At 31.7% G+C, this 72,089-nt stretch overlaps 8 protein-coding genes, 1 long non-coding RNA gene and 3 pseudogenes across 10 annotated transcripts; 11 read left to right on the forward strand and 1 right to left on the reverse strand.

The window, feature by feature from the left end:
• The first annotated feature begins 8,338 nt into the window (after nucleotides 1–8,338).
• On the forward strand, nucleotides 8,339–10,012 carry LOC104733201 (uncharacterized). The gene has a single exon (XM_087478828.1). It carries the CDS (start codon nucleotides 8,339–8,341, stop codon nucleotides 10,010–10,012), a length of 1,674 nt encoding a protein of 557 aa, XP_087334954.1.
• A 2,369-nt stretch (nucleotides 10,013–12,381) lies between these two features.
• On the forward strand, nucleotides 12,382–13,858 carry LOC104733202 (uncharacterized; annotated as a pseudogene).
• LOC147930180 (uncharacterized) lies at nucleotides 12,445–14,691 on the forward strand. The gene is made up of 2 exons (XM_087477762.1): nucleotides 12,445–12,835; nucleotides 12,944–14,691. Exon 2 carries the CDS (start codon nucleotides 13,867–13,869, stop codon nucleotides 14,689–14,691), a length of 825 nt encoding a protein of 274 aa, XP_087333888.1. The 5' UTR covers nucleotides 12,445–12,835; nucleotides 12,944–13,866.
• Nucleotides 14,692–20,339: 5,648 nt separating this feature from the next.
• Nucleotides 20,340–20,678, forward strand: LOC147930181 (uncharacterized). The gene has a single exon (XM_087478829.1). It carries the CDS (start codon nucleotides 20,340–20,342, stop codon nucleotides 20,676–20,678), a length of 339 nt encoding a protein of 112 aa, XP_087334955.1.
• A 4,454-nt stretch (nucleotides 20,679–25,132) lies between these two features.
• LOC104757606 (uncharacterized) lies at nucleotides 25,133–27,532 on the forward strand. The gene is made up of 6 exons (XM_087478830.1): nucleotides 25,133–25,136; nucleotides 25,773–26,098; nucleotides 26,497–26,562; nucleotides 26,653–26,717; nucleotides 26,910–27,021; nucleotides 27,137–27,532. Exons 1-6 carry the CDS (start codon nucleotides 25,133–25,135, stop codon nucleotides 27,149–27,151), a joined length of 588 nt encoding a protein of 195 aa, XP_087334956.1. The 3' UTR covers nucleotides 27,152–27,532.
• Nucleotides 27,533–41,632: 14,100 nt separating this feature from the next.
• LOC147930182 (uncharacterized) lies at nucleotides 41,633–42,301 on the forward strand (annotated as a pseudogene).
• Nucleotides 42,302–44,642: 2,341 nt separating this feature from the next.
• Nucleotides 44,643–46,098, reverse strand: LOC147930183 (uncharacterized). Its single transcript, XR_015573772.1, has 4 exons — nucleotides 45,699–46,098; nucleotides 45,271–45,454; nucleotides 44,986–45,123; nucleotides 44,643–44,832 (listed from the first exon to the last, which is right to left on the reverse strand). It is a non-coding gene; the product is annotated as an uncharacterized LOC147930183 (long non-coding RNA).
• Nucleotides 46,099–53,291: 7,193 nt separating this feature from the next.
• Nucleotides 53,292–54,504, forward strand: LOC104730287 (xyloglucan endotransglucosylase/hydrolase protein 19-like). Its single transcript, XM_010449438.3, has 3 exons — nucleotides 53,292–53,578; nucleotides 53,685–53,878; nucleotides 53,978–54,504. The coding sequence occupies exons 1-3, from the start codon at nucleotides 53,312–53,314 to the stop codon at nucleotides 54,348–54,350; spliced, it is 834 nt and encodes a 277-aa protein (XP_010447740.3). The 5' UTR covers nucleotides 53,292–53,311; the 3' UTR covers nucleotides 54,351–54,504.
• Nucleotides 54,505–56,084: 1,580 nt separating this feature from the next.
• LOC104730288 (putative xyloglucan endotransglucosylase/hydrolase protein 18) lies at nucleotides 56,085–57,275 on the forward strand. The gene is made up of 3 exons (XM_010449439.3): nucleotides 56,085–56,435; nucleotides 56,529–56,722; nucleotides 56,822–57,275. Exons 1-3 carry the CDS (start codon nucleotides 56,154–56,156, stop codon nucleotides 57,192–57,194), a joined length of 849 nt encoding a protein of 282 aa, XP_010447741.1. The 5' UTR covers nucleotides 56,085–56,153; the 3' UTR covers nucleotides 57,195–57,275.
• Nucleotides 57,276–59,237: 1,962 nt separating this feature from the next.
• LOC104730290 (putative xyloglucan endotransglucosylase/hydrolase protein 18) lies at nucleotides 59,238–60,685 on the forward strand. Its single transcript, XM_010449441.2, has 3 exons — nucleotides 59,238–59,752; nucleotides 59,855–60,048; nucleotides 60,152–60,685. Exons 1-3 carry the CDS (start codon nucleotides 59,471–59,473, stop codon nucleotides 60,522–60,524), a joined length of 849 nt encoding a protein of 282 aa, XP_010447743.1. The 5' UTR covers nucleotides 59,238–59,470; the 3' UTR covers nucleotides 60,525–60,685.
• Nucleotides 60,686–65,481: 4,796 nt separating this feature from the next.
• Nucleotides 65,482–66,819, forward strand: LOC104730291 (xyloglucan endotransglucosylase/hydrolase protein 24-like; annotated as a pseudogene). Its single transcript, XR_015574677.1, has 3 exons — nucleotides 65,482–65,808; nucleotides 65,911–66,103; nucleotides 66,214–66,819. The product of XR_015574677.1 is annotated as a xyloglucan endotransglucosylase/hydrolase protein 24-like (transcript).
• A 1,299-nt stretch (nucleotides 66,820–68,118) lies between these two features.
• On the forward strand, nucleotides 68,119–70,374 carry LOC104730292 (protein YIP4b). The gene is made up of 3 exons (XM_010449442.3): nucleotides 68,119–68,873; nucleotides 69,680–69,754; nucleotides 69,854–70,374. Exons 1-3 carry the CDS (start codon nucleotides 68,367–68,369, stop codon nucleotides 70,112–70,114), a joined length of 843 nt encoding a protein of 280 aa, XP_010447744.1. The 5' UTR covers nucleotides 68,119–68,366; the 3' UTR covers nucleotides 70,115–70,374.
• Nucleotides 70,375–72,089: the final 1,715 nt, after the last annotated feature.

Here is a 72,089-nt window from a genome sequence, read left to right on the forward strand (position 1 = left end):
GTGTGACAACAGTTCAACCATTCAACTTTCAAAGAATCCAATTCACCATGGTCGCAGCAAACACATCGAGGTTCGTTTTCATTACTTAAGGGAGCTAACTGGGGAAGGCAAAGTGAAGCTGATACACTGTGGCACACAAGATCAGTTGGCAGATATCATGACTAAACCATTGAAGTTAGAGACGTTCATGAAGCTGAGGAAGATGCTCGGGTTGGTCGAAATACCAAGATAAACTGTTCATGCTTGCAGCAAACAGTTTAGGGAAGGAATTTGTTAGTTGATTTAGTCTTTGTCTTTCAATAATGGTTCCACATTTGTAGGAGTAGTTGCTTAGTTGTTGCTAAGTACACGTTCTAGTTTGTTTCTTCGTTGTAGAAAATCCTCCGTATGATAAGGAGGTGTTGTTGTTTTGCTTTGGCTATTTAATAGCCTTATTCAATAATATCAAAGGTACGCTTTGGTACAGAAACCGTTTGTTCAACAATCAACATTTGACAGATAAAGTTATTGTGTATGAAGGAGAGCCTTCCGTTCCGTGGCTTGCACGGCATCTTCTCCTCAGTCACTACGCATTGGAATGAATTTGTTCTTGTCTCATTTGAACATCACTTTCAGACGAGATCCTACGAATTTTAGACCCAAAATCAAAAAACTCGGTTCGATCAAGGATAAAGATCAGAAACTAGGGGCATGTTATTACTATTTGGATTAATTAAGAGTGAGAGATATGCCATATTCAGAGAAAAAAAAAAACCCTCCTTCGGCGAAAACCTTGATGAATGAGACGTATGATTCGAATCAATGTGTCAACGCAGACCTTTGCAAGTCTAAGAAGTTTGTCCAAAAGTGCAAGAAGTCATGTCCTGTCGTAAACTATTTGAGGAAAAATAAAGGACAAGGCATAAAATTGGAAAAAGGCAAGAGCAAAAAAGCATGATCGAGTAGACATTCTCATATTCATGTGGTAATAGAGGAAAATATTTTGCGCATATTCAAGGGTTGTTGGTTTTCTATGCAGATTACACATAAAATTATTCATAAAAGGCTAAAAGCCATATAGAGTAGTAACAACGATGATGAAACAAAATAGAAGTTTCTAGTTGGAGGAGGATTTATTCAATTACATAGTTTGGATTTGAACAAAGCCAAAGAAGGATACCAGCAATATACGACCACGTAGAATTAAGATAATTAATGTACATAATATCATGAATCTCTGAGTGAAAAAAAAAAGCTAAATGTGCCAATTAATTCTCCTTGATCTTATCCGAATAACGTATATAAACTTGCATTGAAGACAAGTTTGGGGGATGGCATGAATCAATATTATTATGTTTTTTTTGTTGTTTTTGGCGTCTTTAGTATTCAACGGACTAGCCAAGTAATGAAGCTTTGTTTGTGATTTGTGAATATATCATACTTGCTCGCTTATTACCAAAACTAACATTCTAATACAATATATAATACAATTCATATAATTTATTTTGGTAATGTTAAAATTATTTGATCGAGCTTAAATTTTAACTTAATATTAGACTCCATATAACGAATTAAGAAATGACCATAAAGTGTCTGATCTCTAAAGTTTGGCTATGAGTTTCACCATGGTATGAATTAAAGTTTACTTGTAAGTGCTTAAGCAAGAGATGAGACTGATATTGTGGCTTTGGATGGGGAGTACTGCTAAATGTGCAAAACATATCTGAGATACGTTATTGCAAAACATATATGAGATACGTTATTGCAAAACATACAGAAATATATATAGAGAGAGAGCGGCTAGATGAAAAAGAGATTTCCCCGAGGTGTTCCTCCAGAATGCAGCTAAACTATATTGATTCTTTGATTCATGAATAAGTTACTTGACATTGTCTTTGTAACTCAAATAATTCCCATCTATTATTTCTTATTCATTTGCTTTACTCATATATGTGGTGTTTGTGTAAGATTTATAAAGAATGAGTTCATTTGTTTTACTCACTTGTTTTTTTTCTTTTTTTCTTTTTGCATTCGTAAATATTGAAAACAGTTCGTTATTTATATTTACACACGTACAACAGTTGCTTGGGGAGAGATAAAAGAATAAGCTTACTAAATGGATAAACGAACGTAACAAATCTCAACATAAAAGAATAAGCTTACATTTTTATAAGTTACATTTTTCTTTTGTTCTGTTGTTGTTTTCACCGAGTAAAAAGCATGCACGCATAATTACATATATTTTAGTATATTTTAATATACAGCACGAAAAAACACAATTATCTAGAACGAAATATATTATTGATCGACAATGAATTGGTACGTACAACAAAGCTATCCTAACCAGTATATAAAATCTTTGTATGTTTCCTTTCGTAAAAAATAACAAAATGAATAAATGGCAAAATGTCACTTTCATGAACCATCCAATCTCAAAGGATTAGCGTAACATAGTATTTAGCATCAGTTATTTTGGTTTGTTCGGTGGGTCACTTTAATGACATATGTATGGTCAATATATGTTACTATGTTCACTTAACTATAATCTTCAATAATATTTTTAAATATATCCATATATGGTTATGTTTTGATTGGCTAACTATAGTTCTCAACGCCTTTTTTTTTTTGAACAAGATGTAAAATTTATTCGAAAATTTTACATCAGCATTAGCATTGGTTAAACTGTGTTTTGAATATTCAACGCTTTTAATCTTCCGTTTCTCTTTCTTCATCTTCGTTTTCCTCTTCGTCAGCTAATCCATAATTTCTCTCATTCGTTTTCTTTCTTCTTACAGCACTCACTCTGAAGCTCTTTTTACATTGAATTTCCAAATTAAAGAAAAGATACTACATACTTCCTATCTAATTGCTACGTGGTATATAACTTTCCAAAATATTTTATTTACTTATTTTTCTTCTTCTATGAACCACGAAACGTGTGGTCCAAGAACTCTCCGATTTTTACTAAAGACTTACATGATCCACGCGGAAAGCAAATCTCCGATTTTTTCTATCATTATCACGAATTTATTAGGTTCTAGATAGTTGTGGCCTTGTGGGTAATAGCACCACTCTTTTATTATATGATTTTGCATGCATATACGAATCTCTACTCTCTAGTCTAACGTCATCTTATCTTTCGTGATACTAACTAACTTAGACTAATAGATAAATTTTACTAACTAAGACTAATATATAAAATATATATATATTAATATATATACAGTATGGTCAAATTAAACGTGTGTGGAGATTTATAGTCCAGTCGAAATGACGCCGTTTAAAAGAAATTTTCAGTTGGTTACGTGGAGAGCTTAAAGATAGTTGCGAACTAATAAGTAATAATTTAAAGCTAATTTAACAAATATTTTATGCAGTAATAAGTACCTAATTAATGCAAATAAGGAATGAAACTTTGCGTGGTCCTCACTCCTCACACACAAAAGAAAAACGGTTATTGGCAAAAGATATATGGTTAATCGTGGCCGTTTGTTAAGATGAGATCAAAGGGCTGAAAAAGATAGGTACCTTGTTCTGCGTCCAATACACACTCACGTGAGTATGAGCTATGTCATCAGTGGCGTGACACGAGAAACCCACGATCATTCTAATTCTCGTCTCCTCTACTTCATTCTGCTCTCCTCGTTTGCCGGCCACCCAGCTACGGACATGATTTGAGTTGCTTGCAACCGTCGTCTTCAAGTTGTAGCTTCCGTACACGAAACAATAGGTTACTGCTCGCCTTAGAGTTGGGTTGGTTTTGGACTTCTTTGGTTTGACCAAATAATTTTTTAATCAGGAATCTAAATGGTTAATAATGCTAGTTAGAGTGAGTGACTGTCTTTACCGTGAACATATCACTAAAATGCTTTTGTTTTCTTTTAAAATATTGGTGGTCTAGTGTGTACAGTTTGTACAATAATTCATAGTTTTTAATCATTATAATGCAAATACTTTTCTAATTTGTGTGTTTTCATGTATTTTAAGATTTTGAAGATTTTTGTTTTGTGAAATCACATGAAATTACATTGTTTTGTAGGTTTATTAACTAACTTACTTAGATAAACATACAAATGTTAGTTTATCTGAATATATATATATATATAATATATGTATATATATATGTATGTATCTATTAAATTAATTTTATAATTTTGACATTTTTAAAACGAATACAGCTGAAGTCCCAAGTTATCATGATAAACTAAAAAAATATTTAATAATAATAATATTTTTTTTGTTAAATATCATATGAGGAGAAACTTCATTACTTGGCTAGCCGATTGAATACATGCATGATCTTAATTCTAATGTGGTATATATATATGTGTGCATGTATCCTTCTTTTGGCTTTTTTTTTTTAAGGGGTCCAACTAATATCTTCTATTTTGTCTCATCATTGTTTAATTATGCCACGTTGTTACTCTATATGGATCAAGCGTTGAGTAATATATGAGTCTATTTATAAATTTAGTGTGTATTGGATTTTCTCCAAAAGCGAGACATACTAAAACCAACTTTCAATTCGGATTTTCTCGTCATTGACATTTTTTGTTTAACTCCATAATTCTTAACGTGTTTTCCATTGGTTTATATATTTTCATTAGTGGATGGATATACGTTTAAACATATTAGCCTTTTAGACTAGCAATCCATATTGCACCACATCTTAATCGCCCCATATCTGAAAATTAGAAGAAACAAATCTCTCCTTAAACGTTGCAACAAATTGAAATGTATGCTTGTTTCCACCAAGCGAGACCCCTTACACATCTTTTTGAAATGTGACAATGATTTTTACGGTATTGATGTTGCTGAAAGCCTAGTAGATATCAGCTGTTGGGTTTTATTTGGAGTAGTTGCTAACAACTGATATTATACTGAACTAGGCAATGTGAACATTTTGTTTTATAAATTAATAATTGAGTCATACCTCAAGGCTCAAGCTTTACAAAATAAATGGATGACGTCGATTAGTTTTCTTTATCCAACGTGGCAAATTTATACATGACGTGGCATGGAGGTTCTTTGTTAGTCGATAGCCCGATTTAGCTAAACCGGATCGGTCTAACCTCGTGCTCCTTGGTTTAATCAGCCGATTGGACGAATTTTACATGTTGGAGTGTTTCTTGGAGAAGAATTTGCGTCGAGTACGCTTCATCCATCTCCGGCCGAACTTAACCTGATTTTTAAGCCTCTGGTACGCTTTTAAGCCTCTGGTAGACTGGTACGCATCATCCATCTCCGGCAGTCGTACTTCTTTTCTTTAATTTGTAGTGCATGATGTATTCACTAGGTACGGTAACATTTACCATTACGTGCTAATTAGTTCAGATGGAGCTACCTGGTTTCCAATTAATAAACGTACGTTATTTTTGGTCGAAGCTAACTCGTTCACGTAAAACTACATTTTGTTTTAATATCTCATTTTGGGTGAAGCTATTTAGGCATGTTTCAATTCAATGTTTAATTAGTATTCATCGCAGCCCGACGTACCTTGGAATCTAGCTTAACAAAATAATTTGAAACACAAATCAGTAAAGAGACGACTCACATTTATTAAAGAGTAAGAAGATTGGGGTTATAAGACATCTTACAAATGGCAGCTTCGCCACCATCTTGGTGGAGCTTTGTCAACATGTGGAATCTAATGGATGCACTCATGCACATTATGAAGATCGTCAAAAATATTCTCACCTCATTGATTTACTGTGATTTATTCGCACCATCAGACGTGCATGCATGTGCTCCTGGCAGCATTATATATATACGTTGGACTGAATTATATATATATATATATATATATATGTCGTTGTTTAGCAGGTAAAGTACATAATGTAGTAAAAAAGTCGTTATTTGGTGTCTTTTGGCTGAATGGAATCAACTCTATTAGAGTCGTTAAATTTATGCATGTATTATTATTCACTAAATTTTGTTACTAATTATAACAACTTAATTTTTACTGTGCTTTTATCATAAGCTTATTTACTAACATAAGGTTTGATTGGACGACCATATATAATTATCACTTGCTCTTTCTCTCTTTTACGTGCATTTGAAAGAGGGTTATAATTTTTTTTTTTTTTTTTGCGTGGATGGAATTATCAAATCCTACGTGATACGTGTTTAACAAAAGGTATTTTTGATAATCTTATTTGATAAACTAAAAGATTAATAGGGAAAACATACTCAAGGTTAAGAGCACACATACTTCCAATCGTTTTCGTAATCGTGACGAACAAATAAAAGAAATGTCTCATAAAAGGGTATGTTACTTTTGTGGTACCTAGGTAGGCGATGTACAGACACCATATTCACATTTGACACATGCCAAAGTGTAAACGTAAGTGTACGGGGTAAAATATATAAAATAATAAATACGAGCACACATACTTCCAATCGTTTTCGTAATCGTGACGAACAAATAAAAGAAATGTCTCATAAAAGGGTATGTTACTTTTGTGGTACCTAGGTAGGCGATGTACAGACACCATATTCACATTTGACACATGCCAAAGTGTAAACGTAAGTGTACGGGGTAAAATATATAAAATAATAAATACGCTGAATGTAATATATTCTTTTCTGACACTCACCTTAATAAAAAAATGTAATACTTATTTTACAAAAAGTTATATACTCTAAAGATCTAATAATTTCTTCTCCCAAAATTTCATTAGGTAGATCATGATCGTTGCCCTTTTCTCATTCTAGTACCTTCCTTTTTAATCCCAACCCTTCTTGTCATTTTCTACTTCTCTTTTCTTATCTTCATCTTCATTTGTTTTCTGTTTAATAATGAGTCAAAACTTTATTTTTTTTTTACTAATGTTAACATAATTGATCAAAAAGGGAGGGTTGAATCTTCGTCGTCCTATTTTAATCAACTAGTGACCAAGCGTTAATTCAGATAACAAAATTGCTCGTCCCTTGGTTTGTATGAAGTGTTAAGTTATCTAGACCGTCGTTTCCTACCAAGATGTGGTTGCAGCCGGCCGGTATGTGGGAGTTGTCCAAAGATACGGCTCAGAAAAGCCTTTGACACGTGATGAACTATAACACCTCGGCTAGGCTTATCATATCAGAAACAAAAAAGTGATCGATGTGTTATGGATATGTTTATCTCTATAGAGTCCCTTATTCTAGTATTATTTAGATATGTGATTTGCAAAAGTCTCGGTCAAAATTGTTTGAAGCTTACATGTTCAAGCTTAATAATATATTGCACTCCATAAAACGAATCACGGTATGACCGTAAAGTGTTTGATCTCCAAACTTTAGCTATCAGTTTACTTGTTGGTGTTCCACGAAAATAATTAAGTTTGCTTGTAAGTGCTTAAACGACTCGATTACTAGACTAGCGATAGTAATCAAAAATATAAACAAATCACTAGAGTAGCAATACAACAGAAATATCTCCAAAGTTGGGTCTCGACTCGATTCTCTAGAGATAGAGATGATAGATCGTATAACTCGAATCAATGTTGTCAACGCAGACCTTTGCAAGTCTAAGAAGTTTCGCCAAAAGTGCAAGAAGTCATGTCATGTCGTAAACTATTTGAGAAAAAACTAAGGACAGGGCATAAGATTGGAAAAAGACAAGAGCAGAAAAGCATGATCGAGAAGACATTTAATTTACATATTCATGTGGTAATAGAAGAAAAAACTTTTGCGTATATTCAAGGGTTGGTTTTGCTCTATGCAGATTACACACAAAAATTTACACATAAAAATTGATTGCGCAATTAAACAAAATAGAAAGTTTCTAGTTGTGATGATAGTAGTCGGCATTTGGGTTTTTGAGTGTCGAATTTGAGATTTCCCTTGAATCTAAATAGAGTAACAACGTGGCCTAATTTGAACAATGAGACATTATAAAAAAAAAAAAAAAAGCCTCTAGTTGGGGCACGTTGGATTTGAACAAAGCCAAAGAAGGCTTGATAAAATCACGTATATGCCACGTAGAATTAAGATAATGTACATAATATCATGGGTGAGAAAAATATTAAATGTGGTAAATCTCCTTGATCTTATATATCGGAAGAACATGTATAAGGTTGGAAGACTCCAATGTGTCGATCGAGTTATATGAATCTCTTAATTTGTTATTTTTAGTTGATACCACATATATATACTATTGAGATTAGACTAAATCTTAGGAGATTATGTTAAATATATGATTCATGTATATCTTAGCTAGATTCTCGGATTTATCATGGCCGACTCAAAACTGTATAAATACTTGTACATTTCTTATGATGAAATACAACATAGCATATTGATCTTACATGGTATCAGAGCACGATCTGGACCTTTGATAAAAAAAAAATTTCTATTGCTTTCCTTGCTTCTTTGAAAAATGAGTGAACTTGAATCCACCACCTCTGTTGCTAAACCTGACTCAAAAGAAGCCTCTGCTGCATTTATGTCTCCGTACTATCTTCATCCAGTAGATAGTACAGGACAGGTGCAGACTCCAATTTTGTTGAATGGAGTGAATTACGAACGGTGGTCGAAGTTGATGTTGAATTCTCTTCGTACCAAGCGGAAACTGGGTTTCGTTAACGGAACTCTTAAACGGCCTACCAATAACCCCGACGAAGAAGAGAAGTGGGATATGGTAAATGCTATGATCATTGGTTGGATCTACAACAGCGTCGAACCGAAGCTGCGACAATCAATCTCGTTGGTGGATAACGCCAACTCGATGTGGGCAAGCCTGCAACGACGATTCTTTGTCAGTGACGATACGAGAATTCATCAACTACACTCTGACATCGCGGCGTGCAAACAGAACGGTGACGAGGTGGAAGTGTATTTTAGCAAGCTCAGGATCATGTGGGATGATCTTGCGGATTTTGAGAAAGGTTTTACGTGTTGTTGTACAACTGCAAATTGTGAATCCATGGTGAATTATGAGAAGATGCGGGAGAAGTTACGAGTGCATCAGTTTCTCATGGGTCTTGACAATTCTCGTTTTGGGACAACGAGATCAAATCTGTTAAGTCGACAAACAGATTTGAACCTTGAGTCCGTGTACTCTCAGGTTATTCAAGAAGAACGACACATCAACGCCATGCGCACCACCGAAGATCGAACTCCGATTGTTGGTTTCTCGGCAACGACGTCAGCTTCTTCCCAACAGAACCACTATGTTTCCTCTGTTTCCTCTGCTCAGGCATCAACGTCTCGATTTGTTAAGCCGACGATAGTGTGTTCTCACTGTGGTAAACAGGGACATGAAGCAAGTAGCTGTTTTCAGTTGATTGGTTTTCCTGAGTGGTGGGAAAAAGATAAATCCTCCGGTGGTCGTGGGGGTTTCGGTCGTGGCAGAGGAGCTTCAAACCAAGGGCGTGGTCGTGGAGGTCGTGGATCAGGCTTTCGTGCCTCACACACACAGCTTGGTGATTCATTTTCCTCAGCAGATACATCATCTTCCGGGATTCCAAACTTCACGACAGATCAATGGGCTACTCTGGAACAGTTTGTGAAGAAACAGGGTACCAATACCAAACCTCCGGGTAAGACAAAAAAATTACTTCTTTTTGGCAAAGAACGTCGTCATGATATTATCATTGACTCGGGTGCTTCCCATCATATGACGGGGGATTTGCACTTACTTACCGATGTTATCACTATTGCTCCTTGCCCGATTGCTTTACCTAATGGACAGATCACTTGGGCAACCAAACATGGCAGTTTGAATCTTGGTGGTCGCCTTGTGTTGTCAAATGTTTTCTTTGCACCTTGTTTATCGATCACACTTATCTCGGTTGCTCAATTGCTTCGTGATGTTGCTGGTTTTGTTCTCTTTACTAAAAAGTTTTGTGTGATACAAGACCTCGGTTCGAAGACTTTGATTGGAGCAGGGAAGGAGCGTGACGGGGTTTATCACTACGAGGGTGTTGTTGCAGTTCAAGCCGGACATATGGGCAAACTACAGACTCGGGATTTATGGCATCATCGTATGGGACATCCATCTTCTAGGGTGCTTTCAGTTTTAGGATCTATTGGTGGTTTTCTAATAGTGTAGGGTCTTTTGAACAATCTTGTGGTGTTTGTCTACGAGCCAAACAAACTTGAGACGTGTTTTCTTCAAGTATCAATAAAGCAGATGATTTCTTTTCTTTAATCCATTGTGATATCTGGGGACTCTATAGAGAACCATCAACGTGTGGAGCACGTTATTTTTTGACAATAGTTGACGATTGTTCTAGAGCTGTTTGGACAGTCTTGTTGTTGGAAAAGAAAGAGGCGTCCGATGCTTTGAAAACCTTCTACATGTTTGCAGAACGACAATTTAATAAACAAGTGAAGACGGTGCGAAGTGACAACAGAGGAGAATTTATGTGTTTGTGCAAGTTTTTTGTAGACAAGGGCATCGTTCATCAAACTTCGTGTGTTGAAATTCCTCAACAAAATGGGCGTGTAGAACGCAAACATCGGTACATCTTGAATGTGGCTCGAGCTCTTTTGTTTCAGGGCAATTTACCTAAGAAGTTTTGGGGAGAGAGTATTTTGACGGCTACTTATCTAATAAATCGAACACCATCTCCTCTTCTTCACAACAAGACACCCTATGAACTACTTTACGGTTCTCCTCCGGTTTATGATAATCTGTGTGTATTTGGAACATTATGTTACGCTAGAAGGATTGATCGCTTAAAGGATAAGTTTGACGCTAGAAGCATCAAGTGTGTTTTTTTAGGCTACCCAATGGGGAAGAAAGGTTGGCTTGTATGTGATTTACTTACGGAAAAGTTGTTTGATCTTACATATACCACGTAGAATTAAGATAATGTACATAATACCATGGGTGAGAAAAATATTAAATGTGGCAAATCTTCTTGATCTTATATATCCCAAGAAGATGTATATATTGAAGGCAAGTTTGTGGCATATGAATCTATTAATTTGTTATTTTTTGTCTTTAGAATTCAACGGGCTAGCCAAGTGATGAAGCATTGTTTGTGAATATATCATACATGCTCGCTAATGACAAAAACAAACGTTCTAATACAAAAATATATAATACAACTCATATAATTTTTTTTTGGTAATGATAGAAGTAATTAATCAAGCTTAAATTTCAACTTAATATTGAAAACAAATATAATGAAAATTTTGGTGAAAGTTGCGGATCGAATATACATATAAATAATGATAAATAGATTGGTTGATAGTATGTTATATAGATAGAGAGAGTAGTCCCTTTTAATTGAGAAGATGGCGGTCAAAATAAAGTCAGTCTTATCATAACCATTCCATTTTGGTTTTCTGATAAATAATGACTTTATATTCTGTAATTAGATTGACCCTATGACGCTAATTAATAGCAATCGATCGTCATGATTAAACCAAAGGAAAATGATAAAAGAAAAGTTGATTTTTGGTATTTATGATATAAAGGAGCAATTTTGTGGGACAAAGAGGATCGAGAAGAGAGAATGGTTGGTAGAAGAAAGTGTACGTCGAGAGAATAGATGTCGTGACGCATAAAAAATAAAATAATGGTTGAGAACGCATTGTTTAATAATTTTGTATCCATATTTGCGTAGTTGATCAGTAATGAGTGGATAAATAAAATATGGGTAATGCACGTTCGGTAGTATATTGACATAGTTTATTTTATTGTTCGTGGTCGACCTTGTCACATATACAGGGGCGGACCTACGGCAACCAAGGTGGTGGCAGCTGCTACCAATAAAAAAAAAATATATATGAGTTTTTATTGGTTTTTTTATAAATGTAAATAATTGCCACCACCAAAAATAAAAAAACTGCCCCCATCGAATGCAAAATTAACTTTTGTTTCAATGGTCCAATCATCTTTTGTTTAAACCTTTTAGAAGGCCAAAAGCCCACATTATTAATATTTTAAAATAAATAAAAGCCTAATTTGTAAACTAAAACTAATTAGCTTTACAAATTAAAACCCTAAACTAATTTTTTGTTGTCTCTCTTTCACGTCCTGGCGTTTTGCAGAGGAAAAAACAGAAAACTGGTAAATTATTTTTTCTTTGCTCCTTTATAACTGTTTATCAACAGTTCGACACTTTTATTGTTTGGTTTATATTATTTCAGAACGATGAAATATTATAAGTGTATTTGAATTACTGTTTTTTATTGGCAGATATATGTTTAATCGATGGTTATGCTTTTTTTTTTTTTTTTTTTCGCAAACACTGATGATTATGCTTTTATGGAATTTTTTTTCATAATTTAATGAATATAAAATTCATCATTTTTGAGAGATAGTTTAATGTATTCTTTAAGTAATTTATTTTACTGAATTCCTGTGATGACTGTCGACTGCTGTGATAAATTATTGTATTTTTTTCTAATTTTTTAACTAGTGAAATATTTTTGTTTTATAGATAAATTACCAATATGCAAGCCAATATGAAACGATTTTTCAAACCAATTTCTGGTTCAACGTCCAACACCAATGTCGATGATTTGCCATGGGATCCTGCTGAGAGGAAAGAGATAATGAGTTATCATCCGAATGAAAGAGACGAGATAAGACGCAGATATCTTGTTAGAGGTCCATGTCAACCTTATGATCATCCTTTTAAAAAAACAAAGATGAGTAATGCAATGAGGCGATTTAATCCAGCTTGGTTTGAGAAGTATGGTACTTGGCTAGAGTATAGTGTATCAACAGAGAGAGCTTTTTGTTTGTGTTGCTACTTATTTAAAGATGATGTACGAAAGAAAGGTGGGAATGATGCGTTTGTGAAAGAAGGGTTTTGTACTTGGAATAAGCCTGACAGGTTAGACACTCATATGGGTAAATCATCCAACAGTTCTCATTGTTGTGCTGCTGAAAAGTGTGATAACTTGATGAAGCAAGGTCAGTCTATTGTGCATGCCTTGTTTAAGCAAGATGATTTGGTGAAGAAGGAGTATCGCATTCGTTTAAATGCTTCAATTGATGTTTCCAGATATTTGTTGCGACAAGGATTGTCTTTTCATGGTCACGATGAGTCAGAAGAATCTGCCAATAGAGGAAATTTCTTGCAACTCGTGAAATACACAGGAGAACAAAATGATGCTATAAGTAAGGTTATTTTGAATAAGGCTCCAAAAAGTAACCAGATGATTTCTCCAAAGATTCAGAAAGAGATCGTGAATTGTTTTGCAGAAGAAGTAGTGAAGTCAATTATTGAAGAAATTGATTATGGTGTGTTTGGTCTGTTAGTTGATGAGTCTGCAAATATATCTCACAAAGAACAAATGGCTGTTGTATTCCGATTTGTTGATAAGAGCGGAGCAGTGAAAGAAAGGTTTATTGGAGTTGTTCATGTAAAAGAAACGTCATCTGCATCTTTGAAGTCTGCTATTGATAATTTGTTTGCTAAATACGGGTTGAGCCTGAAAAGGCTGCGAGGGCAAGGCTATGATGGAGCAAGCAACATGAAGGGGGAATTTAATGGCTTGAGAGCATTGGTTGTTAGAGAAAATAATGCTGCTTATTATGTTCATTGCTTTGCTCATCAACTCCAGTTGGTGGTGGTTGCTATCGCTAAAAAACACTTTGAGGTTGGTGATTTTTTTGATATGATTTCTACATTATTGAATGTAGTTGGAGCTTCTTGCAAAAGGCAAGATATGATTCGAGAAAATTATCGAAGAAAAGTGTAGGAAGGAATTAGTAGAGGTGAGATTAACACTGGTACAAGATTGAATCAAGAAATTTCGCTTCAAAGACCTGGACATACTCAATGGGGTTCTCATCAGAAAACATTGGAACAATTAGTTGAGTTGTTTTCTACTATCATTGAGGTTCTTGAGTATATCCAAAATGAAGGCGTTGAAGACTCCAAAAAACGTCAAGCCTATGGTCTTCTCAAGTACTTTCACACTTTTGATTGTGTGTTCTACATGCAACTAATGCTACTTATTTTGGGATTAACTGAGAATTTGTCAATGGCTTTGCAAAGGAAAGATCAAGATATTTTGAATGCCATGTCATTGGTGGAATCTACTAAGGGAGAATTGCAAAAGCTTAGGGATAATGGATGGGATTCACTTATGAATAAAGTTTCATCTTTTTGCGAGAAACATAATGCTGAAATGCTTGTCATGGAAGACGTCTTTGTTGATCCAAGGAAACCAAGAAGGAAAACCAATATAACCAACTTGCATCATTATAAGGTTAACTGCTTCTACACTATTCTAGACTTACAGCTTCAGGAGTTCAATGATCGTTTTACGGAGGTAAACACTGATATACTTATATGTATGGCTTCTTTAAGTCCTCTTGATTCATTTTGCGAGTTTGACAAGGAAAAGTTGGTGAAGTTGGTTAAGTTTTATCCAGATGACTTTAGTTATGGGGAGACTTTGTGTCTTGAGCAGCATCTTGATATCTACATTGACAATGTACGCAGAGATGAAAGATTTAAAAACTTGAAAAGTCTTGGAGATCTTTCTTGTTTAATGGTAAAAACCCAAAAGCATCTTGCACATCCTTTGGTTTACAGGCTTTTGAAGTTGGTCTTAACTTTACCAGTTGCAACAGCAAGTGTTGAGAGATGTTTTTCGGCAATGAAATTGGTGAAGACGACTACACGCAATAGAATTGGAGACCAGTTTCTAAGTGATTGTCTTGTTTGCTATATTGAAAAAGAGTTACTTGATTCTGTCACAAATGAAAAAGTGATAGAAAGGTTTCAGATGTTGAATGAGCGTAGGGTAGTTTTATAAGATATTTGAGAGTTTTCATATGACAATTTTATATGTTATTTAAGATATTAATATTTAAATTTTTGTTATATATTTGCCCCCAGCGAATAAATTTTCTAGGTCCATCACTGCACATATATGCAACAAAGAAAAAAAGTTATGCATGCATGCAGACTCGAATTAATAAAAATTTTATACATTATTAGCATATAGTATAATGGTTTCGGTGCGTAATTCCTTTATCCAACTCTAGGTTCAACAAGCTGATCCAACTATTATCAAAATGGTGTTTTATCTAATCTGAAGAATATTATGAACTAGCGAAGACGATAAATAATGTTGAATAAAAACTTAAGATAATGTACTACAAGTATTATTTATTTAAAACACCCAAATATAATGGCGGGGAAAAAAGGAGTCTTTAATGTAACAATATATATACAATCCATACTTTGAATAGCAATATATTAACTGAATTTGGTGGTGAAATCAAAATAAAAGAAAATACATTTGTTTTTGGAAGAAGAAAATGTCGTCATAAAAAAATAAATGGTTTTAATAAAATAAAAGATTCTCTCACGTGTTGTTCCCTCTTAAGAGAACAAATGCACGTTGAGGGAGAGGTTTATTTCTTTTGCCTAAAAAGCAAAGCGAGCGAGTGGGTGAGAAATAGAAACCGTTATATTCGCAGATCCCCAAAAAAAACGATGATATTAATGATTTGCTGACCACACAAAAAGCAAGAGGGGAGAGAGAGGTACCTGGAGTAAATATTACGTACACTTATTAGGGCTGCAAATTGAGGCACAAAATTGAACAAAATTCAAAAAAATGGGTTGAATAAAATTGGGTTGAATAATATTCAACTCATTCATCTCCAAAATAGTGGTTGAACAAGTTGAAGATTTTTGCTGTAGGATTAGTTTATTTTTTCAACTTTTTAGGTTGAACGGGCTGAATAGTTTTTTCCAACCTCTTCAACCTTTACAATACAAATGGTGAAAATTGGTTGAATAATTTTTTTCAACCTCTTCAATCTCTTCAACTGTGCAACCATTTGCAGCCTATTTTTTATTTATTTTGGCTTAAAATTCATAACTAGCTATTGCCAAAAATTAACAAAAACGCAGAGAACAAAACAGAGTAATCTATACTAGTATTTTTGTAGCAGTTTTTGCTTAAAAATACTTTTTGAAAAGTTTTTACATTTAATGCATTAACTTTAATATTAGTTACTAAACATTTCAAAATTAATTATAGTAAAATTTAAAAAAATAAGAAAATCTTTCTACCTCATTCAAACATAAATATATAATTTCTTTTCATTTTTATTTGAATTTATATTAAAATTATCTTGAATAATTCTATAAATGCATTTAGTTAATAAAAATTGTGATTAATAAAAATTGTGATTTTTTTACTGCATATGATGTGCTACAAATTTTTAAAAAACAGACATATATTACTCAATAGATGAATAAAAAAATATGGGTACATTATCCTACATCGCCTAAAAAAATTGGGCAATAGTTCATAGTCATATTATAAAAGAGACCAAAATGATTCATAATACAATTGAGTAAAAAGCTTGATTTATCAGGAATTTAAACTTAAAAAACTTTTATTTGGCTTATTCTGGTTTTTTATTTTAAAGATTTTATAAAAAGTATAAAATATTATAAATATTTATATTTTTTAGAAAGTTAAACTTTATAAAATGTTAAAAATATTAATAATATTTAAACGTTTATGAAGTTTCAAATATTATAAATATTTAAACTTTATAAGAAGTTTAAATATAATAAATATTTCAACTTTTTTTAAAAGTTAGAAAACCTTTAAAATATTAATAATATATTTAACCTTTTACGAAACTTTAAATATGAAAATACTCAGCCATTTTAAGAATTCCAAGTATTATAAATATTTAAACTTTATAAGAAGCGCCAATCTTATAAAATGTAAATGGTTACAATCTTAATAAATAACATATCAAACAATAAATATTAAAAATTAAGATTATATAGTGCGAATTAAAATACCTCGGGACGGAGTTATATAGCGGGACAAGTTTTGTCGATATTTATATAAATTTAAAATATCATTAATTTGATGTTAAACGGGTAAAACATCATTTCATTATTTTGTTAACATTATCAGTATCCGAGAATAGACATATCTAATTAAATTGTTTAATAAATATTATATAAAAATAAATTATATTGCAGTATTATATGGTTTAAACTTTAAACTATAAAATTAACAATTATTATATAATTATAACATATTTAACCAACAAATACAATTTATAATTTAAATGTTTTAGTTATAAATAATTTATCCCGCGATGTACCGCGGGTCATAATCTAGTTATATATGATAGAGACAGAGAAGATTAAGCGTAGAGACAAATATTAAACCGAAATTGATTATAACAAACAAACAAACATAAACAAAAAGAAGACAATAATAGCCTGTTTGGTACAAACCCAAATCGTGATAAAACGACACAAACAAAGGTTATATCAAATGATAAACCCAAAACCCAATTACACATAATCCATTAATTATTAGAAGACAAGATATATATATATAGAGAGAGAGATCGGTACCAATCGATCAGTTTGCTTCTTTGGCAACGACGGAGCACAAGAAAGCCTCAAGCGCTGCAACACGTGCTCCTTCTTGCGAGATCTTACCATCACCATCTCTCTTATACGCAGCACTCCTTTTGAACCCGGGTATCAGTTGACCCATGGACATCTTCAAGTCCCAAACGAACGGAAAGTACTTGTCACGTCCACGCATCTTCTTAAACGATCTGGCACATCTTCCTCGAATCTCACACCCATAAACCTTAATTACCATATATATATATTCCCTCTGTTTCACAAAGAGTGTCATTTTGGCCTGATTTTTTTGTTTCAAATTAAGTGTCATTTTAAATTTTCAATGTAATATTAAGCATAAATTTCTAACTTTAACCTCATATTCATTGAAGAATATCAAGAGTCAATATCAATTTTAAGGGTATAAGAGATATTTAAATATGTTTTCTTAATTTGTGTGTAAAGTGTCAAAATGACACTTATTATGAAACAGAGGAAGTATCAAAAGTTAGAGATGATTTATTGATTTATAAACCACACACAAAAATAAAAAAAAATCCAAAATACTTAGAGAGGTACTGTAGAGGTCTCCTCGGCCAGCATCCGTTGCAATCTCGGGGGAATCTCTTTCATCTCCGTCAGATCCACGATGAGTACACGATTTCCAAGGCAAAAGCTCACCGTGTGAGCTCTGCTTCCCCTCGAGTAACACGACAAACCCACAATTAATCTTCTCCCATTGATACAATGTATTTACGTTTAAATACAAAATAGTAGTAATACTAGTGAAAGAATAAAATATCGAAAATGGCATAAAATAAATAGTTTTGATAAAATAAAATAAAGACTCTCATTCGTTAATTTGTCTTCTTTAACTAATCGTTAGCAAGCAAGCGTATATACATGATACATATAATTTCTATTGTTGACTAGTTCAATGATTAGAACTTAAACGAACACAAAAACTAATTTCTCGAGAATTAAATTGATTTTATTATAGCCAACAAAATAACATGAGAGACATTCGATTTTTTGTTTTCATATATATTTAGAGAATCGTGATGGTGTCCATTGGGGGAGGTTTATTTTTCGTTTTAAATATATAAATATTAAGCTTATTGAATCGAAATGCTTCTTTTTTATTGGTATATGAGAAAGAGAGAAATAGTCCAAACAAAAAATTAAAATAATGAACAAAAATTTCACAAATCAATATATCATTTAATTGAACTACATCTAGTTAAAACTTGGATATATAGACTGAAGCAGACTAAATGAAATGATATGAAAATAGCTTATTTTACATATCAATGTCTAATTAATTAAACTCTGACCTAAACTGGTCAATATATAATAACATTTTAAGAATGTTACTATGTTCACTTTTCAAAAACTATAATCTTCACTAGTATTTAAATATCGATCCATATATGGTTATGTTTTGATTGGATATCTGTTGTTCTTTTAATTTTCCGCTTCTCTTTCGTCACTTTATTTGTCAGGTAGATCCATAATTTTCCATTTGTCTTCTTTTTTCAATTAATTACATCACTCACACTAAAGCCCTTTTTTATATATATTTCCTTTGTTGAATTTCCAAATTAAAATAAAAGCTACTACGTATAACTTCCTTTCTAATTTCTACGTACTTTTTGTATATAACTTTCCAAGATATTTTTATTTTCATTTTTTTTCTCCTTCTATGAACCATGAAACGTGTGGTCCAAAAACTCTCCAATTCTACGAAAGATTTACATAATTACATGATCCATGATTCATGCGAGGAAAGCAAATCTCAAACGTTTGTGACATATTTTTTTTGTTTTTGTTAATTTGACACTTTGATCTATAAAGTTGTAGTTCTGTATAATTTATTGAAAAAAATTGAATACATACTTTAAACTTAATAGGAAATTTGAAATTAATACTAAAATTAAACTTAAATCAACCATTCAAAATATCGACCTTATTAATAAATCAATGTACAATGTTATAAATCAACAATGAGTAAACAAATAAACAGAAAAAGTATAAATCGATGAACAAAAAAATTATGTCAACAGGTAAAAAAATCGACTATGTTATAAATCCACTAGTCATAACATAAGTCAACTGTTTTAATAAAAGTCGATGACAAAGATAATTAAGTCAACAGAAGTAAAAAAAACATAATGATTGTTCAAAAAGTCGACATTATAAATAAATCAACAATGATTAAAATAAGTCTAAAACATTGATATATATATATATATATTATAAAACGTTGATATATATATATATATATTATTTTAAAATAAATTTAAATCTAAATAATATCAACAAAAATATTTAAATTCTCTTTCTTTATTTAAAATTTTAATATCAAAAATTGATTCATGTAATTATTATTTAAATTACAATAAATACATTTTTGTTATAATTTATATTTATTAATAATTTATTCCGATTTTTTTTTTTAAATAAATTATTTTAATTTGAATTATTTTAAAATTAAATTTAATTTTCATGTTTTTCTTAATTTTATTTAATTGTTAAAATAATTTTTAATGAAAAAGGTATATCTGTCCATTTTCATTTCAAAATATGTAGTTTTCAAATAACTATAATATTAAGTGTAATTTTCAAATTTTTGTAAAAGTTTAGTATATTCTTAAAAATGTCCCTAATTTATTTGGTACATATTATCATTTCAACTTACGATCCTAATCACACACCACAAAAACGCCGTTGCCAAACAAGAAAGGAAAATATTTTATGGTAAAGAGCATATCAATCGCCAGTGATGGAACTGAATTGATGCCAAGAGAAAAGAAAACTGATCTTATCCGATATGCGGATAAGTTTTAAGACTAATTAAGAAGAGAAATGTCAAACATATGAGAGTAACGCTTAAATTAATAATGTCTGAGACATCAATCAGAATAGTTAGACATCAATCAGAGTAATACTTTATCTCTTCTTTCTCCAAGATTTTTCCTTTTTTGGAATCAAGCACAGGAGAACTCCCCAGCCCCTCAAACCACGAAGACCCAACCTCCCATCTGCAGATCTGAGCCAGGAATGATAACCTGTCACACTGACGCTGCCTGGAACTTTGAGCAGCACACTGCAGGGTTGGGATGGATCTTCACCTCCGCGGATGGTAGCTTCACTGCCCAAGGATCGACGCTTGCTCCACATACAAGATCTCCAGTGACCGCAGAAGCTTCGGCCATTCTACATGCAATCCAAGCCGCAAGGAATCTAGGTTTTTCAAGCCTCCACATCGCTTCAGATGCTAAACAAGTAATCGAAGCCATAAAATCGGGGTCTCCGCCCAAGGAACTCCACGGGATGCATCACGACATCCTCTCTTTGTCCTCAAACTTTCAGAAATTGTATTTCTCCTTTGTCCCATGAACCCGTAATAGAGAAGCTGATGCGATTGCTAAGCTTGCTCTAAACCGCCACATTGTAATCCCGGTTTAGCTTTAAATGAATCACCGCTTTGAACAAAAAAAAAAAAAGATTTTTCCTTTTTTAATACGTATATAGTTAGAATTGAAGAGCAACGCTTAGAAAATTGCACAACATGTATTCAATCATACAAAAGATAGATGGTATAAAGATTGTTGTTTGTTCCGTTGCATCGTGTATTTTGATTCGGTCACAATTACATTATTGTTGCGATAACTATACAATATCTATATATAATAGCAAACTCATTTTTTAGGAAACTGCTGACGTTATCTCTTAATCTAACGGTTGAGGTTAGTTTTTTATTAATCTAACGGTTGAGGTTAGTTTTTTATTAATCTGAGGATTGTGGTTCATTAAACAAAAGGACGTGTCTTTCAATTGCAACTTTTTATTTGTTTTAAATATTGTTGAGTTTAATAAATTATTCCCCAAATTTGATTTCGTTCTTACGTAATATCTTCATGGCAGCGTTTGCATTTTTACCCTTCACCTTGCCATGAGAGTATTAACATCGATTAGAGAAATGAATTTGTTTTAATTCCCTAGCTTAATGGTTATAATCAAATTACGTGTGAGAAACCGAATGCTAAGCACAACTATTTTAAACGTATACTAGATTTTAACATGCGGTACATCGCAGGATTATATTTTTAAAAATAAAATAAAATTATAATTTTTAGTAGATTAAATATATATAAATATATGACTAATGTTTTATAAATTTTAAATGTATATCCCTTATATCTATATATTATAGGTTTACCGGTTAAAAAATTTAAGTTTACTAATTTAAATTGTTAAATTTAGAATATAACCGTGATATAACATACTACTGCTTGTTTATTTTACATAATCGTAATTTAATAAACTCAATTAGATATGCCTAATATTCTAAGTCGATGGTGTTAACAAAGTAATGAACTGATGATTTACTAACAATTAATGATATAATTTTCAGTTTTTATTAATACACAAACTCATCTCGCTACATACCTAAACACAATTTTTCTTCCTTGCTTAAGTAAGACATGCATGTTTATCAAAATCCAAATAACAAAAAATGCAAAAAAATATAGTTACATTAATTTTATGTATTTTATGATGATTTAAAACAAGTAAACTAAATAAATCAAACAAAGATGATAGGAAAATCATAATTTTAATTAAAAAATATTATTTTATTTTTCAAACAAAATCTTTTAATTGTGTTTGGTTATAAGGATAGTAAAGAATTAATTGAAGATATTGTAATTAATTTAATTAGATATTGTAATTAGTCATTGATTGATTAAGGATATATTTTAGGAATTTTTGTTTAGCCCAAAATATTGGTTTTAAATTTCAATTTAAAATTTAATAATAATGGTATTCCTTGTAAATAAGTAGCAACTCTATGATTTATTTGCTTAATGTCTCCAAAAATGTATATATAGATAATTTCATAAGAAAATAAAATATTTGTATGTACTTAAAGAGTATAGATTACAACTAGATATGTAAACATTATATGTTATTCAAAAATAGATTTAGCTTAGTCCTTTTTTATATTTACTTTTGTCAACATGATCTTGATATAGTAAAAACCAATTAAGGGAATAAATATTAGCAAGTAGTCATCAATATGTGTTAATATTTATTACTGAAAACTAATTACAAGACTACTTTAATTAATTTCACATGTTAGTCAAAAATATATTTAGCTTAGTCCACTTTATATTTACTTTTGTCAACATGATTTTGATATGGTAAAAATCAATTAAGGAAATAATTATTAGCATGTACTCGTCAATATGTTTTAATATTTGTTGCTGAAAACTAATTACAAGACTCCTTAAAAGTGATTAATTTCATGTATAATCTTCATATATACCTATATGATATATGTATGTGTGTGTTTGGTACAATATATATATATATATATATATATATATATATATATATGTCGTCAATATAAATAATATATATATGTATATATATATATACATATTGTTAATGAAAATTTATTCAAATAAAATAATTGTGTGTCATCTATAGCTATTGCATTATATTCTTTGATAAATATACATATATACAAGACATCAAAAAATGAAGAAGAATGACAGAAAAATGTATAACAAAAACTTAAATTGAAAAAAAATATATATATATATATATTATTAAAATAAAATAATATATTATTAATTTTAAATTATTCTGAAAAAGAAAAAAAAAAGAAAAAAAATTATAAGTATTTTCCAATTGTTAAAATGACATTAATTTAATATTAAAAATTTATGAAGAAGTATATATACATATGGAGGATGAGTATAAATTTGATAAATATTTAAGGACTGTTAATCTATAGTAGATTATATAATACTTTATTAATATAATATTATTTTCAGTATTTACTTAGTTAACATACAATAAATGATTGGGAAGATGAATATTTTACCAAACGGGAACTAAAGTCCTCGCAAAAGCCTCTTGGAATGCCAATATGAAAATACTATCATACGGTACAATTTGAACACTAATTTATATTTCCTCGGTTGCCTCGAGATAGAAAAATATTAATTGGTTATGATAAACCTTATAAATTATTTAGTAATAAGTTAATATGAAAAAACATTAATTATTCTTATATGATTATCCAGAGTCATATCTCCAACTGTTTTGGATACCCATCGATCCACAGTTCCACACTATCGGCATCAAAACTATCAAGAAATTATGGGTTGGTGTTCAAAAATATGAAATTGTTACGTAGTTTAGTTGGATAGTTTAATAACTTGTTACGTAGGAAAAAAGAAGGCAATTGGGCCATACCATTAGTAGAGTTAGACCAAAATTTATTCGTCACTTCTCTGTTATAATTTTGGTTTTTGCAATTTGCACAACAAGAAGGTACTTTCAAAAATTCTAGCTCAGCTTGAAGGCTCTCTGATCTATTTCCAAAGACTCTAGCTTACCTAGAAGATTCTAATCTCATAGCCTTTTTTTGTGAAACCGTCTATGAAGTAATTTGTCTTTCGTTTTCATAATACATCTTACATAGTAAGATTATTAGAAACTATAGTTTATTTTTTGACTTTCAATCTATCTCTAAAATCATGATATATAGCATAGTGATTTGTGTTGTGTTAACCCATATATATATTTGCGCAATGCATATTGTTATTTTGTTATTCAGCAGATTGGATAGAGGTTTTTTTTTAATTTACAAATCATCAATACCGGTAACAAATATGTATGGTATAAATCTGTATACTATATTGTACAATATTTTATGAACAATAATGTGCCCTTATTCTGTGAGATTGGATTCTGGAGCAACACAAACTAAAATATTTTATGTGCCAGGCTCAAAAAGTATACTTTGGTCTATCTCATTGCACACATGCCAATATGTTCCATATCTTTCTTGTTCTCCTTATGATTTTCTCAATGAACTGGGCGAGATGCACGACCCAATCAAATTCGACGAGGGAATAAGACAAGTTCTCCGGTTTGATCATGAGCTTTCTTTCTCATGTAGAAGCAAACTACTGTCTCCTCCGTCACGGCGACGATTGATGAGACTCGGCTCTGAAAAGCTTCGGTCGAAAATATTATTCTTATCGGAAACGCATCGTGACGCCGTGCGTCTCGTTCTTGAGCTCCGGCCACCGTTTGCAACCGGAGTCGGAGCTTTCCTCTGGTGAATCGAATCAGACATTTTGATGAGTTTGCGTAAGGATCAGAAGGAGAGAAGGTTTTGTGTGTAAGGGTTTGCTTGGCAAAGAAGCGAATTTAGAATTCATTTGGCTTCAAGCATGTGATCTCATCCCGGCTGAATATCAGAATTACTTTCAAGCATCTGAGAGAGAATAGCTTCAGAGCATCCTTTGGCTTGCCGTTTTGAGCATAACAAGTTCTCATGGCATCATAAACGAGTTTGTCTTTCTTAGACATATATGTCTAAAGAGCTCCTCAGCAGACTGAACATCTCCTGATTTTGTGTACCCTGAAATCATTGTAATCCAAGAAACATTATTCTTATGAGGCATTGTATCGAAATAGGTTCCTTGCTAGTTTCATTTCCCTGCAATTCACATAGCCACCAATCAAAATATTCCAAGAAGCTGAGCTTTTCAAAGGCATTGCCAGAAACAAAGAGCATGCATTCCCCATGTCACCTTTTTCTGGCATAGCTAGAGATAATCAGATTCCAGGACTCTGCTGAGCTTCATCCACATCCCCACTTTCCAAATACCCCTGTAAAAGCGAGTTCCACGAAACTGTATTCTTCTTCTCAGCAATATCATCAAAAGCTTTCTTTGCCATCTCAATGTAACCCCTTGAGGATTCTTTTGACATAGTTTACAACATTTCTAGAGAACTCTTTAGTCAATTGAAGAGTTTGGTGGATTAAGATGGGTTCAAGATGGTTAAAACCGTTCACAACTAACTAAACATCTTTGAAGGAAGAACCTCAGGTTAGAATCCAACATTTGAGAAACCAACTTCTAAAATTCAAAGAAATCACTCTCCTTCTAATGCTCTGTTAATGGCTCAATTCCTATTTTCAGCTCTGTTCTATATAGAAAGGCCAATTTTGATTTCCAATCTAACCGGAGATGGAGAGAGAGACCTTTTAAAATGAATCAACGAAACTGCAAGAGAAAGATTGAAGAAGCTTGCTTGGAAGATACTTGAGAGAGGATTAGGAGGAGTTTGAGAGAGACAACGTGGGAACGACGGTGGTCGCGGTCTCGCGGAATGTGAGGCGTCAGCGGCGATATCGACGGACACTCACTCCTCCGCTATAAACCTGTTCTGGGTTTTGCAATTCGCACTAGAAGAATAAACTTTCTCAAATACTCTCTTCTAGGTAGAAGGTTTCTTTTTTTTTTTGGCACTGTGTAAGGCCATATTTATCGGTAGATCACCCCATGTGAGCTAAGTCCATATTAAAATCAAATTTAATGAATAGTGGCCATAAGATCGGCCCAATTGATCTTGAATAAGATCAGTTCTTGTCCTGATCTAACGCTGACGTGTCACACGGAAAAGCTTGGTTTCAATTTTTTTTTTCTTCCACATTTCTTTTTCTTCGACATTTCTTTTTCTTCTTCTCTCGCAAATGGCGACAAGGCGAAAAGGCGAGCGATTTGTGTTCCGGATCTTACTGTCGTCTCCTCTGTCTAGTTCCGGCCATTGAATCACCCAGTCGACCGATCTCCTCGTCTCCTCGTCTCCTTGTTTCGTCGTGTCCACCGATTCTCGTCGTATCCTCTCTCTCCTCTGTCCCCCGAAGTCAAGAGATCTCCTCTGTGTCGCCAAGCTTAAGAACTCGTCGTCTTCTCTGTCTCCTCTGTCTCGTCGGGTTAATAAACAAGGTAATCTCCTCTGTCTCGTCGTCTTCTTTGTCTCAGAGGTTGAATTTGGTCTAAGGAGTGAATTAGTGATGAAGTGGGAATGAGATTTTTGGTGGCTTTAGCTACAAGTATGCAAGTAAGATTAGTCTTTGATCAAATCTGTATTTGTTGTTGCTCTAGGGATTGGTTTTGATTAGGTTTGTTTGATGAAGACCTTTAGGGTTGATTCTGATGATATAAAATGGGGATTTGGTGAAATAATTTCAGACATAGATGCAACAGTTTCGTTGTTGTTCTAAGAAGAAGATGCCTTCTATTTCATTGGAATCTAGTTAATAAAGAAGCATTGATAGAGTTTTATGAGGATGAGTGGGTGTAAGATGTTTTATCTCTGATTTTGGAATAATGGTTATGTGCAGGCGCAGTTGGCAAAGCTCCCGAAGAATCTTTTGGCGAAAGCTTCTCTGACTAAGGCCACTGGACAAGTATGTATGTGTTATGGTGTAGAAGAATCAAGAATGTATAAAATAAATAATGACTTGTGTGTCTTATGGCATTTCTCATTTTCTTTAAAGGCGTTGGCGCAGCTTCCTCAAGTGATTTCATCTCTGGACGCTCATATAGAAAGTGGATTGCACAGGTTTGGATTTTCTTTGACTTGCAAGAACTACCCTATTTTTTGAACAGCATCCAATTTAAATCATTCAAAACTTGTATCAACTGGAGTTTGACTCTAATAGATAGCTTCAAGCCTTCAAAACCATTGACTGAGAAATGTGATGAGAGAATACTCCCTTTAATAATGAAGAATACTCGTGTTCTAATTTTGAAGGCTTTTCTTGTCTCAACACAGCGGTGTTCATTTGAACACAGTAACTCAGTTATTTGAAAACATGGAAAGCACACAGCTTCGTGCTCTTCGACAATCTAATATTTCCCCTGTGGTATAAACTTTGATCTAACAATTAGATGTTTCTTCTGTTTTTCTGTTACATTTTCCAGCAACCAATTGAGATTATCATAATTTTATTTCTGCATCTGCGCATTTGAAAATTTCAGACAGATGACAAGTAGTGATCTCCAAGATAGGCACATACGGCGTCTCCTACTTCGTTGTTCATTCATCTTCAAACGATCACACTTCCCTACTTCGTTTCCACAACAGAGAGAAATTTGTGGTGGTGACTTAATTTTCGATTTTCCTGGCGGTTCTGATTCCATAATAGCTCTGGTTGTTAGCTAGATTGCGACTTTTGATATCAGCTTTAATCAGATTCTCTTATAACCCAGACTGAAATCTCCAATGTTCTTTGTTATAATTGGGGTTTCCTGGCGGTTTTTTTTTGTATTATTAAATTAGAAAATTTGTTTTTATTTATTTATTTATATTTCCATTTTTGAAGTATGTTCTACCTTTTTAGTTATATTAATTTTAAAAGTTATTTACAATACAAACTTAACCTCTAAAATAGTTCACAAACAAAAAAAACAATAAGTAATATATGGCAACAAAACTGGTTTAGTCATATAATATACATTAAAAAATCGATTTTGGTAAAAGTTTGCAAAATGTTATTTTATAAAAGTTTTATAAGTTTGCAATTAAAATGTTATTTTATAAACATTAATCTATGTATTTATTAAACATTCTTAAATTTCTATAAGAATATTTATTAAACATTCTTAAATTATTTATTAAACATTAATCTATGTATTTATTAAACATTCTTAAATTTCTATAAGAATATTATATTATTAAATCTTAAGATCTTATACATGTTCTCCCAATAACTAACTTCTTAACAAAATTTCATAACTACTGATCTTATATTATTTTTATAATATTTATACTCTAAGAACACCCTAAACTGATCTCCCTATAAACATGCCCTAAAACGTCTATAAAGCAAAATCCAAAGTGCAGTAGATTACAATTCACTTTTTGTTTTCCAACCTGAAATTTACATCAAATTAATAGTAGCTCAATTTTTTACTTTTCCATCAAAAAACAGTTAAAAGCAAAACTAAATAGTATAGTATAGTAATTTAATCCAACATAACCAATCTAATACGCTAGTATACTTTAATATATTAGAATCAATTCATTTTGGAACTGGATTCTCGCGAGTGAAATCATCGTCCTCCCTAGTCCCTACGCAACTATGCATTGGTGATTTACCACCGTAACTAACGCGAGTTTAATTACATGTATAGCTCGTCCCGACCGTCTTCTTACCATTTCGATCATGAAGGGTGTGAAAACCCAAGGGAAACAAGGACCAGCAGTCATAATCGAAATGGTAAGAAGACGGCCGGGACGAGCTATACATGTAACTTCTCTCCGTTTTTTTGCATTAGTTTTAATTACATTTTTTTAATGTATTATACATTCTAATACAGTAATACATACTATAGGCTAAAGAATGTACTAATTCGAATCTGCATGTCATGCATGCAGAAATTTTTCTTAGTTGCATGTGACAATCGATCTCGAACCATGATATAGCCCGGGATATAAGTCAAATAACTATTAAAATATACCACCGAAATATTATCCGATCCACTCATCAACTAAGCGGTTACATTTTTTTTTGGTTGTCAAATCGTCTGTGTCCCATAACTAATGGGTTATGATGTGTCACTTCCCTGTAAGTGAACTAAAAACAAAATGCTTTTGTTTTCTTTTTACACTAGCTACTACTAACTCAACTTATCCAAAAGTTTTAGCGCATGATGTATCCATTTTTACCCAAAAAAAAACACAGACATGATTTGACACTGGTACCAAAATGATTTGGGCCATCGAGGTATTAATTCAGGTGTGGAACACGTCACAATCACGTTGAGCAAATTTCTGTTTCTAACATATCACACATACGCGAACTGTCATAATTGCTATTAATCAAATTAAACCCCGTAGGCCGCCGTGTTATTACTATTTGGATGATTAAGAGAAAGAGATGTCATATTCAGAGGAAAAAAACCCTCCTTCGGCGAAAACCTTGATGAGTGAGAAACTGAGACGTATGACTCGAATCAATGTGTCAACGCCGACCTTTGCAAGTCTAAGAAATTTCTCCAAAAGTGCAAGAAGTCATGTCCTGTCGTAAACTATATGAGGAGAAATAAATTAAGGACAAGGCATAAAATTGGAAAAAGGCAAAAGCAAAAAAGCATGATCGAGAAGACATTCTCATATTCATGTGGTAATAGAGGGAAAAAAATTTCCGCATATTCAAGGGTTGTTGGTTCTCTATGCAGATTACAATTATTAATAAAATGCTAAAAGCCATATAGAGTAGTAACAACGTGACCTAATTAAACAATGATGAAACAAAATAGAAGTTTCTAGTTGGAGGAGGATTTAGTCAATCACATAGTTTGGATTTGAACAAAGCCAAAGAAGGATACCAGCAATATACCACATAGAATTAAGATAATTAACTAGATTTTAAATCGCGGTACACCGCATAATAATATTTTATAGCTAAATTTTTTAAATTTTAGTTACATTTGTTTTTTTATGTTAATATTGTTTGTTTTATTTAATGTTTAGATTGTAAAATTTTATTTTGATTATCAATTCTAGAATTTCACCCATGGTATAATTTGTTTTTACATAATCGTAATAAATCAACTTAATTAGTTATGTCTAATATTCTAAAATTGATGGTGTTAACAAAACAATAAGACGAAGATTTAACTCGTGTTCAAGCGTGGGACTAATGCTATTTCTGCAATATAACCCCATTTTATAACATGTTTAACATTTATAAATTCACATATATATAATATTTTAACTTCTTAGAAATTTTAATTATATCAATAATCATACCTTGAATTTTTTTAAATGATGTTAAAATATATTAAAAATAATGTTACTGTCAAAAAGATAAGTGTTAGTTTTTACCTTGGTGACCTTAGTTATTTTGTTGTCTTTTGCAAGAAAAAAATGCATAATAATCTCATATAACTTGATTAGTATCGACATGTATGTATTATAGAGCTCAAGTGTCTTTCTTTTTCCCCTTAGAGATAACATGTTTTAAACAGTAAGATGCTGTAAAAAATTAGTTAATAATATAAAATGATAATAAAAGAGAAACTAAAAAAGTCTCAAAAGTTGTTTATAAGTGGATGATATTGAATTATATGTATCTAATATATCAACAAAAGAATTAGCATATAATGCATATTAGTTAACGAAAAACATAGACATGAGATACGGATGGTGGTTTGTCATGAGTAGAAACTGAAAACTTAATTTTATTGATATGATAAACAAAAAAATATACAACATGCTAATTATGAAGAGAAAGGGTGTTTGACAAAACACTTAAGCCGTATGTTTGATATTTTGGTGATGCTAACTTGCGACTAGGAGCCAAGTAATTTATAGGCTCCAAATTAGGTTGAACGCAGTAGATTTAACAGTTAATACTACTAATTAGGGATTAAATGTTTGTAAAATTTTTGAGTATTAGGAATATATCAATTTTATCTTGTTCAATATTTACTGAGACTTTAATTTGTTTCTTTTTTCGGTTTTGCATATAGAGATTTAGGGGAAATTAATTTTGGAATTTAATGTGTTGAGTAATAATGACGCATATACAAAATCGATTTCAAACTGATTTTTTTTTTTCAGCATCGATTTCAAACTGATTTATAGGGTTCTGATAAAGGAAAACGATTGACTTATTTTTTTTTTGCTAAATATGTGAAAAAATAATAAATGTCAATGGCATAGGATTGTAAATAGTTTAGAACTCGGAGGTTTTTTTCAAAAAGTTACTATGAAAATGTTAATATAGATGTATATAATATCATGAATCTCTGAATGAGAAAAATACTAAATGTGCCAATTAAATCTCCTTGATCTTATCAGAATAACGTATATAAGGTTGCAAGACTCCAATGTCGAGTTGCATTGAAGACAAGTATGGGGGATGGCATGAATCTATATTATTATTATTTTTTGTTATTTTTGTCTTTAGTATTCAACGGGCTAGCCAAGTAATGAAGCTTTGTTTGTGATTTGTGAATATATCATACTTGCTCGCTTATGACCAAAACTAACATTCTAATACAATATATATATATATATAATACAACTCATATAATTTATTTTTGGTAATGTTAAAATTAATTGATCAAGTTTAAATTTCAACTTAATATTGAACTCCATATATAATGAATTAATGTATGCCATAAAGGCATAAAGTGTCTGATCACTAAAGTTTGGCTATGAGTTTCATCATGGTATATTAAGTTTACTTGTAAGTGCTTAAACCAGATATGAGACTGATATTGTGGCTTCGGAGGTGGAGTACTGCTAAATGTGCGAAACATATATGAAATAATACGTCATTAATTACTGAACATATTTGAGACTGGCATAGTTAAAGAAAATACCCCATACTTTTATTTTTATGTTCTTGTTTGTGTTTAGTTACCTAATGATTTTCATGATTAAACCAAAGCAAAATGATAAAGAAAGTCGTTTTTTGGTGGGTGTATGATATAAAAAGAGTAATCTTGTGGGACATAAACGAGCAATGGTTGGTAGAAGAATTATGATTAGTAGATCCTTCACGACCACAACTTATCTTCCACCATTGGACCATTCACTAAGTGCATTAATTGTGTAAAGGAAGATAAAGGTCTTTTAGAGAAGTAGTTACTTTGAATTAGAAAGCTACGCTTTTATTGATTATAACGATTTTTTAAATTAAAATTTTGTTATTGATTATGACGACTTTTTACTATTTTTTCTATCATTATCACGAATTTATTTGGTTCCCCTCTCTGGTTGAAGCGGCAGACCTATTGAAACCAGGGATTACGTTCTCAATATCCATGTCCAAATCTGATATGAACGGAAAGTATCCAAAACCAACACGGAGGGATTGAAGCGATTTGTCATAATCTCTCACTCCACACCCGTAAACCTTCCCAAAAGTATAAAACACAGAGTTAGATCTTAGCCACACCAAAACATTTCATAAAAAACACACAAATTTTTTTTGAGGTAAGACTATTTACCGCAGCGTTCCCAAGCATCTTCACTAATTTCGCCGGAATCTGTTTCATCTTCTGTAGATCAAGAATGAGTATACTCTTGTCATGACAAAAAGCCACCGTGTGATCCACGTCATCAGTGGCATGACACGAGAAACACACCATCAGTTTGACTTTCGTCTCCTCTGCTTTTTTGAGCTCTCCTCGCTTGGCTGCAATCCAGCTGCGGACATGATTTGAGTTGATTGCGACCTTCGTCTTCAAGTTGTAGCTTCCGTACACGAAACAATAGGTTGGTGCTCGCCTTGGAGTTGTGGTTGGTTTTGGACTTCTTTGCTTTGACCAAATAATTTTTTAATCAGAAATCTAAATGGTTAATAATGCTAATTAGAGTGACTGACTGTCTCGACCGTGAAACATACTACTAAAAATGTTTTTGTTTTCTTTTAAAATATTGGTGTGTACAGTTTGTACAATAACTCATAGTTTTTAATCATTATAATGCAAATACTTTTCTAATTTGTGTGTTTTCATGCATTTTAGGGTTTTTCAGATTTTTTTTTTTTTTTTTTGTGAAATCACATAAAATTACATTTTTTGTAGGTTTATCAACTAATTTAATTAGATAAACATACAAATGTTAGTTTATCTGAATATATATATATATATATGTATGTATCTATTAAATTAATTTTATAATTTTGACATTTTTAAAACGAATACAGCTGAAGTCCCAAGTTATCATGATAAACTAAAAAAATATTTATTAATAATGGTTGATATATAGAACATTAACAAACAAAGCTTCATTACTTGGCTAGCCGATTGAATACATGCATGATCTTAATTCTAATGTGGTATATATATATGTGTGCATGTATCCTTCTTTTGGCTTTTTTTTTTAAGGGGTCCAACTAATATCTTCTATTTTGTCTCATCATTGTTTAATTATGCCACGTTGTTACTCTATATGGATCAAGCGTTGAGTAATATATGAGTCTATTTATAAATTTAGTGTGTGTCGACGTTGGATTTTCTCCAAAAGCGAGACATACTAAAACCAACCTTCAATTTGGATTTTCTCGTCATTGACATTTTTTGTTTAACTCCATCAATTATTATGAAGTCAATTCTTAACGTGTTTCCATTGGTTTATATATTTTCATTAGTGGATATACGTTTAAATATATTAGCCTTTTAGACTAGCAATCCATATTGCACCACATCTTAATCGCCCCATATCTTAAAATTAGAAGAAACAAATCTCTCCTTAAACGTTGCAACAAATTGAAATGTATGCTTGTTTCCACCAAGCGAGACCCCTTACACATCTTTTTGAAATGTGACAATGATTTTTACGGTATTGATGTTGCTGAAAGCCTAGTAGATATCAGCTGTTGGGTTTATTTGGAGTAGTTGCTAACAACTGATAGTATACTGAACTAGGCAATGTGAACATTTTGTTTTATAAATTAATAATTGAGTCATAACTCAAGGCTCAAGCTTTACAAAATAGGCAATTACCCATGGCCACAAGAAAAAAATAAAGATTTTAAAAATACAATAGAAGAGCACATCTTATTCAACATAGGCACCACATTTAAGTACAGTATTTGGGTTATCTGTTTACAAAATGGATGACGTCGATTAGTTTTCTTTATCCAACGTGGCAAAATTATACATGACGTGGCATGGAGTTCTTTGTTAGTCGATAGCCGGATTTAGCTAAACCGGATCGGTCTAACCTCGTGCTCCTTGGATTGTTCAGCCAATTGGACGAATTTTACATGTTGGAGTGTTTCTTGGAGAAGAATTGCGTCGAGTACGCTTCATCCATCTCCGGCCAAACTTAACCTGATTTTTAAGCCTCTGGTACGCTTTTAACCTCTGGTACGCATCATCAATCTCCGGCCCAACTTAACCTAATTTTGCAAACCATTTGTGGGAGAAACGACGTCGTATATATGTACTACAAAGTTACAAGTTTACACACTATGCGGGGGGGACGTACGGGAGAAAGAGAGAATCTCATATTATTGAGAAAATGTGTATATTCTAATAAATCTTTGTTTTATTCTGACTAATAGAAGTTTCTCACAAAAGACTAATTAAGACGAAGAGATACATCATACACGTATTGAAAACTTTTTATTTATCTATTTACAGTTTTTTCTTGATAGTATCTGATATGAAAATCATCATCATCTTTCTTCTGCGCAAATATGAAAATCATCTTCTTCTTTGGCCTTAAAAAAAAAACCTCTGTTATCTTCATTAAATACACTTTGTTTAATTTCTTTTTGGAAAAATGGAATACATGCACGAGTTATATATTGTTAAGACAAAACAAATTAAAGCTTTTTTTTAAGTATGTTGCACAGTCAAGAGAGTCACTCTAGAAAGCAGTATTCATTTAGATTTCTGATTACAAATTGTCGGTCAAAACAAAGTCCTCACAATCTTCTCCTCGAACCTTTCCATTTTGTTATATGTTTGATAATGACTTTGGAACAAAGACTTATAGATTACTTTTTTTTTAGTAATGTTAAAATAATTGATCAATTAAGAGAGGGTAGAATCTTCTTAGTCCTATTTGAACTAACTGATATATACGTGACTAAACTATAAGTCTATAACCACTTCGGCTAGGCTTATCATATCAAACAAAATACAAAAGTGGTCGATGTGTCATGGATTTTGTATATCCACATATATAGTTCCCTTATTCTAGTATTATTTAGATATCTGGTTTGCAAAATTGTCAGTCAGAATTATCATATTTTTATGTTTTTCTTGCCTCTCAATCTCTATACCTGTTTCTGATTGAATTTCCAAATTAAACCACTACCTCCTTTTATATTGCAACTCCTTAATTAAAACTAACTTTCTAATTTTGCACGTTACTCTTCCATTTTACATGTTTATTTATTTACATAATTTTCCAATTCTACGGTGAGCAGTCGTACTTCCTTTCTTTAATTTGTAGTGCATGATGTATTCACTAGGTACGGTAACATTTGTGTTTTCACCATTACGTGCTAATTAGTTCAGATGGAGCTAATTGGTTTCCAATTAGTAAACGCACGTTATTTATGGGCGAAGGCTTAAAACTACATTTTTTTAATATATCCTTTTGGGTGAAGCTATTTAGGCATGTTTCAATTCAATGTTTAGTATTCATTGCAGCCCGACGTACCTTGGAATCTAGCTTAACAAAATAATTTGAAACACAAATCAGTAAAGAGACGACTCACATTTATTAAAGAGTAAGAAGGTTGGCGTTATAAGACATCTTTAAATGGCAGCTTCGCCACCATCTTGGTGGAGCTTTGTCGAACATGTGGAATCTAATGGATGCACATTATGAAAGATCGTCAAAAATATTCTCACCTCATTGATTTACTGTGATTTATTCGTACCATCAGACGTGCATGCATGCAGGGGCGGATCCAGAAACTTTTTTTATATGGGGCACAAATGTATAACTAATAATATTAAGTTTATCTAATTTATATACATATCCTGCATATATCTACATATATATATAAGTATACTTTTCATCCTTTCTATATTTTAAATTTTGAAAACAAAGTAGCAATTTTTTGAAAATATTGGTCCTATTGGTTTCTTATTTATAAATTTATAAATGCACAATTACAACTCACTATAAGAATGTAATATATATAGAATTATTTAAGAATATCACACAAATAAACTCTAAAATATCAAATTAACTAAACTAGAATTAGAAAGATAAAAAATAAAACTGAAAAAACATACTTTATTCAAATAGAAAATAACAAAGAATAAAGAAAATGCATCCAACCAATAAAAAAGAACATGTAGAAGAGTGCATACACATACAGAGAAAAAAAAAAAAACAGGCGAGTTGGACAGAGAAAAGGAAAACTATACAAACAGAATCATAGATCGAACCTGGCACCAAGATTCTAGTATGGGGCACTTAATTTGTTGCCAAGTGAGCTAAGAGAACCAATTATACAGATACCACAAATTCATTTATAACAAGTAGTATGGGGCACGTGCCCCACCTACTCATAGTGTAGATCCGCCCCTCCTGGCAGCATAATATATATATACGTTGGACTGAATTATATATATATATATATATATGTCGTTATTTAGCAGGTAAAGTACATAATGTAGTAAAAAAAGTCGTTGTTTGGTGTCTTTTGGCTGAATGGAATCAACTCTATTAGAGTCATTAAATTTATGCATGTATTATTATTCTGTACTAAATTTTGTTACTAATTATAACGACTTAATTTATACTATGCTTTTATCATAAGCTTATTTACTAACATAAGGTTTGATTGGACAACCATATATAATTATCACTTGCTCTTTCCCTCTTTTACGTGCATTTGAAAGAGGGTTATAATTTTTTTTTTTTTTTGCGTGGATGGAATTATCAAATCCTACGTGATACGTGTTTAACAAAAGGTATTTTTGATAATCTTATTTGATAAACTAAAAGATTAATAGGGAAAACATACTCAAGGTTAAGAGCACACATACTTCCAATTGTTTTCGTAATCGTGACGAACAAATAAAAGAAATGTCTCATAAAAGGGTATGTTACTTTTGTGGTACCTAGGTAGGCGATGTACAGACACCATATTCACATTTGACACATGCCAAAGTGTAAACGTAAGTGTATGGGGTAAAATATATAAATTAATAAATACGTTCAATGTAATATATTCTTTTCTGACACTCGCCTTAATAAAAAAATGTAAAACTTATTTTACAAAAAGTTATATACTCTAAAGATCTAATAATTTCTTCTCCCAAAATTTTAATTAGGTGTAGATCATGATCGTTGCCCTTTTCTCATTCTAGTACCTTCTTTTTTAATCCCAACCCTTCTTGTCATTTTCCACTTCTCTTTTCTCGTCTCCATCTTCATTTGTTTTCTGTTTAATAATGAAGTGTTAACATAATTGATCAAAAAGGGAGGGTTGAATATTCGTCGTCCTATTTGAATCAACTAGTGACGAAGCGTTAATTCAGATAACAAAATTGATCGTGCCTTGGTTTGTATGAAGTGTTAAGTTATCTAGACCGTCACTTCCTACAAAGATGTGATTGGAGCCGGCCGGTATGTGGGAGTTTTCCAAAGATACTGCTCAGAAAAGCCTTTGACACGTGATGAACTATAACCACCTCGGCTAGGCTTATCATATCAAAAACAAAAAAGTGATCGATGTGTTATGGATATGTATATCTCTATAGAGTCCCTTATTCTATTATATTTACGTAAAAGATATATCTATTATTTAGTTTGATTATAAAATTAAATAAGAGTTGAAGATACATATAAAGAGAGTTTATTGTAAGTGTTTGTAACAATACCCCATAATTTGATAGCAATAATTCGTGATTAAACCAAAACCCCATAATTTGGTATCATATATGGGACCTAGTGGTTATTTCAAAGTTGGGTCGCGACTCGATTACTAGACTAGCGATAGTAATCAAAAATATAAACAAATCACTAGAGTAGTAATACAACAGAAATATCTCAAAATTGGGTCTCGACTCGATTCTCTCGAGATAGAGATGATAGATCGTATGACTCGAATCAATGTTGTCAACGCAGACCTTTGCAAGTCAAAGAAGTTTCGCCAAAAGTGCAAGAAGTCATGTCATGTTGTAAACTATTTGAGGAAAGACTAAAGACAGGGCATAAGATTGGAAAAAGACAAGAGCAGAAAAGCATGATCGAGAAGACATTTAATTTACATATTCATGTGGTAATAGAAGAAAAAACTTTTGCGTATATTCAAGGGTGGTTATTGCTCTATGCAGATTACACATAAAAATTTGTTCATAACAACGTGGCATAATTAAACAAAATAGAAGTTTCTAGTTGTGATGATAGTAGTCGGCTTTTGGGTTTTTGAGTGTCGAATTTGAGATTTCCCTTGAATCTAGAATAGAGTAACAACGTGGCCTAATTGAACAATGAGACAAAATAGAAGCTTCTAGAGTTCTAGTTGGGCACCAAATCCAAAGAAGGCTTGATACCACATATATACCACGTAGAATTAAGATAATGTACATAATAATAATATCATGGGTGAGAAAAATATTAAATGTGGCAAATCTCCAATATATAATACAACTCATATAATTTTTTTGGTAATGATAGAAGTAATTAATCAAGCTTAAATTTCAACTTAATATTGAACTCCATATAATGAATTTTTGGTGAAAGTTGCGCATCGAATATGTGTATATATATACATATAAATAATGATAAATAGATTGGTTGATATGTTATATAGATAGAGAGTAGTCCTTTTCAATTGAGAAGATGGCGGTAAAAATAAAGTCATGTCTTATCATAACCATTCCATTTTGGTTTTCTGTTAAATAATGACTTTATTTTCTGTAATTAGATAGACCCAAGACTATATATATATATATATATATATATAGCAATATATACAGCCTATGACGCTAATTAATAGCAATCGTCATGATTAAACCAAAAGGAAAATGATAAAAGAAAAGTTGATTTTTGGTATTTATGATATAAAAGAGCAATCTTGTGGGACAAAGAGGATCGAGAAGAGAGAATGGTTGGTAGAAGAAAGTGTACGTCGAGAGAATAGATGTCGTCACGCATCTTATTATATAAACCTTAGTTCTCAAAGTTAGTAACTCACCCAATCGTGACACGTGTCAGTTTTAACGATCAGTTAACAAAGTTAAAAATTCACCATATCATGACACGTGTCAATTTTAACGATTAAATATCAAACCAGATCGTGACACGTGTTAGTTTTAACGATCAGAGATCAAAGTTAAAAACTCACCGGATCGTGACACATATCAATTTTAACGATTAAATATCAAAGTTAATAATTCATTAGATCGTGACATGTATCAATTTTAACGATCAATGTTAGTAACTCATTAGATTGTGACATGTGTCAATTTTAACGATCAGAAATCACAGTTTTCAAGCTTAGTAAAACGAATAATAAGATAATTGTAATCTTATTATATTAAAAACAAATTTTGTTAATCCTAAAAATAAAATAATTGTAAATATACCCCTCTATATCTTATTATATAAAGTATGATTTCAAAAATTACTAATTCATAAGATCGCAACATGTGTCAAAATCTTATTATGTTGTAGATTATTAAAATAATAATTAAAAATTATATTAAATTATACAATTTTGTAATTTTAAAGAAAAAGGAATTGTCTACCTTATACTGAATTCCTTGGCCGAATCTTAAAAAAAAAAATCCTAAAAAATTTACAATAATTAAACCTATACAAAACAATCATGCCTTATATTGAATTCCTTAGCCTAATCTTAAAAGAAAAATAATTTAAATATAAAGATATGTATTATCTCAGATCTTTGTTATATATATAGAGAGGAATACGTCATTCCGATGTATCAAACTCAATTAGAATTTTCTAACATGAGCACTACAGATGGAAACCAAAACTGTGAAAATAACGAAAAGTCAGCCAAGAAAAAGAAACCATTATAAAAAATGATCAGATTGTTATGATGGAGAAGGCGCATACCGATGAACCTCATATGCGACTGAAACTAGCTACACTTCAAGCATGGGTCGACAAACTAAATTAATGCGTAAGTATAAACTCATATTCAGCTTCACATACATATTTTTTCATAATTGCCTAATAATATTTAACAAAATATAGGGACTCCAGCTTACAACTATGCAGCTAAGAAAATGGTAACAACTTTTAATTTTTAACTTTTAATATATCTTGCAAGCGAATCTAACAGATATCTTACGCTTCTTATATTATATGTGTTTTTCAATTAGATTTTGACATGTATAAACAAAAAAAACAATTTATTAAGCATGTATATTATTATTAATCAAGAAATAGTGAATAACAAATCTTAAAAAATAACATAAGTTATGTCAAAAGAATCATAATTTTTGAAACATAATAGGAACAAACAACTAATTAAGAAAACAACATTATATCTACATAAAATTTACATGTTTATATCAAAAGCTTTAATCTTTGATTTTTTTGTCTGATATAATTTTGTCGATATATTTTGGGTCTTTTATTCGTGCAGGTTCTTCAATGGAAGCTATCAGATGCAATGAAATAGAATCAAAGTATATAAAGCCCGCTAAATTAGTCGAGGATGGAGACACTGATGGAGGTTCCAAAAGTAATTCTACGGTTAGTAGCGTTATAAGTTTCAAAGATTAGTCGGTTAGAAATAAGTTGAGAACTTATGATTCGAGAATATTTGAGATGAGGTTATAGTTCTAAGTAGTTTTGGTACAATGCGATACTTCTGGGGAGTAAATAAGGTATCGATCCTTAACGTGATTATGACATATATCATGTTTTGGATTGTTTATAAAAAAATTATTTTGTATATTAGAATTATCTAAGGCTTTATATATACCATCATGATTATAATATTCAAATTTTATTTTTATTATGTGATATTAACTTTCTTTTAATTCCTCAACTTTAATTGGGTTGGTCATAAAATTATTGTAATAGAGTAAATAATTTTTACCAGTTGTTCATCTAAAATATCTTTGGAGTAAAAAAAGTTAATGGTTAAATAAATTATGTCACAATACAATTTTAGTAATTATAAGAACTATATTTATACCAACCAACATAAAATTTGTTTAAAATATATTTTATAGGTGGTGATAAAGAGCATACTTTAACAATAAAATAATTTAGGGTTTAAGAGCATATTTTTAATAGTGAAACATACAGTAAAATTGTATGTGATTACTAAATTATATGTTGCTTTGATGAATTCTTTGCATGTAAAATTTTTTGTAATAAGTTGTGAAACATTTTTGAAATTTGACAGTAATAATATTTTTAATGATTAGTATTTGGCAAAAATTTTGGTAGGGGTATATTTAGCTTTAGATTATTGTAATAATTGTAATAATATATTAAAAATATAAAAATATAAATAAGTGTATGAAAGTAAATACAAATATGATTTTGGTGGGATATACTTTAGCTTTATATTATTGTAATAATTGTTATAATATATAAAAAATATAAATAAATGTATGAAGGTAAATACAAATATGATTTTTTCTATAACTAAAATTATTTATATATTTACTTCAAGAAATATTTTTTTTTAATATTTTTTAAAAATTGTTTAGGATTTAGGATTTATTCTCTTCAACAATCTCAATAGTGCGGGCCCTTATCTAGTAAAAATAAAATAATGGTTGAGAACGCATTCTTTAATAATTTTGTATCCATGTTTGCGTAGTTGATCAGTATATAATGAGTGGATAAATATAATATGTGGGTAATGCACGTTCGGTAGTATATTTTGATAGTTTATTTTATTGTTCGTGGTCGAGCTTGTCACATATATGCGCAACAAAGAAAAATTTGGACCAGGCTATGTTGGAGAATGATACTGGCATATGGTTAGAAAAATTTGTCACATATATGCTAAAGTTTATGAGGCTACTAATGATACTGGTTGGAGAATGGCGGCGCCACGGTCAGACCAGGCTATGTTTTTACAAATCCATCTTACAAGCACTAGACTCCCTTCTGCTGATCGAGGTATGGATCACTATGACTGGGTAGTTGAGGGAAAAAGTTATGAAGGGTTCTCTTCATCAAAAACTTGGGCTGTGCTAAGACCCAGAGCTGCTGAAGTGGACTGGTTCAAGTTTGTGTGGTTCAAAGGTGCGACCCCTAAGAATGCTTTTCACATGTGGGTCGCCAATCTTGATCGGCTTCCTACAAAAGAAAGGTTGGCTCGTTGGGGGATGAACATTGACACTCAATGCAGTCTTTGTTCTACTGGTCAGGAAACTAGGGACCATCTACTGCTAACTTGTGATTTTGCAGTGTTTATTTGGCATCTGGTTAACTCAAGACTTCATTTGCCCCAGATTCGCTTCAACACCTGGGCAGACCTGATAGCTTGGACAAGAGTTAGAAACACAAGAACTCCTGCTACTCTTCGGAAGTTGGTGGCGCAAACAGTGATATGTGCCATTTGGAAACAGAGAAATAACCTACTGCACAATCAAGATTATGCTCTACCTTCTGTGATTTTCAAAGGCATTGACAGAGAGGTCAAAAACTCTATCATCGCTCGTTAGTTCAAGAAGCGGTTCAAGAACTTAATGAGCTTGTGGTTATAATGGGAATGAGTTACCTGGATAAAAGTATTGCTTTCTTGTTTTATTTTTTTGCCAAGAAACCAATGTAAAGGTTGAAAAACCAAACTTTCATTTATATGATATTTGCAGTTTAGCAAAAAAAATAACAAAAAAAAAAATGCATGCAGACTCGAATTCATAAATTCTTTATATATCATATAGTATAATGGTTTCGGTGCGTAATTCCTTTACGACCACAACAACTCTAGGTTCAACAAGCTGATCCAACTATAATCGAGATGGTGTTTTATCTAATCTGAAGAATATGAACTAGCGAAGACGATAAATAATCTTGAAAAAATAAAAGATAGTGTACTACAAGTACTATTTATTTAAAACACACAAATAATCTTTGTTTTATATAGTCTTTATTTTATTAAAACCATTTATTTTTTTATGCGACATTTTCTTCTTCCAAAAACAAATGTATTTTCTTTAGTTTGGTTTCACCACCAAATTCAGTTAATATTGCTATTTCAAAGTATGAATGGAGTATATATTGTTATATTAAACCAAATGGTGAAACCAAAATAAAAGAAAATACATTTGTTTTTGGAAGAATAAAATATCGCATTAAAAATAAATCTATATACTTATTTAAGTAACCCTTTAAACAAATAACCCTACTCTATATAAAATATTACACAAAATTCCCCTGTATTTTAAAACAAAATATAATAACAGAATCTTAATATTAATTTGTTGTAACCTGAAAATGATTATCCAAAAAAATAGTAATTATTAATTTATTAGATTACAAGAAATCATTAATAAAATTATTTCGAAATTATTTAATAAAATAATAATAAAATTATTTTGAAATTATGTAATAAAATAATTAAACAGATTCTATTTATTGTTTCAGAAATCTTAGGAAACAATAACAAACTATTTAGAAAATTATAAAACTTAAATTTATTTATAAAACTAAGATTAAATATTTACATATCTAAATCATTTAATCATAACAAATATATATTAAAATTAGGATACAACATTGTTCATATTTTTTAAATATATCTATATACTTATTTAAGCTATGTTGTTAAAAACTTAACCAGTTCTGATGTGACATATTACGAAAATGCTATTATATTTTAATTATTCTAATAAATAACAAAAGAAAAGTTTAGATTTGTTTACAAAATAATAAAACTCTATTTATTGTTTCATAAATCTTAGGAAATAATAACAAACTATTTAATTGGCTAAAACTTAATTGTTTATACACAATATTCACTATATAAACAATACTAAGTGTATAATATTGATAATATATATAACCTAATTGTAATTTTTACCTATAAAATTAATATACAACATGTTATACCAATAACTTCAATTTGTAAATTTGGTATATTAAGATCTCTAAACACGATCACATCAATTTGTAATACCAAATCACGGGTCAATATATGTTTTGTTGGATTTTTTTGGCTTTACCGAATGTATAATTAACGAATTTGATATTGCACCAAACCAAAATAGTAGTACCAACTACGGGTGGAAATCAGAGTATGACCTTAAGTAAATTAAATATATGATTTTATAAAATGTATAGAATTAATATATTTTCTACTATTATTTTGTAACAAACAAATCCAAATTTACATAAATATTTTCTCACGCTGGTAACATTATTCTATAAAATATTAACGTGTATTTATGAGTCGGATAATAAAACGGGTAATAAGACGGGTAACGAGATGTTCAAAAATTAAATTAATATCTGATACTCGATCATTATTCATGGATAATATAATTATTATACCCTTCAGTCGACCCTAAAGTTGCGGGTACCTTTTCTCAGGACGGATACAAACCGAAAAACGGGTCCAATACGGATATCAGTAGTAGTTTCTAGACCTACCTATTAGTAGTTTAATATTAATCAAAATTCACCATGTATTACTATATTATATAACATGTAAATGAATGATACAACATAAACATAATATTAACAAATAACAAAATAAAAAAAATTCTCCGTGGTACTAGCATAGGTTATTATCTAGTGGTTTTAATAAAATAAAAGACTCTCACGTGTTATTGTTGATTTAGGAAAGAGAGAGAAGAAAAAAAACTGTTATCTGCACACAAAAAAAGGGTTATTGTTGATTTAGGCATTTGTTCCAACAAAACTTTTATTTTAGGTATTTTTACCCATGCTTTCAAAATTGGGCATTTTTTGTGATAGCAAAAAGACAACACTATCCCTAGTAAAATTGGTGGTGCTTGAAAATGATCCACTGCACTACCGAATTAACGCACGTTCTTCATCACAACCAACGTGAAAAAGAGAGACATTCATATATAACGTAAATCAGCAATTGTTTGGTTTTCATTGTCAATTCTAAATACCAAAACAAGAAGTAGAAAACAATAATCAAAATTACATATAGTTATCAACCTTTGATCTTATAAGACAACTATACAACAACTATGAAAAAAAAAAGAAATAAATCAGTCCTTTAAGCTGTCGACTCCTTGGAAAAGTTTTTTTGCCTTTACAACTATCTCGTCGACGCCACCAACCATGTAAAAATGATTTGTTCAGAAAGATAAATAATAACAAGCAAACTCTTAAACAAACATTGTCATATAAGCTCAAATATATCAAGAAATCATCGAGAAAGGAAGAAATTCATGGACTCAAGTATGTATACCTCGTGAGTGAAGAGTTCGGCAACCACACGTGACCAAACAGAGACGATATAATCATATATATCTCTCATACAATCCAATTTTGATTCCAAGATTTCTTGTTCAGAATGCATCGAAGAGGATTGATCGAACTCTAGATCCTAGATCAAACGACTACAATAAGATTAAAAGCCTTGCCTTGCAAACATTTCAAATTAAAATCGAAGCTCAAATTAAATTTTCACAGCAAACTATCAATCTGCTCACGGAATCAAGATCACATGTATTCTAGAGATGAGTAAAAATACCATTAAAAGCTGCGACGGTAAGTAGGAGCAGAGTACTAAGACAATACACAGCCATGACTTCCTTTTTATCGTTCTTCTTAATTTTTGTTGCTGTGCACCGATCTTTCTCTTCCGTCCACACCCTTTTCAGCTTTAGCTTCACTTCTGTTGGTAGAAATTTCTTTCTTAGAAGTTAGAACTTAAGCTGCAAAAGCAGAGTGAGGAAAGTAGAAGCAACAGAAGCAAAGTGAGGAAAGTAGAAGCTGCAAATGAAAAAACTGAACTCGATTCCAAGCTAAAACACAACCGAGCAGCACTCAAACTTGTATTTAAAAGTAAAGACAACAAAACCACAAAATCTTTACTATCATCGACTGATAAAAATCATATAACTAACTTGCCAAACACAAATTATGAGAAAACTAGAGAAAGGAATAGAAAATTCTAACCTTATGAGTAAGAACGATGATTGTTAGTCAGATTTTGGCTATGTGCGATGATAGCAGAAACTATGACCACAAGCCGGAGAAAAGCATTATTAATTATCTGCATACAAATAGGACAAAGCAGGTCCTTAATTTTCCAATGGATGAATGGATGCGTAGAATTGGAATTGGATCATGGTTTGGAGATTAAGAAATAATTGACAAGTGTTGTAGATAGGTGGCTTGTGGAAAAGGTTGATGACCCATCATCACCCTTCACCGGTAACGACCATGCCAAGCTCGAAGGAATGGTCGCATGCAGCAAACAACAAAAATAAATTAAAACCTCAGAAATTTTTGATCAGTTTCTAGAGGGTAAATTGTTGTGTAAAATAAATGCATATTTTGACAATCACGGACAAAAATGCTTAAATAGACAATACCTCTCCAGAAAAATGCTTATCTCATAATTAACTTAAAAAAAATAGAGTGACAGCTGAGAAAATAATGTGTTAATTAATCTCAGCAGTTGGATGAGATGAGATCCTACGACCTCAAAATATTTAGGTGTACCCTACTTTTTATACTAGGAAAATCTTGTGACGTGAGACGGGGCTGATATGCTCTCTCTTTTTCTTGTCTCTAATATTATTGTATTACTAGGTAAAAATTCGCGCATATGCGCGGATTGCTGTATTAGTTATGTTAATTAATTTTAATTAATTTAATAATTATAAAGTTTGCCAATAATTTTAGAAATGTTTCTCTCATCTATCCATTTTCAAAATATCCATTTTTAAATATGCAAAATTATAAAGTTTTATAAGATATTTCTAGATAGTACGTACTACTTAGAGACTCAATCCAAATATTTATAAGGTTTTTTTTTTTGTCAAATTTATAAGGTTTTGAAAGGTTTTTAAAAAGTATTTATAAAGTATATATAAAATTTTACACACACACATATATATATATATAGATAGTTTATGTATATTTTTCTTAGATTACACGCATTTCAGTTTTTCGTGGCATTTTTGATAAAGTTTTTAAAAGGCGTAGTTTTCAAAAGTGGTATTAGAAAAGAGGTTTGAAATTATATATATATATATATAACAAATAAATTTCCTAAATTTAATAATCAACTTTTATTTATTCAAATCATTAAAATATCAAATTATATAAAGTATTTCAATATAACTATACATACATATATTTATACATAACTTTTATTTACTTAATATGGGGTCAATTAATATTATTGTTATCTGGATTTTACGTGTGTTTTGAGGCATAATGAGTAATTTAAAATTTCTAGTTTAAACAAGAAATATTTTTGAAAGAAGAAAATATCGAAAATGGTTTTAATAAAAGAAAAGAGAGAGGGGGGGAGACTGTGAGAATGGAAACCGTTATTTTAGCAGATCGCAAAAAAAAAAACGACAAAATGGGGATATTAATGATTTACTCAGCACACATAAAAAGCAAGAGGGAGAGAGGTAGCTGGAGTAAATATTGCGTACATTTACTATATATATATTTTTTGGCTTAAAATTCATAACTAGCTATTGCAAAAAATTAACAAAAACGCAGAGAACAAAACAGAGTGATTATATATGATACTGTCTGTAGAAACAGAGAGATTAAACGTAGAGACAAATATTAAAGCGAAATTGATTATAACAAACAAACAAAACAAAAAAAGAAGACAATAGCGTGTTTGGTACAAACCCAAATCGTGATAAACGACGCAAACAAGGTTATATCAAATGCTAATGTAGATATTAACATTGATAAACCCAAACCAGACAGAATCCATTATTAAAAAGAAGAAGACAAAATATATATATATATATATATATAGAGAGATTAGTCTTCCCAAACCGATCAATCATCATGGATATTTTGCTTTTTTGGAGAAAATTTTATATTGTCAGTGATATGAAAAACTGAAAACACCAATTAATGGTGTCTCGAAAAAAAAAATTAATGGATGCAATAATTATGATAGCAATTTCTGCAAATATTTAAACTAATTAAAAAAAAAATGACGTTTAGGTTATTTTTTACAAAATATTACTATCAGTTATCATAAGTGATACAATTATTATACGTATTTATGAAATTAACCAATATTTCAATTATTTATAACTAATGCAAATATTTTACATCAGTTTTTATAATTGAAACAAATATATTAATAACATTTATATTAACTGATGTGAAATTTAAATCACTTTTTGCAATTGATGCATATTAACATCGATTACAAAAATTGATACAAAAATTTGAAATATTAACATCATTTTAAAATAAACTGATATAAATTATTTGCATCAACAAAATGTAAATCATTTATAAAAGTGATGTAAATTATTTTTACATCATTTAAAACTAATGTAAAAATAGAAAATAAATGATGCAAAATAATAATTTTTTTGTAGTGCACTAATCTTCCCCCTTTCCTTTGCGTTCCTCTGCTCCTTAAGCTTGCCGTTGACCCAATTTTTAACTAAGTTTTATAAATAAAGAGTTACGTTTAATGATGATACTACGTAGTCGCCGTCGTTTTGTTTTTTGTTTTTTTAAGTTTTAAGCCCAAAGAAAGATACCGCATTATATAAACCCACGTAGAATTAAGATCATTATTTTACATTAATACTAGATTTTAACCCGCGGTACACCGCGTGCATATAATTTTTATTATTATTTATATTTTTTATTGTATTTTTTATTGTTAAATATTTGATGTTTTGCAAATAGAAGAATAATTAAATTTTTCGACCGTTTGTGTAGCTATATGTTTATATTCATTTTTTAACCCGTAATATACTTAATGACTATTTGTTTGTTATATTTAGTTTGTTTTGTTTAGAGTTTGAGACTTTATTTTGATTTTAATTATTATAATAAAAAAATAAGGGATCTAAATTCATAATAATTTATTTATATGTTATGATTAAGTCACATTTTCCTAATGATTTAATTATTTTACATAATCTTAGTTAAATCAACATAATTTTATATGTCAGATATTCTAATATTAATAGTGTTGACAAATAATAAAATGAGGATTTAACCCCTGTTAGCACAAATTTAATTTAATGATGGTTTATTAATTCCAACATGTCGTCTTTATAACCCATCTATTATATAGTATTTTTGAAATTTTTTAATTTTACATATTCATAATATTTTATTAAGTTTATATATATTAATTAGTAATATTTAAATAAATATTAATCGAAGTTCTTCTTATGTTAAGAATCAAAACTCACAGATTTTTGAAAACAAAATAGGAATCAAATTGTTGTTTTCTTGGTTTGCAAAAGTTTCATAGATAGAATATTTTCAATACACAATAGAAGTTGTAGTTAAATATATTATTTTTTGTGTTTCCATATTGATTTTGCTGTAATTTTTTAGTTGGAATGAAATATAAAATATTTAGGAAAGAAAATCTGAAGTAATGTTATTTTTGGAAACTTTTGAAGGGCTAATGTTGTAAATAAATATTTAAATAAGCAAAACTAAAAAGGCATAACACAAAATGTATTTCAAAAATATTAATATAGATTATGAATCCCTAATGAGAGGGAAAAAAGATGGTCAGCTACACTAACTATACCATAATACATGACCACACATGCCAACTTTAGAAATGTATACTCAACTACATTAAGTATATGTATTGCATGGTCACATATACCAACTATATGATGACATATGCTCAACATCACAACAATTTTATTCTGGTACACCGTTCATCGAAATCCAGTGTTGACTAATATTGACCGGTGTTGACCAACAAAAAAATTCAAAAAAAAAGATTTAGAAATAAAAATAACAAAATTCTTTAGGAATCATCTAATCAGAAACCAAAATAAGAAATTTAATTGAATTATTTAGGAATCGTCTATGATATTTTATAATTAAAAATATATTTGTATCTAATATAAAGATATATTGTTATGTTTCACTCATTCAGTTTTATAATAGTTACTTTTTTTTCAATTTCAAAACTTAATTAAAATTGAAATAAAAATCATTCATAAGATATTAAAACTTAAACTCAAACCAAAAAATCTTGTTGTAGTGAATCAAATAAAAAACCTATTATTTTAACATTATTAATTAATAAACATCAACTTCTTACATAGTTTATTTAAATACATATATAATATTATTTAATATTCTCAACCACAAAAATATTTTCTACAATAAAAAATACTTAGAACCAAACCAATACATATCAAAATCATTAGAATTATATAAAAAAAGTTATATACTCATGGTAAAATAAAAGTTTTATTATCTGAAAATATTATTAATGATTTTTTATTTCACTTTTATTAAGTTTTGCAATAAAAAAAAATTAACTATTATAAGGCTGGATGAATATAATTAACATATACAAAATATAATTTTATAATGAATATAAACATTTTGTTAATTTTTGAACACATTAGATAATTCAATAAAAGAATTTTCTTATTTTTGTTTCTAAAATTAAAAATAAAAAATTTGAATATTTTTGTTGGTCAATATTGGTCAACGCCGGTCAATATTGGTCAACACCGAATTCCGACGAACGGTGTACCGGAGTAAAATGATCGTGATGTTGAGCACATGTCATCATATAGTTGGTATATGTGGCTATGCAATACATATATTTCATGTAGTTGAGTATACATTTTTAAAGTTTGCATGTGTGGTCATGTATTGTGGTATAGTTGATGTAGCTGACTATCTTTTTCCCAAATAAAATATTAAATGTGTCGTGTGCCGAATCTCCTTGATCTTAATTAACTACCCTATAATCCTATATAAAGGTTGCAACATTCCACTGTGTCGAGTTGCATTGAAGACAAATTAATTTGCGGGATGGGCATGAATCATTTTTGCTATTTTTTTTCTTTCTCTCGTATTTAAGCGGCGGCTAGCCAATTAGTAATGAAGCTTTCTTTGTGAATATATGTATCATCGGCCTACGCCAAGCAACCAGATCATATCAATCTTTGTGATGTCCATGTTCATCATATATGAGAAGAAACTTTCATATTTGGCTTTGCCTACAGGTTTGCTATTTCTTGAAAAATAGTTGGAGATCTTCACGTCGTACATGCATCCATCCATACACATATTTAAAGCAACTATGCACATAACTTCTTTGCTTATGCGTTTACCAAAACAATGATGTTATAAAACACTTGATGGAAAACATATATATGCTTATGCAAGAATACCATAACTTACCTTCCACGATTGGACAGTCACTTGATTAGTGCATGGTGTTTACACATATAAAGGAAGATAAATGCTCTTTCAGAAAAGTAGTTACTTTGAATTGGAAAGCTTGGAGAGTTTGTGTCCAGAGATGCTTCCTAGATACTAAGTTTCATAACTAAGAGTTACATGTCGTCGTTTCGTGATGATATATATAGTAGTCGATCGGTTTTTTGGGTTTCGAGTGTCGTACTTGAGATTCCTCTTAACAACGTGGCCTTATTAAACAATGATGAGACCAAATACACTGTGTGAGAAAGAAAAAAAAAAAGAGCGTCCTTGTCATATACATTGTGTGAAACGACGACTAGAAGAATTTTTGCCATGCTTGCGAAGTTGCAAATTAAGAAACTAAAACGTGCTTTTGCCCAAAAAGAAAAAAAAAATTAACGTGCATCTCATATTGATTTGCATAGCCACATACAATGTATATAATAATGCATGGAAAAGGAAGATCTATTATAATAAATGTTCTGGAAAAGGAAGATCTATTATTATAGGAGATAAATATATGTTCTCTTAGTTTCCTCCTTTTCCTGTTTTTGTCATAAGAAAACCTAACTTTTGATACCTTTGAATCTTTGATTTACCCAACTCCAGTCCAGAATAACGATTGGTCATGGAATTGAAGAGTCAATTCCAGTGCTTGGTTGGGTGAATCATTGGTTATGTTTTGATTGGCTAACTATAATTCTCAACGCTTCTCTTTCTTCGTTTTCGTTTTCCTCTTCGTCACCTTTATTCGTCAGCTAATCCATAATTTCTCAATCGTCTTCTTTCTTCTTACAGCACTCACTCTGAAGTTCTTTTTATATTTTCCTTGTTGAATTTCCAAATTAACTAAAAGATACTACGTACTACATATCTAATTGCTACGTGGTATATAACTTTCCAAAATATTTTATTTTAATTATTTGTCTCCTTCTATATATGAACCACGAAACGTGTGGTCCAAGAACTCATCCCATGTAGTTCCAGGAGATTTAAGCTACACAAAGTCATCATAAACACCAACATACTCAATGTATGTAAAATGTCTATGTTTGGGCTTTGGATTTTCGCATGGCCTTGAAAGAACATGGTTTTGATTTTTGGGTCCTAATTTCAACTTTCGTTGACCTTCGTCCATTTTTTTTTATCCCAAGAAGAGGAACCCAACCCTAAACTCCAATGGCCTCTTTTTCATCCGGTTTAGTACTTCATTTGAAAAAATCCAATTGAGATATATAAAAAACATCAAAATCGTGGGGAATGTCATTGGCTTTACTTTTTAGTTTTTATTCCTCGCTATGTTCTGCACCGTCCAAGTCTGGTCCTGGTTCCTAAGTTAGGTTACAATTGCTTCGTTGCGTTTTGTCTTTACGCATATATATAGCCTAGAATAGATAAAGCAAATTAAAGTTTTATTCTTTTTTAATTATTATATTTCGTGTTTTAACTTACGTTTCTTTAAACATTCTGTCAGTCAAGTGGTTTTTACCATGTGAGTTCTATTTTTGTAGATTAGTATTATGTTTACATTTAATATGATGAGTATTCTTACTCACTTGTGCAAGATAACATAGTTAGTGTAGGTTACGCTATTCTAGGCTTATATTAGCATAAACTATATGTTGTATTATATAAAGAAACAATACTGTACAGTTTACAATTAATGAGAAACAGAATCAATTCTTCACTTTACTCTTTCAGCTCAATCTCTTTTTCTCTCGAGTTTGTTAGAGCTTGTTATTTAATAAAATTACCACATCTATCAGAGAACTTTTGGTAACAAATTCCAATTAAGACGGTATTTTGATAAAGTATTTGTCAAATATAACTACGAAGATCAACAGAATAGAAATTAACACGAACTCAAATTTAAACGAAACTTATAAAAAACAAAATATTAAATAGAAGAATCTATAAACGGTAGAACACTTCAATGTGTATGTGTTGCTACTGACTTAATGTCACGGATAGGTGGGCTTAACAAAGAAAAAGTTTAAAGAACGAAGTTCGAAGCCGAACCCTTTTCTTTAGGCGGTGCGCTCGAAAGTCGAAGACGTGTTGACATATCAAAACATTGGGACCATTCAGTTCTATACAAATGTCCAAACATTATTTCGGTCGTAACAATAAAGGAAATAAGGAAAGTGTTTTTAAATGGATTCACTTGGTAACAGCCAACAGCGAATCAAATAATATATACATAATTTATATCATAAGGCTATGAATGTGCAACCAACTAGACAAAGCACATGCACCTTAAATGATCAAACCCATGAAACTTCATCTCTCTCTCTTTCCCCCTATATAAACTAATGTCACTTGCCTCAGTATTCCATCAACAATATACATCTGAGATATCAAATATGAAGTCTTTTGCGATCTTGGTTCTTTTTCTCTTTGCAGCACAATCTGTGAGCGTCTATGCAGGCAGCTTCCACAAAGATGTCAAGATACATTGGGGTGATGGTCGTGGAAAGATTCACGATAATGAAGGGAAACTTCTTTCTCTCTCCCTCGACAAATCCTCTGGTTCAGGTTTCCAGTCCAATCAGGAGTTTCTCTATGGCAAAGCCGAGGTTCAGATGAAGCTTGTCCCTGGTAACTCTGCTGGAACCGTCACAACTTTCTATGTAAGTAACATGTAATCTTAAAGCATTCTTGTCATCTTTTCGCTATACACAAAGATTGTCGTTTATTAATTAAAACTAATTTCTTAAATGATGACTTTTTGTGTAGCTTAAATCTCCCGGAACTACATGGGATGAGATCGATTTTGAGTTCTTGGGGAACATAACTGGTCATCCAATTACTCTCCATACAAATGTTTACACAAAAGGCTCAGGAGACAAAGAACAACAATTTCATCTATGGTTTGATCCAACCGCTGACTTCCACACTTACTGTATCACATGGAATCCAGAAAGGATTATGTAAGTGTATCTTTTGATCCAAATTCCCTTCCTTGAATATTTACATGTAGAGGATATAAACTCATAACTCAAGATTCTTTTTTCTCTCTTGTTTTCCAGTTTCACAGTTGATGGAATCCCACTTAGAGAGTTCATGAATGCCGAGTCACGTGGAGTCCCATTCCCAACGAAGCAACCAATGAGGCTCTACGCGAGTCTGTGGGAAGCCGAGCATTGGGCCACAAGAGGAGGGTTAGAGAAAACAGATTGGTCAAAAGCTCCTTTCACTGCTTTCTACAGAAACTACAATGTTGAAGGATGTGTATGGGCTAATGGGAAATCATCTTGTCCCACAAACTCCCAATGGTTCAATCAAAAACTCGATTCCAACAACCAGAAAAGAATGAAAGCGGTACAGAGCAAGTACATGGTTTACAACTATTGCGCCGATAAAAAGAGATTTCCTCGTGGTGTTCCTCCAGAATGCAGCTAAAACTATTGATTCTTTGATTCATGAATAAGTTACTTGACATTGTCTATGTAACTCAAATGGTTCCCATCTATTATTTCTTATTCATTTGCTTTACTCGTATATGTGGTGTTTGTGTAAGATTTATAATAAATAATGAGTTCTCTCCATCGTAAAACTTATTGGCTCCACTTTTTTTTTTTAATTCGTAAATAATGAAAACATTTCTTTACTATATATATACGTACAATAATTGCTTGGGGGAGATATAAAAATAGTAAGGGCATCTCTAACCCCACTCTATTTTAGAGCCAAATCTTTATTATAGAGCAACATTTGTTTCAACCCTACTCTATATTTTACTTTAAAATAGAGAAAATGATAGGATTGCTCTATATATAGAGTAATTCTATTCTCACCTCTATTTTTTTACATGAACTCTATTTTAGAGTTGAAAATAGAGTAACACATTGGAGGAAAACAATGCTCTATTTTTGAGTTACTCTATTTTAGAGGAAAAAATAGAAATATACATTAGAGATGGTGTAAGCTTACTAAATGGATAAAATGAACGTCACAGACTCACAAATCTCAACATAAATTTTTACTCACATAGTCACATGTAAGTTTTCCAAGTTATATTTAAAGGTCAGTCGTGGGAAAGGCAATGCTCAGTAGGAAATAGGTATTTTAATTCGAAAGAATTAATATATTCAGCGTGAATGACGGTGCGATATTTTTAGTTACGGTAACGTCCATTCCACGATCTCTCTCCATTCACGATAACACATGTCTAAAACAAAATCTAAATACTCCATCCAACGGACCATACTCTATAATTTTACAATACTTAATTTGAATTTGATTACCGGTTTTAAACACAATAAGTTTCTTCGCCAAATCACAGGATTCATTCACAAATCAAATAACAGTAAATATAATTATCTTTAGGTAATATTGTGAATTATCTTATTTATACTATAATATATTAATTACTTAATTATATGTGAAAACGGATTTCGTGTGACTGCGAAAACTCTAACTATTCTATCTTTAAGATGATATTCCCTCCGTTTCAAAATATAGGATGTTTTAGATAAGTTTGTTATTTCATAATATAGGATGTTTTCAAATTTCAATACAACTTTTAGATTAGTTTAGTAGTCTATATTATACAGTATTGTTTCTGATTGGTTGAACTTATTAAAAGTAAAGTTTTCTTAATCTGCGTGCTTTACTTAAAACATCCTATATTTTGAAACGGATGGAGTATTTCATATTTGGGTTTCTATTGGATGGAGTATTTAGATTGTTAATAATATTTATTTTTTAAAATGATTGAAACCCAAATAAAATAAATACTAGTATTAGCAATTATTATATTACCGTTCACTCTTTTGGAATGAAACATTATCTATAGGAGTGGTGTGGGCCCGGGTCGTAAAATAATATAGACTCTCCATGCGGCGGGGAGGGTTTGCGCTCGAGTCAAAAAGCCGAAGCCGCGTTGACAATGACCTCAAAGCGGGACCATCATGTGAGCTACAAATGTCCATATACATTAATCTGTATATCTCAAATCGTAATAATAAACGAGTAATGAAAATATATTTTTATTCGGTTCACTTGTAACTAACCAATAACATGTCGTATGAGCCAGCTAGTGAATAGCAGATTATCAATAATCATCAACCCAATGAACCTTCCATCTCTTTTTCCTTTTGTCATTTCTAGCCACTATATAAACTAGTGTCACTTACCTCAGTTTTCCATCAACAATACATTTGAGATAAAACCAATACTCCTCGAGAGCTCTACAAATTCAATATGAAGTTTTCTTGTGGTACAAGTTTTGCCTTCTTGATTCTGTTTCTCTTCGCTTTACAATCTGTGCATGTGTATGCGGGGAGCTTCCACAAAGACGTTCAGATACATTGGGGTGATGGCCGCGGAAAGGTTCGTGACAGAGATGGAAAGCTTCTTTCTCTCTCGCTCGACAAATCCTCTGGATCCGGCTTTCAGTCCCACCAGGAGTTTCTCTATGGCAAAGCTGAGGTTCAAATGAAACTTGTTCCCGGTAATTCAGCTGGAACAGTGACAACATTCTATGTAAGTTACATACAACTTCGAGCTCATCACTTGTTATTCCTTTGATTCCGTATATTGAGTATGTTGGTGTTAATTTATGATCACTTTGTGTAGCTAAAATCGCCGGGAACTACATGGGATGAGATCGATTTCGAGTTCTTGGGAAACATAAGTGGTCATCCGTATACTCTCCATACTAATGTTTACACAAAAGGCTCAGGAGACAAAGAACAACAGTTTCACCTATGGTTTGACCCGACCGTTAACTTTCACACTTATTGCATCACATGGAATCCCCAAAGGATTATGTAAGTGAAACCTTTGATTCCTTGTATGGTGTATAATCTTATAAGTCTTGACGCTATAAGCTCATGAACTGACACTCTCTTTTTCATTTTGCCTCTCAGTTTCACAGTTGATGGAATTCCTATTAGAGAGTTTAAGAACTCCATGTCACGTGGAGTCCCATTCCCAACAAGCCAACCAATGAGGCTTTACGCGAGTCTGTGGGAAGCCGAGCATTGGGCCACAAGAGGAGGGTTAGAGAAAACAGATTGGTCAAAAGCTCCTTTCACCGCTTTCTACCGAAACTACAATGTCGATGGATGTGTATGGGCTAATGGGAAATCATCCTGTCCCGCAAATTCCCCATGGTTCACTCAACAACTTGATTCGAATGGTCAGACAAGGATGAAAGGGGTACAAAGTAAATACATGGTCTACAACTATTGCACTGATAAAAGAAGGTTTCCTCGAGGTGTTCCTCCAGAGTGCAGCTAAATTTATTGATTCTTCGATTCGTGAATACGTTACCTTGCATTATGTAACTCAAATATTCTATCTATTATTTTCATTTATTAATTGTTGCTCATATATGTGTGTGTTCGCGCTGTGCCTGTGTAAGCTTTCTTAAGTAAGCAAATAAAATAAATTATGAAAAAAGAGTTTTTGCGTCCAAAACTTGATTAGCTTTTCTTGGTTTGTAAAAATCGTAAACATGGAGTGCACTGAGAAATTCATTACTAAAATTCACAAGAATGATTTTTGAAGGACATATATAAATAAAAATAAGCTTACTAGATGGATGACGGATGAGAGTTCCAAGTTTCAAATTAAAATATATATGTTTGGGACAATCAAATTATAACATACATTTTTGTTTTTGTTCAATAGCTAGGAACATTTGACTTGATCTATGTTATATTAAGGTTTCAAGATAGGTTTAAAAAGTGGCTTTCAATCTCAGTCGTTGTAAAGGTTATTCTCACTTGTAAATGGATATTAACTTAGATATACGAATACCCATAAACAAAAAAATTGATGTTTTTGTGTTGGGAGGTCAATGATATTGAGTCAATGAAGACAATAGCGTGTTTGGTACAAACCCAAATCGTGATAAACGACGCAAACAAGGTTATATCAAATGCTAATGTAGATATTAACATTGATCAATCCAAACCCAAACACATAATCCATTATTAAAAAGAAGAAGACAAGATATAGAGAGAGATATTGGTACGTAGTCTTCCCAAACCGATCCATCATCATGGATTTTTTGTTTTTTTAAGAAAATTTTGTATTGTTAGTGATATAAAAAACTGAAAACAGCAATTAATGGTGTCTAGAAAAAATAATAATTAATGGATGCAATAATTATGATAGCAATTTCCGCAAATATTTAAACTAATTAAAAAAAAAAATATGACGTTTAGGTTATTTTTTACAAAATATTACTATCAATTATCATAAGTGATACAATTATAATACATATTAATAAAATTAACACTAATATTTGCATCAATTATTTATAACTGATAGAAATATTTTACATCAATTTTTATAATCGAAACAAATATATTAACAACATTTCGATCAACCAATGTGAAATTTAAATCACTTTTTGCAATTGATGCATATTAACATCGATTACAAAAGTTAAAACAAATATTTGAAATATTAACATCATTTTAAAATAAACTGATACAAATTATTTGCATTAATAAAATGTAAGTTATTTATAAAAGTGATGTAAAATTTAAAACTGATATAAATATATAAAATAAATGATGTAAAATAACAATTTCTTTGTAGTGCACTAATCTCCCCCCCCCCCTCCCCCCCCCCCCCTTTCTATTCTATCCAAAATATCTTCTCTTATGGCTTATGATCTTTTTTTAACCTCCAAACGATATTTTTTTTTTCTTTTTTTTTCAAATAAAATAGCCAATTGTATTTATAAATAAAGAGTTATGTTTAATGATGATACTAATGACACTAATTTTATTATTATTGACCAAATAAAATTTTAAAAATGAGCTAATGACAGTTAATATCTAAGTTTAACGAAACTTCGCTTTATCTTTATCGGTAGATACATATTAATTCAGTAATTCATAAAGTTGTTAGAGAAAAAAAAATTGAATCCTTTCTAAACAATTTTTTTTATAACATATCGTCTTCTGACTTATTAGTATATTTTTGAGATTTTATGTAAGTATATGTCCATCAAATATCTTTTAATTTAATTTATATAGGGGATGAACATAATTACATAAAATCCCAAAAAATTACTCATAGCTACATATTTTGGGACTTAAATTTTTTAAGCCAATCAAAGCTATATATACTTCAATTCAATCAGCAATCTAAACAAATACTTAGACTTATTAAAATGCAAATATTAGTATTCGAACCCTCTATGCGGTGGGGAGGGTTTTGCACTCAGGTCAAAAAGTCGAAGCAGTGTTGACAATGATCTCAACGCGGGACCAGCATGTGCTGTTCAAATGTCTATATACATTATTTTCTCTGTTTTGTAACAATAAACGAGTAATGAAATTATTATTTTATTGGGTTCACTTTGTAACAACCAACAAAGAGGTCTAATGAGCCAACTAGAATACAGCCCACGATTTAATAATCAAAACCATGAAACTTCCATCTCTCTTTCCTTTGCCATTTCCAGCAGCTATATAAACTAATGTCACTTACCTCAAACTTTCATCAACAATACATTTTAGATACATCAATCAGTACTCCTCCAGAAATCTACAACAATGAAGCTTTCTTGTGGTACAAGTTTTGCATTGTTGGTTTTGTTTCTCTTTGCGGCACAATCTGTGCATGTATATGCGGGTAGCTTCCACAAAGACGTTCAGATACATTGGGGTGATGGCCGTGGAAAGGTTCGTGACAGAGACGGAAAGCTTCTTTCTCTCTCGCTCGACAAATCCTCTGGATCCGGCTTTCAGTCCCACCAGGAGTTTCTCTATGGCAAAGCTGAGGTTCAAATGAAACTTGTTCCTGGTAACTCTGCTGGAACAGTAACAACATTCTATGTAAGTTACATATACTAACAAAGCATTTTTTTTATTTCATCTTCTGAAGTTCCTTAGATTACATATATTGAGTATGTTGGTCTTTATGATGACTTTGTGTAGCTAAAATCTCCTGGAACTACGTGGGATGAGATCGACTTCGAATTCTTGGGAAACATAAGCGGTCATCCGTATACTCTCCATACTAATGTTTACACAAAAGGCTCAGGAGACAAAGAACAACAGTTTCATCTATGGTTCGACCCAACCGTTAACTTTCACACTTACTGCATCACATGGAACCCCCAAAGGATTATGTAAGCTCAACCTTTGATCCCTCATACATTGTATGTTCTTACAATTTTTAAGGCTATGAGCTCATGAACTGACATTCTCTTTTTTTTATCTCCTCTCTTTCAGTTTTACAGTTGATGGAATTCCTATTAGAGAGTTCAAGAACTCCCAGTCAATTGGAGTACCGTTCCCAACAAGCCAACCAATGAGGCTCTACGCGAGTCTTTGGGAAGCCGAGCACTGGGCCACAAGAGGAGGATTAGAGAAAACAGATTGGTCAAAAGCTCCTTTTACTGCTTTCTACAGAAACTACAATGTCGATGGATGTGTATGGGCTAATGGAAAATCATCTTGTCCCGCAAATTCTCCATGGTTCACTCAACAACTAGATTCAAACAGCCAGACAAGAATGAAAGCGGTACAGAGCAAGTACATGGTCTACAACTATTGCGCTGATAAAAATAGATTTCCTCGAGGTGTTCCTGCTGAGTGCAGCTAAATTGTTGATTCTTTGATTCGTTAAATAAGTTGCTTACCATCATTGCCTTTGTAACTCAATTGGTTTTTATCTATTATTTATCATTCATTTGTTGCTCATATGTGTTGTTTCTGTAAGATGTGTTTTAAGAAGTACTGTAATAAGATTAAATTATTGAAAAACGCTATCATTTTGTGAACTTAATTGATTTCACTAGATTTGTAAAAAAAAGTTTAACACTGAGAGAGGTTCACTAATTTTACAAGACTGTTTACAAAGAACATAATTCATAGGTTTTACTAATATGAAGAAGAATTTATCTATCTGATATGAAGGTACTTTAATACTCTCCTGAGTTAGAACACTATAGTCTTAATAATTTCTGAGTGATATATTAATGGATTGGCGTGAGATAAATGATTGCGAGACTACATCGCCATACTCACATATTTGTGGACTCGATTGACACAACAATCAGACTTCGGGCCTCTTCCCTGAATATATACCATCATCCTTCGGTTGGTGTGTCGTTCCCGCTGCCTTGCAGAATGGACCGTTTGGGCCTAATCTTTTGAAGGCTTTATTAATCAGTTTTCTAGTATGTGCTTTTTGTAAACATTAACCAAAGTTTGTACTAACCACAGTAGGTAAAACCGTAAAAATGCAATGTCAAAATACATTTGACATGAACAAAATCTTGTATTCTCGAAAAGATAAAAACAAACGAGTTTAGTACTAGTTTATATCATTCCGTAGTTTTCATTAAAACTGCCCCACAGCAGATATTTTTTAATTATTACCATTGTGTTTGAAAATTGAAAGTGCTGGTTCTGTTAACAATATTAATCCATATATGTATTGATTGACCTACAAGTCAATGCTCATCTCTACTTCAAAAGTCTTCTAGAGGGCAGGTTCTTCTCGGACCGTCCATGATTAAAGTTTAATATTAACTGATTAGAGAATAATATAATGATTTGTACATAGGCAGAACTTCGGTTTCAAAAGGCTCTTATTTTATAATTATCGGCTAGATTTTTCGCATTTGTGGTTAGAAATGATTCCAAGAGAGTGACTGATGAAAAAAAAAATCATGTTTAGACAGAATTATATCAAAAATGATATGCTAAACGTATTTAAAACAATGATCATATAAAGTCATGCAAGAAAATTACTTTTAATGTTAGCATATTAGAGAAATCAATTTTAAAAGAAAAACCTTTGGTATCAGTAAGATCGAGATTGTCACCCTATGCATCGTTTTAAGAAAAAACATTTGGTTACATTATAAAATAGTATAGTACAGAATAACAAAATTGTAACTAATTTCCAATGCAAAAGTTCCTAATCAAACGTTCGCATAGACTAATTAGTCAGAGACAAGAGTTTGAGTCATTGTATATTTATAAATTCTTTGTGATACTAGCTTATTTGATATCATGATAATTAATATTAGCGCTATGAAGTCATAGACCTACAATAAGTGAATATTTGGTGATGTTCATCCAATGTGAGATCATTATTTAACAAGTGGCTAACAATATTTTAATTAGTGATGATTAGATCGAGTCCAGAGAAGTGATCATAGTAACATACTTAATTAATATATAGGCCATAACAATGTTTGAAAAAGACAAGGGACCTAAAGGAAAGGACAAACCAAAATAATTGATGCACCAGTTACTAATTACGCTTATCCATTTAGATATGTTACTACTTTATGAAAATGACATTCCGCCAATTATTTTAGTAAATAAACACAGGTTAGGCACAATTTGTTCTGTAACAAATGTCATTCAATAAACTTTTCTTTTCTAAATAATTGTGTGGTTGTGTGGTGAGACTACAACTCTTTTATAGTTTGACATGCATTGACGAATCCATCGTCATCAGTCTCATCTGCCGTGATCATACTTGACTAATACACAGTTTTTAAGGAAATAATATGTTAATATATCTTCAAGATTTTTTTTAAATGTAGACAATAACTCTGAATTATCAAACTGTTACAGTATATAACGTTCTATAATTGAAAACATCTAATTATCACTTAATCTAAATTGTATTGTGGTGATAAACGTTCTACTATAACATCTGAGATTATAAAGTTGACCGTATATAACTCAAAGTCTCTCGAACGTATCCATCAGTTTTAATCACAAATCCTCCAAATCATCCTTTAAAAATAATTTGAACTGATGATTTAGGATTGAGTTTCGAGTTAGTAACAACGTTCTACTAGAACATATTGTGGTGATTATAAAGTTGACAGTCTATAACCTAAAATCTTTCGAACATATCCATCAGTTTAATCACAAATTATCCTCAAAAAAATTTAACTGATGATTTAGGATTGAATTTGAATTGGTAATAACGTACTTTCAAAACATCATCCCAAAAGAAATGGTTATCCAGAAAACTGATGAATTCAATTAAGCACTATAGTGTTCAAAAATAAAAATAATGCAATAACATTTATTGATCCCGGAATTGACAAGACCAGACTTAGTTGTCCGAGATGTGGGTTAGCTAAAATGAAGTTTTATGGTTGAGTTAATATTGAGATTAGGCCCTTGATGATGAGCCATTACACTTAATAAATTAATTTCTGAAATGATACAGCTGTAAGGAGTAATGGGACCAAGTTGACGTTTGGTTAGGCAGTCCAAATCCAAATTTCCGTGTCAAGAAATTTCATCCAATGAATCATATTCGTATGTATATATTAACTTCTAGTAATAGTGTTCGCTTTAATTACGTAGCTATCCCCATATTATGGTCCATGACTCCATATATAGTCCATACTATTTACTTCCTCAAAAGTATATACTATTTAAACCTCAAGTCATGTCAGTGTAAAACAAATTAACACAAGTTAGACAAATGATAGACATTCGATGTATTGGTCATATATATCATTTATGTTACCGAAGAAAATATCAATATATTTTTAGGAACATTTTATGAAAATATCAAATCTCATACAAAAGACTTTTGGTAGGATAGTATAAGAGCGGAATACTCCTCGTGGAATTAGCTTTTAACTAGAATATTATTCAAACGTGTAGTATGGAACGATTGTATTTGTTGATATTCTATACTAAATTTTATGATATTGTTTGGCAATGATGTGAAAACTCAATATGATTTTTTTCGAAATAATTTTTGACCACTTATTACTATTTTTTGGCGTCAAAACAGAAGACAAAAATAGCAAAAAGTTGGAAATACCAAATAATGCTTGTTCCTTTATATGAACGATGACGATAAAAAATAGCTTTGGTGCTTTGAAAATATAGTCTTTGAGTTTAGACCACTCATATTCATCAGTCATTTCCAATAAATTTCAGTAGTTGTCCTCATAGACAACATTAAATTTCTTTTATTTGTGGTTTCCTCAAATTTAATTCTAGCTTAAGTACTGTGGACAGCTGTGTTAATTTGTCAAATGAGTGTATACCAATCAAATTAAATTTCTTCATTTGATCAACAAACAAAAAAAAACACTCTAACCAAAACCACTAATGCGTACATGCATTGAGTATATAAATATATGATTAGTGTTGCAATTTATTTGAAAAAAATATATACAAATATTTACGTATATAATTCAGCTACCTTTACTTTGGTTTAATAATTACTTAGCTTTACTTTAGTTCAATATAGCTTTACTTACGTATACAAAGTTATACATCAATAATTATAACATTTGAGAGAATTAATTAGAATGAAAACAAATAAAGTAGACCGATAGGTATGGATGGTTACACATATTGATCATCGTTTTGTTATTTTGCAATGACACATCTTAATTGACTCCCATCATTAATTAGTGACCAACCAAAAGAAATTGACCTTTTCTATTTACAAGAAAGCGTGTGTGCGGTGGTACTTGCTAACGCCATCAAATCTTTAACCCATACACTAAACTCATAAGTACTTTTCTTCGTTGCTTCTATTGTCAATTCACATACATATATGTATATATTAATCACATCATCAAATCATAATAATATGGGGAAAAAAAATTGTAAGCGTTAAAAAAACTTTACGTTAAAATGTCAAAGAAAAGTTCGACGTGAGTCGGAGCAAGTTGTTTTGTTCCTAAAGCATGGTCCAGTGGCGACCCAATAATTGGATACATACAAACTTGAAAAATAATCGAAAATATTTAGAGAAAGAGATATATTCACAAGACATATTCTCTCTTTAAAAAATTTCAACTAAATTCGAGAATTTAAAGTCGAACAATTCCACACGTAATATATCTTTAGACCTCTTATTTCTTCTATCATCCCTATTACCTATAGCCAGGCCTCTACGTAGTGGTTTAAGATGTATGAACACATTTGAAATACCGAGAGTCGTGTAAAAATATATACAAATTACAAAGCACGCAACCAATTATATAGCAAACCATATTATTAAAAAAAAAAAATCAACCATATTATGAAATTATTGCACACAGAAACAAAAACTATTATACTAGCATTTACTTATATTGCTAGAGTCTAAAGAAACTGACCTCTAAACTTTTATTTTTGTTATAATGTTATACAATTTTCAAACACGCTACATAATTTTAGATACCACTTTGGTTTACGGCACAACAAAAAAAAAAAAATCTTTTTTGTCTGCGTCAATTTTGATATTTTAGTCGGTCATGAATATCCAAACAATTCCAATTTTTATTTTCCATCTATCAAATGCAACATATTTCTAAGAAATATTCCCATGTTAATATATATCTACTATAAGTCTATAACATTCAAAAGCCAAATTAAGGATGGTAAAACATATTCTGCTTACCAAATGATGGAGGAGGAGGTACTCGAGACTCCAGCTGTAACACATCTTGCATGCAATTGTCTTGATTTTAGCCTCCTTTTGTTCACCCACTCTCTTCTTCTTCTTTCTCATTTATTTTATGTTATTCTCTCCCACTATATATACCTCTCTCCCTTCTTCTCTCTTCCTCACATTCCTCACCAAACCCCCCTTAAAACACACCCACACGTACGCACACATATTATATAAAACAATGTCTCCTTTCAAAATATTCTTCTTCACGGCTCTTATCTTGGCGGCGTTTTCAGCCTCCGATGCTGATTTTAACACCGACGTCAACGTAGCTTGGGGAAATGGCCGTGGGAAGATACTCAACAACGGCCAGCTTCTTACTCTCTCCTTGGACAAATCCTCTGGTTCTGGCTTTCAATCCAAAACAGAGTATTTGTTTGGTAAGATTGATATGCAGATTAAGCTCGTCCCTGGTAACTCAGCAGGAACTGTCACAACTTTTTACGTAAGACTACTTTCTCTAGAGTTTTAAAATGATTTGGGTTTGATTTTTAAAAGAGTTTATCTTAACATTTTTTGTGTTGTTTTTTTTTTTTTTAACTTTCAGCTAAAATCAGAAGGATCGACTTGGGATGAGATTGATTTTGAGTTCTTGGGTAATATGACTGGAGATCCTTATACTTTACACCTAATGTTTACACTCAAGGAAAAGGTGACAAAGAGCAACAATTCCATCTCTGGTTCGACCCAACAGCAAATTTCCACACTTACTCAATCCTCTGGAACCCTCAAAGAATCATGTAAACTCAAAATCTCACGTTTCTTGCCAGACACGTAACTAAACCCTAATTAGGTTTTCTAATTTTTTACTCACTCCTAATCTGTTCTGTTTTTTTTTTGTTCTCATCAGATTGACCGTCGATGACACACCAATCAGAGAGTTTAAAAACTCCGAGTCGATCGGTGTCTTGTTCCCCAAAAACAAACCGATGAGGATGTACACAAGTTTATGGAACGCAGACGACTGGGCAACTAGAGGCGGTCTTGTTAAAACAGATTGGTCCAAAGCTCCATTCATGGCTTCTTACAGAAACATTAAGATCGACTCGAAACCAAACTCCAATTGGTACACTCAACAGATGGATTCAACGAGCCAAGCTAGACTCAGATGGGTCCAGAAGAATTATATGATCTACAACTACTGCACTGACCGTAAGAGGTTCCCACAGGCCCCTAAGGAATGCGCAACAAGCTAATAGAATCTCCTATTATATATCTTCTTTATTTATCTATCTTCCTCTGTCTTATGTGAATGCTCTGTTTCTTGTTTGTCAATGTCTGAGAATTTCTTTTTTATTTTCTTGTTTTCGATTCTTTTCATTGTAAATCTCTGTCCAATAAAGGCAATGGTGTGACTTTGCTCTTATAGAAGATATGTATGTATAAAAAGAAGTCTCTGTTTTATTTGTAAAAAAATATTTTTATGAGATAATGATAGTTCTATCTTCTTCTTCTATTTTTCCTCATATAAAAATGACAGTTCAATTTTTTTTTGTTTTGTTAAATAGTTTCATTTACTTTCATTGTAAGATATATGAGAAACGTGTAAAATGCCTCTTATTTAAATGTAATTATTGTAAAAGATCAAAAATCAACTTTATCAAATTTGTATTTACTAAAATGAGTTGTATGTCATAATCCTACATTCAATAAAAATATCAACAAATCACATGTTTTCATATAAGGGAAAAATGCCAAAAAAAACCCGAAGTTATTTTTATTTGAACGTTTAATACCTAATGGTTTTTGATTGGAATAAAAATACACCAAATAATAAAATCGTATCATTTAAAACCCAAAATTATAAGTGTTGTTATTTCCATACACACGATTTTTCAACAAAAACTAAATTCCAATTTTACCCCGCTTATCTAATTAATTATTAATTTTTAATATATAAATTCTCGGTTTTCTGTTAACCATATCAAACCGGGATTAAACCCTGGTTTAATCTATTTCTTTCTTCTTCGTCCTCCTCTTGTTTCTGGAAATTTTCTAAAGAGATCAAAAGGTAATTCAAACAAAAGAATAAATCAAAAAAAAAAAAAAGCAACATTGCAAGAGGAATCGGATGAAGTCGCCTTTATCGTTGCAAGCAGTGAAGAGGATATAAGCAGTCTCATCAGTCATCACCAACGAGACCTTCAGAGATCCGAGCAGGTCAGAGATGAGAGGAAGAAGCATCACCAGGTTTATGACAGTCAAAGTGTGGCCGCTCGTTCCTGGTTTTAGTTGATCCACCTTCACGAACACCAGTTTCCTCTTCTCCTGCGGCGTCTGCTACTGTGGCTGGTCACGAGACGGAGGCGGTGGGCTTCTTCCTTGTCGCCGCGGCGGAGGCGGTCCATTTCTTTGTCGTGGTATGTGCACGAAATTATCCTTGCTGGTGTTTGACGCCATTGGAACTGAGATAAAATCTCGAAACGAACAAAATCTCTTTTTTCTTCGATCTCTTTAGAGATTTTGATTAAGACGAGGATGAAGAAGAGAGAAAGAAGTTTAATACCGGTTTGATATGGTTAACAGAAAACCAAGAATTTATATATTAAAAATTAATAATTAATTAGATAACCGGGATAAAATTGGAATTTTAGTTTTGTTGAAAAATCGTATGTATGAATATAACAACACTTATTATTTTGGATTTTAAATGATACGTTTTTATTATTTAGTGTATTTTTATTCCAATACAAAACCATTGTGATTTTTACACTTCACACTTCCTTAAAAACATCTTTATAAGAAAAAAAAAACCAAAACGGCGTCGTTTGAAGCAACGTCGTCGTTTTAATGAGAGCACTGCGTCACACGTTTATTTTTTAAAAATTTACAATTATTTTATTATTTTCTCGCTTTTAGTAATTTCGACAACTCTTCTTCTTCTTCTTCTTCGTCAGATCTGAAATCAATTTCGCCCAAATCTTAAGACCTAATTTGTTTCCCGGGAAAATCAAACAAAACCGTCACCGGAATCTTCCAATTTCTCTCTCCGGTGAAGAAACAATGTCGCACAACGATACGATTCCGCTTTATCAATCATCTCAATCAGACATCGACGAGATTGAGAATATGATGAGCGATAATTTCCAATCAGGTCCCGGAACCGTGCTCCCAGCTCGTCCACCGAGTCCGATCCGTCCGTCCATTCCCGTTTCATCCTCACCGTTCGTTCAATCCAACCTACCACCGCTTCCACCGTCGTCTTCTTCAGTTTCCACTCAGAAGGTGATGCCTGCTCCAGCTCCTCCGCCGCTTCCTTCAGCTGCTGAAGGTTCGAAGAGTATTGGAGGGAGTGGGTTCGGATCTCCTCCCAATACATTGACGGAGCCTGTTTGGGATACTGTAAAGCGAGATCTGTCACGGATCGTGAGTAATTTGAAGCTTGTTGTGTTTCCCAATCCGTATAGGGAAGATCCTGGGAAAGCACTTAGGGATTGGGATCTATGGGGACCCTTCTTCTTCATTGTGTTCTTGGGTCTTACTCTTTCGTGGTCTGCTTCGGTTAAGAAGGTAAGATCTTCAGATTCTGGTTTCAGCTTTTGTTTCACTGGAACCTTTAGGGATGCAGAACTGGCTTTGCGTTTGTGTGATCATGTTATGAACTTGGAATCTTAAAGTGCATTGAAATGTGATATATTGGTTAGATTTACAGCTCCTGTAGAATGTTACTTGTAGCATTGCTCTTAAATTTGATTCTTTCAGCCATTCTTACTCCTTCCGGGTTGTCAGATTTTGACTCATAGAATTGGTTTCGATGTGTTAGATTTGATAGTTGTAGACACGAGCAGCATTTGATGTGGTCCTTGTATGAAGTTTGGTGCTTTCTTACTACCCTTGACTTACATGAGCAGCATTTGATGTGTTAGATCTGATAGACAATTTAGACACTTTCACCTTGAACTGAGGTAGCACCAGCTTATCTGGCCAATGTTTCATAGATTTGCAAGAAATGGTTTCTATTAGGATTTGTGAACATATTAGTATATATATATAAGAAACTGTGAAAGGAAAGGGTAAAATGAAGGGCTTTTCCTAATGCACTTAAGGTTTAGATCATGTATCTAAAAAGGCATGAATTTTCTGTTGTGTGGTTTGTTTTTGACGATGTTGGAATGTTGCCACCTCATAATATTATCGAATACTCTGTTTTCAGTTTCGTTTATAATCTGTGCTTCCCAGCATTTGTGGGAGTTATCTAGGATTGAATCCCTATAGTAATAAGGCACTACGTTCTTACAAATCTGCTAGAATAAAGAATCATTCTCTGTCTATTTGCAATGGCCGTTGATCTTATTATTTTTCTCTGTCATTTTCAGTCAGAAGTGTTTGCTGTGGCATTTGCACTACTTGCAGCTGGAGCAGTAATCCTCACACTAAATGTGTTGCTCCTGGTAAGCACACATTTTGATTCCTGTATTGGTACAAAGCCACATACTGTTCCCTTTCTTTTTGTAAGTTTTGATTCTAAAACATGCTGATGCAATTTTCAGGGAGGACATATAATCTTCTTCCAAAGTCTAAGTCTTCTTGGTTACTGTCTATTCCCACTGGACGTCGGAGCAGTGATCTGCATGTTGAAGGACAATGTGATACTCAAAATGGTCGTTGTGACTGTGACTCTTGCCTGGAGCTCTTGGGCCGCTTATCCTTTCATGAGTGCTGCCGTGAACCCGAGAAGGAAAGCTCTCGCACTTTACCCAGTCTTCCTCATGTATGTCTCTGTTGGCTTCTTGATCATTGCCATTGATTGATTCGATCTGGAAAAATGGGAAATCAGAGATTGGTTCTTTGATTCAGAGTGAGAGATCATTTGGTACAGAGTAGATATAGTGAAATTCTCCAGCCGCGAACTATTCCGAGTTCTAATGAGATCATATGTATAATATGTTCTTTTACCCCTTTTTGATTAAAAATCTGGTCGACATTATTTTATATGGTTTTGCTTTACGTGTATGAAACTTACGGTTCTTTTTTGGAAACGTATATATAATACTAAGTAAGACTTTGATGATGATCGTAGCTTAATTTGTACCGTAAGTATACTTGTTCTCGTTTTTTGCATAATGAAGACACGAAATGCTAAAATTGCTAATTAATTTATATGGAAATTTGTTTGAGATAGCCATTGGCTCATTACATACTAGTATAATCTTATAATTTTAGGGATTACCAATCAACTAATTTGTGCAAATATATCCACAATAAGCATTTCAATTATAATTCAAGTCTAATCTGAAGTCTTTTTTTTTGTTGCAAGTTTTTATTTTTAGTGCAATATATATTATTCACATTTTGAATTTGCAACTGAATATACTAGTGACCAGTATCATTATCAATATCCATAAGCTCTTGTTAAAAGAATCTAACCAAATAGACCTTTCACAAAGGGAGGAGAATCAAATCTCACAAAAAGAGATTCGAATTTGGGTTGTGTTTTACAAAGTCAAGCTGTGGGATTTGTTTCTTTATTTGTGGATTTGTTTTAAAAAGTCCATGACATGGGTGCACAAAAAAAATTACAATGGAAATTTAGGAAAAAACAGAAGTAAAAAACAAGATTCAATACTTGCTACTAATAAGAAAGGAATTAAAAATCTGGATGAAATCTTTCTTCTCTTTAGTTGCATTTAATTTCAGAGATTATAGCTTCTGCGTCACACAACCCTCAATTATTATTTATTTTTTGTCTTTTCAGGTTGTTAAATTTTGTTTGTTAGTAATAAGTAATTTTGGGAGACGAGTGTGGCAGAGAGTGGGGGTGTGGCTCTCGAAGTGATAATGTAAGAAGACAGAGCTTGCTTGTGTACTACGTCATTTCTTTTATTACTTCTCTTTTTATATTCTTTTTTACCTCTTCAGGTGAAATCTGACGATCTCTCAAATACACACCAATTCTTACAATAATTCATGTTCTTAATAGTGAAGTGAAAATCACCCCAAAAGTCCAAGATCATCAATACATCAATTTTGAATGGAGAACCAAAATGTACAAGAAGAGATTCAATTTTGACCAAAATAAAAAAGAGAAAGAGATGGTCGTCGTCTTAATAGTGTAGTGAATGATTCTTTTCATTTTTCTTTGAAAACTGAAATAGAAAATGCCAAGAGAGTCAGCTTCAGAAGGTACCATCATTACAAGCCCTAACATTTGCATAATAGTAATATAAAATGCCAATTGTGTACTTGAGGATGCCTTTGTAACATTGCATAATATTCTAGCCTTACAACTTTTGACATTTAATATTGATTTTTTTTTTTATTGTTGGCCCTTTTGGGTTGAGAGCTCGGAACCAGAGGATACAAAACTCCAAATTCAGAATCACCAACGGATCTCTGCACAGAATCTTTCGTCCAAAATTTTCCCCCACAATATCAACCAATGGTTTTTTTACGCACCTAATTGATATTTCAACTCCTACATAATTTTCAAATTTTCGTTTTTGAACTTCAGAATACTTAATTATTTTGAATTAGTCACTTGTATTCTTATAGAACTACATTTTACTATTTGGTACGAATATTAACTTTGACATCTTACAAATGGTTCAATTGAGCAGTATAAACCACCAACTTGACTTAATTCAACCTAGCGTTTACTTGAGCACTTTACTGTTACTTCGAAAACGTTTTCGTTTTATTAAGTAATACATTAAAGGTTTTGGGTGTTGGGGAGAGATTCCACAGTTCTGCAAAAGTGACTCTAGTAACTTGGACCTTATCGACTGT

This window comes from Camelina sativa, chromosome 12, assembly GCF_030686135.1.
Source record: "Camelina sativa cultivar CO46 ecotype springtype chromosome 12, ASM3068613v1".
Taxonomy (NCBI): domain Eukaryota; kingdom Viridiplantae; phylum Streptophyta; class Magnoliopsida; order Brassicales; family Brassicaceae; genus Camelina; species Camelina sativa.

Coding starts and splice junctions, on each gene's coding strand:
- LOC104733201 (XM_087478828.1), top strand. CDS start 8,339: ATGAGTGAACTTGAATCCACCACCTCTGTTGCTAAACCTGACTCAAAA.
- LOC147930180 (XM_087477762.1), top strand. CDS start 13,867: ATGCAACTAATGCTACTTATTTTGGGATTAACTGAGAATTTGTCAATG.
- LOC147930181 (XM_087478829.1), top strand. CDS start 20,340: ATGATAACCTGTCACACTGACGCTGCCTGGAACTTTGAGCAGCACACT.
- LOC104757606 (XM_087478830.1), top strand. Junction 26,099..26,496: donor TCGTCGGGTTAATAAACAAG/GTAATCTCCTCT, acceptor GGTTATGTGCAG/GCGCAGTTGGCAAAGCTCCC. Junction 26,563..26,652: donor TGACTAAGGCCACTGGACAA/GTATGTATGTGT, acceptor TTTTCTTTAAAG/GCGTTGGCGCAGCTTCCTCA.
- LOC104730287 (XM_010449438.3), top strand. CDS start 53,312: ATGAAGTCTTTTGCGATCTTGGTTCTTTTTCTCTTTGCAGCACAATCT. Junction 53,579..53,684: donor GAACCGTCACAACTTTCTAT/GTAAGTAACATG, acceptor CTTTTTGTGTAG/CTTAAATCTCCCGGAACTAC. Junction 53,879..53,977: donor TGGAATCCAGAAAGGATTAT/GTAAGTGTATCT, acceptor CTTGTTTTCCAG/TTTCACAGTTGATGGAATCC.
- LOC104730288 (XM_010449439.3), top strand. CDS start 56,154: ATGAAGTTTTCTTGTGGTACAAGTTTTGCCTTCTTGATTCTGTTTCTC. Junction 56,436..56,528: donor GAACAGTGACAACATTCTAT/GTAAGTTACATA, acceptor CACTTTGTGTAG/CTAAAATCGCCGGGAACTAC. Junction 56,723..56,821: donor TGGAATCCCCAAAGGATTAT/GTAAGTGAAACC, acceptor TTTGCCTCTCAG/TTTCACAGTTGATGGAATTC.
- LOC104730290 (XM_010449441.2), top strand. CDS start 59,471: ATGAAGCTTTCTTGTGGTACAAGTTTTGCATTGTTGGTTTTGTTTCTC. Junction 59,753..59,854: donor GAACAGTAACAACATTCTAT/GTAAGTTACATA, acceptor GACTTTGTGTAG/CTAAAATCTCCTGGAACTAC. Junction 60,049..60,151: donor TGGAACCCCCAAAGGATTAT/GTAAGCTCAACC, acceptor CCTCTCTTTCAG/TTTTACAGTTGATGGAATTC.
- LOC104730292 (XM_010449442.3), top strand. CDS start 68,367: ATGTCGCACAACGATACGATTCCGCTTTATCAATCATCTCAATCAGAC. Junction 68,874..69,679: donor GGTCTGCTTCGGTTAAGAAG/GTAAGATCTTCA, acceptor TGTCATTTTCAG/TCAGAAGTGTTTGCTGTGGC. Junction 69,755..69,853: donor CACTAAATGTGTTGCTCCTG/GTAAGCACACAT, acceptor TGCAATTTTCAG/GGAGGACATATAATCTTCTT.